General features: G+C 35.5%; 4 protein-coding genes across 7 annotated transcripts in view; 1 reads left to right on the top strand and 3 right to left on the bottom strand.

The window, feature by feature from the left end:
* LOC115438016 (acyl-coenzyme A thioesterase 11-like) overlaps window positions 1-19,098 on the bottom strand; it is a 25,583-nt gene extending 6,485 nt beyond the window's left edge. The window contains exons 1-14 of the mRNA XM_030161455.1: window positions 19,008-19,098; window positions 14,558-14,755; window positions 14,381-14,450; window positions 14,234-14,294; window positions 9,605-9,709; window positions 9,377-9,512; window positions 8,994-9,085; window positions 5,374-5,435; window positions 4,935-5,054; window positions 4,700-4,838; window positions 2,327-2,382; window positions 801-867; window positions 411-494; window positions 51-184 (exon numbers count right to left, since the gene is read on the bottom strand). Of these exons, the coding sequence (XP_030017315.1) occupies window positions 51-184; window positions 411-494; window positions 801-867; window positions 2,327-2,382; window positions 4,700-4,838; window positions 4,935-5,054; window positions 5,374-5,435; window positions 8,994-9,085; window positions 9,377-9,512; window positions 9,605-9,709; window positions 14,234-14,294; window positions 14,381-14,450; window positions 14,558-14,747 (1,316 nt within the window). The 5' untranslated portion in view covers window positions 14,748-14,755; window positions 19,008-19,098. The remainder of the gene's footprint in view (window positions 1-50; window positions 185-410; window positions 495-800; window positions 868-2,326; window positions 2,383-4,699; window positions 4,839-4,934; window positions 5,055-5,373; window positions 5,436-8,993; window positions 9,086-9,376; window positions 9,513-9,604; window positions 9,710-14,233; window positions 14,295-14,380; window positions 14,451-14,557; window positions 14,756-19,007) is intronic.
* Window positions 19,099-25,712: 6,614 nt separating this feature from the next.
* mrpl37 (mitochondrial ribosomal protein L37) lies at window positions 25,713-33,125 on the bottom strand. Its single transcript, XM_030161338.1, has 8 exons — window positions 32,627-33,125; window positions 31,046-31,229; window positions 30,342-30,457; window positions 28,909-29,097; window positions 28,647-28,801; window positions 27,800-27,931; window positions 27,412-27,486; window positions 25,713-25,945 (listed from the first exon to the last, which is right to left on the bottom strand). Exons 1-8 carry the CDS (start codon window positions 33,012-33,014, stop codon window positions 25,868-25,870), a joined length of 1,317 nt encoding a protein of 438 aa, XP_030017198.1. The 5' UTR covers window positions 33,015-33,125; the 3' UTR covers window positions 25,713-25,867.
* Window positions 33,126-36,003: 2,878 nt separating this feature from the next.
* LOC115437936 (uncharacterized) lies at window positions 36,004-45,612 on the bottom strand. Its single transcript, XM_030161339.1, has 6 exons — window positions 45,430-45,612; window positions 43,897-44,039; window positions 43,441-43,594; window positions 40,087-40,164; window positions 37,884-37,961; window positions 36,004-36,256 (listed from the first exon to the last, which is right to left on the bottom strand). The coding sequence occupies exons 1-6, from the start codon at window positions 45,491-45,493 to the stop codon at window positions 36,159-36,161; spliced, it is 615 nt and encodes a 204-aa protein (XP_030017199.1). The 5' UTR covers window positions 45,494-45,612; the 3' UTR covers window positions 36,004-36,158.
* A 1,366-nt stretch (window positions 45,613-46,978) lies between these two features.
* Window positions 46,979-70,235, top strand: LOC115437124 (casein kinase I-like). Of its 4 annotated transcripts, none has more exons than XM_030160255.1 (12): window positions 46,979-47,096; window positions 54,290-55,318; window positions 56,347-56,416; window positions 57,137-57,285; window positions 57,398-57,632; window positions 58,966-59,051; window positions 59,175-59,259; window positions 59,918-60,063; window positions 60,879-60,959; window positions 62,998-63,099; window positions 67,591-67,697; window positions 68,058-70,235. In XM_030160255.1, the coding sequence occupies exons 2-12, from the start codon at window positions 55,040-55,042 to the stop codon at window positions 68,110-68,112; spliced, it is 1,395 nt and encodes a 464-aa protein (XP_030016115.1). In that variant the 5' UTR covers window positions 46,979-47,096; window positions 54,290-55,039; the 3' UTR covers window positions 68,113-70,235. The 4 variants fall into 4 exon arrangements, with proteins under 4 accessions (XP_030016115.1, XP_030016114.1, XP_030016117.1 ...); XM_030160254.1 differs by having other exon boundaries at window positions 59,915-60,063; XM_030160257.1 differs by lacking the exon at window positions 62,998-63,099.
* The last annotated feature ends 1,854 nt before the right edge of the window (window positions 70,236-72,089 follow it).

The raw sequence follows: 72,089 nt of genomic DNA, 5'->3' as shown, positions 1-72,089 counted from the left end.
AAAGTAGAACTTTGTAGAAAAAACTAAGGAGGGAGATAAAGTCCTGTTACTTATAATGTGTGTCCCAGGTCGTTCTGTTTCTGAGCTCAGACAGAAAACCAAAAGCTCTGTGAGCAGGAACGTCCACCTCTGATTCCACTCTGACACACAACATGGACTTCTCCTCCAGTGTGTAAAGACGAACCTGGAAACAACAAACACACTCAACGTCCACAAAAGAACACTCAGATTATATGGATGTGCTGCTTTTTGCATGTCAATGAGGCTCACAAGAGATTTATACTGTATCCTAGCAATTCATTTTTGTATTTTTATTATTTCACTAGATTATTTTGATATTTGGGTGAAAATTACACTATAAAACTATTCACTATTTGTTAACCATCAATTAACATTTGAAACACGCTCACCTTGTCTTTCTCTGAACTCAGGCGCCAGTTGTTTCGAGCTGCCAACATTTTCAGTGCTGAAACATTGTTATAGCTCAAATAAACCTAAACAAAAAAAACAAAAAAAACCCATCAAAAATCCAATAAAAACCCCCAAACATTAAAAGTTCCATAAAAATATATATTCAAAAAAAACAATAAGAGAAGTAGCTCTTGTTGGGATGTGAGTGTGATTTCTTTTTGGCATAATAACATGCATGAAAATATTACATTGCATTAATAATCTAAGTGTTGATGGAAATAGGTGGAGTTAAACTGTGTTCCTATGCTTTTAATTAACATTTATTTAACCTTTTATTGAAGCTAATCTGTCTCTGTGTTTGTCAGTTTATTCCTGAACCTTCCCCTCACCTGGTTTCTGGGGTCCCAGGGCACAGACAGAGGACCCTCCGCCTGTTTGCGTGAAATGATGTATTTTCTGTAAAAAAAAAAAAAAAAAAAAAAAAAAAAGTATGTATTAGCCATATCATTCCATCCTGCGCTTTAAATTTGCATTTTCAATTTGTGTATGAATAGTTCAAGTGGAAATGATGAAAATCTGAAAAAAAATTGATATCACAAAAAGAGAGGTGGAAAAAGATGAATGTGAAATAGAACAGATAAAAATAATCAATGAATTTAACAGAAATTACACTTAAGATGCAAAACACCAATGAAAAAACACAAAAACGAGTGTTTGACTCAGGTTTTGATAAATCATGGAGGAGTCTGGAACTATGTTATATGATGCAGATCAGTAAATTAATCAACAGCTCTGCTATTATGTTATTACATGAAAAACTACTGTACATCTGCCAGTTTTGTACCATAATCATGATGATGATGATTAAGAAGCAACTCTTAATATTAATAATTTTACTTACCATATTTAATACTACACACAATCAAAATATGGTTGCAATATAGTGAAAATTACCGCTACTTTCAGCAACAGCTATGAACATCCTTAAGGTTTCTCACATATTCAGTATATATTTCAACCCAATCTGATGAAAAATAAACAAGTTGTGAGGAAATTTAGCTCAAAGGGACATTTCTAAAAAAAAATCAAGAAAGTATTTGGAGGAGATATTTAGGATTTTGTCATGTCTTAGGAACTATGTAGAAGTTTTCACATGAATTTTCTGTAAAAAAAAAAAAAAAAAAAAACAGTATGTATTAGCCATATCATTCCATCCTGCGCTTTAAATTTGCATTTTCAATTTGTGTGTAAATAGTTCAAGTGCAAATGATGAAAATCTGAAAAAAATTGATATCACAAAAAGAGAGGTGGAAAAAGATAAATGTGAAATAGAACAGACAAAAACAATCAATGAATTTAACAGAAATTACACTTAAGGCACAAAACACCAATGAAAAAACACAAAAACGAGTGTTTGACTCAGGTTTTGATAAATCATGGAGGAGTCTGGAACTATGTTATATGATCCAGATCAGTAAATTAATCAACAGCTCTGCTATTATGTTATTACATGAAAAACTACTGTACATCTGCCAGTTTTGTACCATAATCATGATGATGATGATTAAGAAGCAACTCTTAATATTAATAATTTTACTTACAATATTTAATTCTACACACAATCAAAATATGGTTGTAATATAGTGAAAACTACCGCTACTTTCAGCAACAGCTATGAACATCCTTAAGGTTTCTCACATATTCAGTATATATTTCAACCCAATCTGATGAAAAATAAACAAGTTGTGAGGAAATTTAGCTCAAAGGGACACTTCTAAAAAAATCAAGAAAGTATTTGGAGGAGATATTTAGGATTTTGTCATGTCTTAGGAACTATGTAGAAGTTTTCACATGAATTCTTTTCAAGAAAATCCATGACTTGACTGACCAACCCCAGTGTAAACGGATACTTCACCTGTCCAGTCTGATCTTTTTCCTGGCTATGGCCTCTTGGAATCTCCTCTCCCCTTCCTGGATGACACAGGAAGAGACAGAGAAGGGGTTATTTCACCGACAAAACTCTTGTCAGTTGTTTATACCAATAAAGTTGACAATCAACCTTTATCATATAGTAGCTTTGATACAGATAAGAGCAGTTCAATGTTCTTCACAGGCGACTGATAAGATGATAAGAAGACAGAACAAGTGTAAAATGTGGCAAAATGAAACAAAAAGAAGCTTACAAATAGGTGAAACATTGAAAATAATATTACACCTAAAAATAGAGTAAAACAAAAATAACAGATTAAAAAGTGAGATAAAATGGGCTAAAAAAAGACAAAGACAAAAACACGTTTCAGTCCTGTAAGTTTATTACTCGTCTAATCTGTGTTCAGCCAAGCCCAGTTTCACACCTCTCTAATTCCACGACTGGAAAATTTGTAGAGGTTAAATATCAAGCTTTAACCCATCATCTTAAAGCATCTTGTGAATTATTAACAGCATAGTTCAGCTATGAAGGTTGGCGCTGATCGATCCATCCATAAGAGTAGAAGTAGTAGCCTAATATGTGTCCTAAAAGTTTGTGTCTCATTCAATTGTAATTCTTATTTGAAGTCTGTTTTATAACATTGTGGTTTTATTGTTAGAGTATACTTTTGTATTACTCATTCTGTATTTTTTTTTTTTTACTCATTATGTATGTTGTTATGCTACGCTATGTTACAGTACTTTATGCTTTGTTATGTTATGTTATGTTATGTTGTGTTATGTTATGTTACTGTATCACATCTTCTTTTATGTTACGTTGCCGTATTTTATCTTTGTTATGGTTATGTTATGTTATATTATGTTATGTTACTGTATCACAACTTCTTTTATGTTATGTTGCCATTTTTTATTTTTGTAATATGGATATGTTACATTACATTATGTTATGTTACTGTATCATATTTTATTTTATGTTACGTCGCCGTATTTTATCTTTATGCTATGTTATGTTGGTAAAATCAGGAAAATTGTATTGTTTGATTCTTGTATTAAGTTAGTGATAAAGGTGTAAAAGCACTGAGGGATAAGATTAAATAAGTTTAGACTTCCTCCTACTCCTTTTCGACCATGCAAACTTCAGACTTGTATGTACTGGAGGATACAGTCTGCTCATTTAAATGTTATTTTGTTTTTGTCTTAATTTGCTTCGTTTTGTTACCTCAGCCAAGGAGGTTATGTTTTTGCCAGCGTTGGTTTGTCTGTCTGTCTGTCTGTCCATGTGCAGGAAGGGGGCATTGATCTGCCTTAGCGGAGGTCTGCGCTCTCCGAGTGCTTTTCTAGTTTAATTTTGTTTCTTTGCATGTTCTAAATAAATAAATAAATAAATAAACTAGAAAAGCACTCGGAGAGCGCAGACCTCTGCCAAGGCAGATCAGTGCCCCCCCAATCACGACCAAAATTTAATCATTTTTTCCTTGTGCCAGTATCAACATTTCCTGAAATTTTCATCCAGATCCGTCCCCAACTTTTTGAGTTATCTTGCACACAGACAGACACACAAACAAACCAACGCCAGCAAAAACATAACGCCCTTGGTGGAGGTAATGAGTAAGTTATGTTTATGTTTATCTTTGTTTATGTTTATGTTATGTTATGTTATGTTATGTTATGTTATGTTATCTTATGTTTATGTTTATGTTTATGTTATGTTATGTTATGTTTATGTTTATGTTTATGTTATGTTATCTTATGTTTATGTTAATGTTATGTTTATGTTATGTTTATGTTATGTTATCTTATGTTTATGTTATGTTATGTTATCTTATGTTTATGTTTATGTTATGTTATCTTATGTTTATGTTATGTTATGCTTTGTTATGTTATGTTATCTTATGTTTATGTTTATGTTATGTTATCTTATGTTTATGTTTATGTTTATGTTATGTTTATGTTATGTTATGTTATGTTATGTTTATGTTATGTTTATGTTATGTTATGTTATGTTTATGTTATGTTATGTTATGTTATGTTATGTTATGTTATGTTTATGTTATGTTTATGTTATGTTATGTTAATGTTTATGTTATGTTATCTGATGTTTATGTTATGTTATCTTATGTTTATGTTTATGTTATCTTATGTTTATGTTATGTTATGCTATGTTATGCTTTGTTATGTTATGTTATGTTACGTTACGTTACGTTACGTTACGTTACGTTACGTTGCGTTGCGTTGCGTTGCGTTGCGTTACCTTGTAGCAGAATGAATATAAACCAATAAACAAAACTCAACCCGGAAACAGATAATGACATCACATCTTTATCACAGATTAATATATACTTAATTACAGGTGACTCACCACAGGTTCAGGTCGAATCCGTGGCAACGTACATGGTTTCCCATTCTTGTCAAGCACTTCAAAGTTCATGAAGGCGGAGTTTATGTGTCGGTTTGGCCCCTCCTCTTGGTACGCCTCTGCGCGCACACCCACCTCCATACTACAGCACAAAAAACACATACCTTTTTGTTATTGCATTCATCACAAAACATATTCTTTTGTATTAGTGAGGTGACAGCTGTGGACATGCAGATACCTGTTTTTGAAGGCGTTGTTGACGATGGCCCTGAGCAGCAGTCGGTCTCCAACCTGAGACGGTCCTCTGAAGGTGAACATGTCGATGGTCCGGAGAGTCGGGTGAGCCTGACACAGACGACTGCAGAGGAAAAAAATGAAGACATATTTAACATACTCTATCTGTGTCATGAACCTGCAGGAATTAATGTGTTTGCATATTAACATAAAAATACTGTTTGGTGTTAAAGTCCAGCATCATGTGATTCTCAGAGAACACAGATACAACAATAAGGTTAGTAATGTAGAGTAATACTTTTTGTTGAATTGTGTCTTCTAGTACTTATTTCACTGATCAATGCAGTGGATAGAATAATAAAGACAGAAAAATCATTTGCAAGTCACAGCAACAACTAGTTCTAGGTCTTAAAGGGTTAACTTCAATTTGTGTGTGATCGTACCTGGCCGCAATAGTAGCAACATTCACCATCCAGGCCATGATCTGTCCTCCAAATGTGTTCACCTGGGAATTGAAGATGTGCAAAATGATAAACAGCTTATCAACATGCTGAAGCAGATTGGTAAAGGAGCAGCATTTTTAATTATAATCACTTTTTAATATTTATGAACATTTCATTTTGATATTCCCTCTATTTTTATTTGACTATGTAAAATTACAGAATGATAATAGAGACAATTCTTTTGCCACATTCACAGAGACTTTACACATATAACATAACTGTCTGAGGGAACTCATGTCCTGGCTTTAGAAACTTCAGTTTAGTTAATTGTCACTGCCAGTGTCCATTCGCTTTGCATCATGGGAAAATCTAAAAAAAACTCATCCAGTATCTTAGAAAATAATATACCGATTCTTCCCGTTTTACCATCGCTGTTCTTTTTTCTCTTTTATCATGAAATATTGAGGCTATAGAAAAATCCTACAAGTTATATTACTGTAATGCTATTAATCAGTCCCTCCAGGATTTCGTGGGATTTTTTTTTTGGTTGTTGCAGCCTAAAATGCCTGATTTTGCGGCAGCTTTTCCAAAAAATTGTGGTGAAAGTTGCGATGATTTGAGGCTTCTTTTATTAGTCACAGGAACATGAGCATTTGCAAATTACCTAGAACAGTCTTTTTTGAGTTTTTATCCTTAAAAAGTACCAGGAAGCAATGATTTTAAACAAAACAGGCTTTTATTCATTCATTCATTTGTACTGAGCAGCCAATGAGAACGTAACGTCACAGAACACCAGCCAATAAGAGCATAGCATCACAGAACGCCAGCCAATGAGAGCGGAGCGTCAAAGAACGCCAGCCAATCAGAGCGGAGCCTATCAGAACGTCAGCCAATGAGAGCGCAGCGTTGCAGAACGTCAGCCAATCAGAATGGAGCGTCACAGAACACCAGCCAATCAGAGCGCAGCGTCGCAGAACGCCAGCCAATCAGAACACAGCGTCACAGAACGCCAGCCAATCAGAGCGCAGAGTCACAGAACGCCAGCCAATCAGAGCGCAGCGTCACAGAACGCCAGCCTATGAGAGCGGAGCGTCACAGAACGCCAGCCAATCAGAACGGAGCGTCACAGAACGCCAGCCAATCAGAGTGCAGCGTCACAGAACGCCAGCCTATGAGAGCGGAGCATCACAGAACGCCAGCCAATCAGAACGGAGCGTCACAGAACGCCAGCCAACAGATGCAGACTAACTGTCCTTTGTCTTGTCCCACATCTGCTTGTCTGTCTTCTCCTCTAATGTCCACTGTAAATGTCTCTTTTCTCTTCCTCCTGTCTGTAATTGTCTCCGTGCCCCCCGCACCTCCGTCTTCCTCATCCTCCGTGCCGATCCGTGTTTCCCATGTTCCGTGTCCGTCTCCCTCTATTTCTCCGTTCCTGTCTCTACAGGTTCTTCTGTAGCTCCTTCATATATTCATTTGTCAGACTGTCTCCATAATCATCTTTAAGGCTTTTGAAACTGCGCGCGGTTCCAGCAGAGTCTGCATTTCCTCATTCAGAGTTAGCTGTATGTGTTGCCATGGGTTACCGTGATTCAAAAACTAACTATAACAGCGAAAACACGGATTGACAGAAAATCTCGTCAATAGCGAAGAAAGAGTTCATTTACCGGAACATATGCTCAACCGGAAAACTTTCATCGCTAATAAGTGTATGGCGTAACTAGAAGCTTCGGGGTAAAAAAAAAAAAAACAAAAAATGGAATTTCGGTAAGGGGGTGCTAGCCGAGAGTATGACGACGCAGCGCCCCTGTTCCCTGGTTAAGAAAAACCCCTGGACATTTTATATTTATCAAAATATATTCAGCAAAATACATTTTAGTTGCAAGTTAGCTACCAAAGGTGTGATGGTTTAGCTGTTTTTTATATCCAGAAATGTTGTTTAGATTGTTAAAGACAGTTTCCTGAGTTTTTGGGGTTTTTTTTTTAACTGGCATAGACACCTTATATTGATCAAAATATTTTAATTTGCCTTAAAAAGGTTCTGTTTAGAAATAAAGCCATTTATTGTTCAACATCAGCATTTTCTACTTTGTGTGTGCATGTTGGAGTGTGTGGACTAGTTGTGAATGTAATGCCAACAGGTAGGCTATCATTCCCACTACTACAACTACTAATCTGCAGGGCTACTTCAATTAAAGAGGGCAAAAAAATCTACTTGAGTGTCGTTATTATGTAATGAACCATGTTACAACATTTTCCTGAAAATAAAAATGTGTCAAGTGCATTTTGTAATAAATTTCTCAAACTGTAATAACTTACAACATAATGCGAAAAAATTTACTACATAATGCACTGAGGTAGTTTATTACAAAATGCGTCAGTTTATTACATAATGCGGCTTTATTACAAGATGACGTGACATTCTTATTACATTTTGAGACTTTTATTACATAATGGGAATTTATTACATAATGCGGCTCAACAGCACAGCGTCGCAGAACGTCAGCCAATGAGAGCGGAGCATCACAGAACGTCAGCCAATGAGAGTGCAGCGTCACGGAACGTCAGCCAATGAGAGTGCAGCGTCACGGAACGTCAGCCAATGAGAGCGGAGCATCACAGAATGTCAGCCAATGAGAGTGCAGCGTCACGGAACGTCAGCCAATGAGAGTGCAGCGTCACGGAACGTCAGCTAATCAGAGCGCAGCGTCACGGAACGTCAGCCAATGAGAGCGCAGCGTCACAGAACATCAGCCAATGAGAGTGCAGTGTCACAGAACATCAGCCAATGAGAGTGCAGTGTCACAGAACGTCAGCTAATCAGACTGCAGCGTCACAGAACGCCAGCCAATGAGAGCATAGGGTCACACAACCTGACAGCCTGCTCCTTGGTTTTTCTCTTTCCTGTTGTGCTGTTACAGGTATTACAAACATTTGTTGTAATAAATAACTTATTTATACAAATGCAATAGAAATCAACATCACTTTCATCCAAATACATGCACTATGTTATTAGTGCAACATCTGAGCATGATGGGAGAGTGGGAGAGTGGGAGGACTAGCGTGGGTTAATCTGGAGATAGGAAGGTGATCTTAAAATAATTTTTTACATGTGTATATGCCTATGTTCCCTCTTACCTGCAGTGTATGATAATGTTGTGAATTGAAAACCCAATAAAAAGTGTTTTTTGGGGCTGATTTTCTAAATGTTTGATGGCAACGCGCTCATTTGTACAAATAAATGCAAACACTGGACTACGCAAACATCCCATTTCAGAACTTTCAGGAAGGAACCTACATATGAATGAAGAACAAGACAAAAACACTGAACTGGTAAAGATGTTGGACATGCAAAAATATGAAAAAAATCAACAATAAAGAATGTGATATATCATCAGGACACCACTGCTAGCACATAATGCCAAAAAAAAAATGCTAATAAAAACTGTTCTGTATGTAAACCTGGAATTATTTGTAAATGTCAAACAGAACTGGGTTTGAATACACATGGGTAAACATCCAACTCTAACTGTACATCTATGATATTATGAAGAAATGACAAAATGATCTGAATTCAAACAGACAAAAAGAAGATAAAAAGACATGTGAAAAACTAAAATTACCTGATGGTTAGCATGTGGAGGAAGGACCAGTTCAACACTTTCTACCTTGGTCTTCTCTGCTGCAACTGCGTTTTCTACTGTCAAACTGTCAGCTGATGCATAAAACCAACACAGATACAGAACAAACGGTAAATTACATTAAAAAAAAAAACCCTCAGTGTTCATTCAGATACTAGTCCATACATTTAAAGAAACTGAATGTACATGTAATATTAATCTAGTGCTCTAATGAGAGTCTAAATGACAGCCCTAATTTCACTGCAGCAAAATCAGGACATTTTACAGCAAATGTAACATAAACAGGATTACATTCTTAGAAGACATACGTGGAATAAACTGTAAGTATATGGGAACATAATATCTGAGACCAGAGTCATCCATACCCTGCTGGATGGATCCGAGGGAGAGCAGATCGCGGATGATGTCATCGTGAAGCATCCTGACCCTCCGCCTCTCGGCCGCCACGCTATATTCCACCTGCTCTGTCTGAGTCTGGGGTACGATTGGCTTCAAGATCACCTGTCCAATGGAAACAGACAACGCAGACTCATGGTGACACATGACATCTGAATGTGTTCTGAATGACCACTGCAGACGTCTGGTGTTCGCACCTTCTTTCCGGTGCTTGTTCGCTGGGTGACGAAGGTGGCGTAGGCGTGACAAACCTTCCAGTGACGATCAGCGAACAGGTCTTCACACGTCACCTGTATGCCCACCTAGGATACAATACAGTATGTTACATATAATCTGCAAAGGGTAGAAGCAAAGCCATACACCTGGGGTTAAAAGAGACTCATGGAGTGTTTCTACACTGGTGAGGCATGACATTAACCCTTTCATGCATGAATAATGAGAACCTTAATCACGATTTTTTTCCTGAGTGTTTCTATCCCTCTTTAGGCATAAAAATAATAATTCTATTGATTTTTGTTAGCCTATTTTTATGGAGTTACAAAAATGTCCACTCAGCTGGACACTATGCATTTAGTTTTAGAACCAAAGAAACATGTATTTACTGATATACTGTGTGAAAACTATGAAATAAAAACATCTTTAATGCTGCTAATCTGATGTTTTCTCACATTTTAACATACCTGCATGGAGAAAATATGCAAAAAAAAACCCTGTTAATTACAGTCTAATAACAATTGGCAGTTTTTTTTACTCTCAAACATCTTACTGTAGATCAGGTTTATCTAGAACAGCAAAGTTAAAGTAATGGTATGAATGTCAGTGTATGGGGTGATGCATAAGTGTCCACTATGTTGGCTGATATGGAACTAAAACAACAAAATCCATGAATATACAAGAGAACACTTTTGAGCAGCTGTCCACTGTAGTGACCAGTGTGCATGAAAGGGTTAATGAAGCTATAACGCTATGATTAGGGCTGTGTATCGGCAAGAATCTGGCGATATGATACAAATCACAATACTAGGATCACAATACGATATATCATGATACTGTTAAAGAGGCAGTTTTTTTTATTGGTTTTGTTTCTTTTTTAAACAATTATTTCCTGGAAGAATGGAATTACACTAAAAATATGTACAAATACTAAACACATTTTTATTTGATTATTTTTAATTTTATTTGAAATTATGTTTTACAGATATTACAGTCTAAGATCCTGCTCAAATGTTCATATTCTATTAGTTCATGACTAACAACATAACCTCATTAAATAAAATGATTAAGGAGGCAAGATCCAGCTACTTCCACAAACTTATAGCCACAAACAAGAAAAACCCCAAAGTAATCTTTGACACAATCCAGTCCATTGTGTCCCCTGCTGTCCCTGCTGCCCCTGTGCTCTGTAAAGCTGACAGCAATGACTTCCTAAACTTCTTCACAGACAAGATCAGGGATATTAAACACAATATCCCACCACCCTCTGGCCGTCTGACCCTATCTGATCCCCCTCTGCAAACCTGGTCCTCTTTCGACCCTGTGACACTGGAGGACATCTCAGCACTTTTATCCAAAACGAAACCCTCCTCCAACTCTGCAGACATCCTCCCCCATAAGCTCCTTGTCGGTGTCTTTGACACTATTGGACCATGGGTCACAAAGTTTTTTAACCTGTCGCTCACAACTGGTTTGTTTCCCAGCTCCTTCAAACAGGCCATCATAGAACCTAAACTAAAGAAAACCACACTGGACCCCACAGACTTCAAAAGCTACAGGCCCATTTCAAAGCTCCCCCTATTGGCCAAAATCCTTGAGAAAGTAGTGTCTAAACAACTTACAGCTTTTCTGGAGACACACCAGATCTATGACACTTTTCAGTCTGGGTTTAGACAACGCCACTCAACAGAAACCGCACTATTAAAAGTGTCTAGTGACATCCTGATGGCGGCTGACTCCGGGAAATCCACGGTCTTGGTCCTGCTAGATCTCTCCTCGGCCTTTGACACAGTGGACCATACCATAATGATTGAGAGACTGAGGGACCTGGTAGGGATGTCAGGTCATGTGCTAGACTGGTTCTCCTCTTACCTGACCGGCAGAAGCTTCACTGTGTCAATAAACAACTTCCAATCTGACTCAGCGGATCTACTATGTGGTGTGCCCCAAGGCTCTGTCCTGGGACCAGTCCTATTCTTACTCTATGTCCTCCCACTTGGCCACATTATCCGACAGTACAGTGATGTCTCCTATCATCTATTCGCGGATGACATCCAGATATACTGCTCCTTTAACTCCTCTGAGCCCCACAAACTGAGTTCCTTAATCAACTGCTTGTCAGAGCTGAAGCAGTGGCTAAATGATAACAGCCTCCAGCTGAACTCCAGCAAAACTGAGACCCTCATCATTGCCCCGGATAGTGCAATCCCAGGGATCAAACATCACCTTGGAGACCTGAGTTCCTCGGTAAAGACAAAACTGAGGAATCTGGGTGTCATCTTTGACCAGGACATGTCTTTAGAATTCTACTCCAAACACCTAGTCAAAAACTGTTTCTTCCACCTACGCAACATCTCCAAACTCAGATCTATGGTGTCCACAAATGAGCTCGAGATGATCGTTCACGCTTTCGTATCTTCTCGCTTAGACTACTGCAACAGCCTGTTTACATGCTTAAACAAGAAGGAGCTGGCCCGTCTACAGTTTGTCCAGAACTCTGCTGCCAGGCTCCTGACCCGCACAAACAGGAGAACCCACATCACTCCCATCCTTAAATCTCTCCACTGGCTCCCTGTTCTATATCGTCTTCATTTCAAAATTCTTGTGCTAACTTTCCGGGCCCTACATGGCCAGGCCCCTGCATACATTGCTTCCCTGATCCAGCCCTACAGCTCGACTCGTAGCTTGAGGTCTTCAGGACAGCACCTGCTGATGGTTCCACGGACCTGTTTTAGCACATGTGGTGACAGGTCTTTTAAAGCTGTGGCACCACGTCTATGGAATGACCTGCCTCTACACCTACGGTCCATGGACTCTGTAGAGAGCTTTAAGAAACACCTCAAAACCCTCCTGTTCAAAAAGGCTTTTTAGTCTTCCACCTGACCCAGGACCACCACAGACTGATTACACTCTATGTATTCATCATAACGTACTCCATGTGTCACCCCCCCCCCCAGTCTCTCTATATCTCTATCGCTCTCTCTTTTCTCCTCCTTTACTCTCTCTCTCTCTCTCTTTAACCCCAACTGGTCAAGGCAGACAGCCATCCTTCAGGAGTCTGGGTCTGCTCCAGGTTTCTGCCCGTTAAAGGGAAGTTTTTCCTCGCCACTGTCACCAATCACAAGTGTTTGCTCCTGAAGGATTCTGTTGGGTCTCTGTAAACTTAATTTGATTCTGATTTGAATTGATAAAGCACTTTGTGACTCTGTCTGTGAAAAGTGCTCTATAAATAAAATTTACTTTACTTACTTTACTTTACTATGACATTATTTTTGTGCAATCCCAACAAAGGAACTACCAGTATATCGTCCCTTGAGAATCAGCTGGTTCTATGTCCACTTTTCCTCATTTTGAGAAAACAGAGTTTGTAAATGTCACCTGTCTGATCTGTGATATTTGCAGAGTTATCAATCATCTTTTTGTGTGGAATAGTGTTGACTGTGGAAGGAACCCTAAACACATTGTTCACATGTTCTAAATCTCCATAGGCTTACAGATAGAAGAAGTTACAAATGGACATAGAACTTTCTGATTCCAGGGTCTGGAAGTTGTCCCTGGTCCACATGTTCTATGTCCACCAGAGGACCTGGTGCCTTTACAGGTGTCACTGATGATCCAAATCAGGAAGTTCTATGTCCACCAGAGTTGTTTTGAAAACAGTTATGAACAAACTAAGAACGTTTTAGTCAGTGATTACATGGATTTTATACTGATGTCACAAAATGCAACAGTAAAAACCATCCTCTGCTAGTGTTTTCCAATCCACATGTATTTAAGGTGGACAACTAAAATGAGCACATCTATCCTTTTTCATTAAAGGTAGAATGGTGAATAAACGTGTTCGGACACCTGGAGGACCTGAGGAAATTGTGTTCACTCAGTTTTCATGGCAAACAACCATTTTCCAGCCATACTTCAATCCTCAAAGGCAGGAGAATTAGTTGTGGAATGGAGGCAAATGATGTGGAACACCATGAACCACCTTTAAGACTGAGGATTGACGAGGATTGAAAATTCTTGGTACACTCATAGATAAATGTGGATGAATGAGCCACATTCTCATTTGAACCTGACACTGGACAACATTGCCCACTGGACCAGAATCTATAACATAAAAAATAAAAATGAGAAAAAAAGTGTATAAAATGCAAAAATTGCATCCAAATTAAATATACATTCACAGATAAAACGATTCTATCAAATCAATGACAAGTCTGTAAATGAGACAAATTCTCATTTGAACCTGAGGCCGGGACAATATTGGCCACTTGGCCAAAATCTAGTATGAAAGAATGAAAGGATGAAAAATAAAACTGATCCAGAAATGACACATTTTGCGTCAGAATGCCTCATACACTCAAATATAAAATGAGTTTATCTATGAGCCTCCTTCTCAGACCTGACTCTGGGACAGTCTTGTCCGTTTTGGAGTTGAGGTCCTGGCCTGTTGTTTAGTTTACAGCTCACGAAATACTTTTAAGTCTACAGTACCTCAAAAAGTAACAAATGCTGATAATTATGTGTGTTACATGGTAAAGTAGGGGTATAAATGTAAACATCAGGTAAGAGAGAATCTGTTGGAGTTTTAATAGAACACAGTGAACTCGTCTGACCTCCATACTGGTGTTGAAGGCTCTGTTGACCTTTGCCTTGATGTTCACCACCTGACCCACACTGAACAGACACAACAGAGCAATGAGTCATCAAATTCAGGACAAACACTGCAAATTCAACACACACACACACATTTTTTCCATTACCTGATGGTGTGTTCAAAGTGGATGTCATCCATTGAGGCGGTGACACAAGGACTCCCAGCATGCCGTTCAGCTAAAAACACAGACATGTCATTTCCTGCCCGGTCTATGGGCAGTTACAAAATACATTTTACAAAAGCCTCACATAAGCATTTGACAGCACAGATGAGTAAGACTGACCCGACAGGCAGGCGGTGGAGTCCATCCATTTGAGCAGCTGACCCACACTCAGCTCCTGTCGATGGTTACTGTGACACGGCATCACTATCTGACTCATCTTCACCTGAGTCGGGTTCAGGCTCTCCTCTTCCTCCTCTTCCTCTTCATCCTCCTCCTCTTTCTCCAGATCTCCAGACAGTCTAGAACTCATTGTTGAAGCTAAACGCAGGAGGAAGTTCACTTTAAGGTTAGTTTTCCACCAGATGTAATAACAATATTTGTACAACCTGACTGAAAACATCCTCTGTAGGGATTCAAATGTGACTGTTTACATGGAGGCAAAATAAAGTGATCCAATACAACGTTGAATTAATATTTTTATTTTATTTTATTTAAGAATGAAGTCTCTTTTTTGAAGACAACCTGGCCAACAAAGCACACTATTTTATGCTAAATTATAAATTGAAACATACTGTGTTTGTTATTGTTACTTTAGTTTTATTACTATTTCTTCTTCTTAATAATAGTAATAATAATAATAATAATTATTATTATTATTATTATTATTATTATTATTATTCATTTACTTACTTATATTGCTTATGTTTTTGGTAACCATTGTTGTTACTATTGCTGTAATCATTGTTACGACTACTATTACTATTATTACTATTATTACTTTTATTGGTTTTATTGTTATTATTATTATTATTATTATTATTAGTAGTAGTAGTAGTAGTAGTAGTAGTAGTAGTATTACTAGTGCTACTGTAATTATTTATTACTATTAGTATTTTTAATGAGCAATTGACTGTTATTTCTACTGTTTTTATTGCTATTATTAGTTTTGGGTTTTTTTTATCTTCTAATTTCTTATATATATATATATATATATATATATATATATATATATATATATATATATATATATATATATATATATATATGGACATATATTGTGCTGCTACTGGACAGTTAATTTCCCGGAGGGCTCAACCCAACGGATCAGTAAAGTTCTATCTAATCTAATGTAGTCTAAAATGTAAAAGGTCAAAACAAATGGAAAAGCAAAAGCAAACGTATATAAGACAAAAGCCAACAGGAATAATAAATGCATTCTTCACAGCTTCTTATCAGTGTCGTACATTCTTCCAGGAAGACAAGATCATTAAGCTGTCATATTTTCTGAAGGTTAGTTCATGACCAGGGTACAAATTCTGTAAATATCCCAGTAGGTCAAACTTGTTACAGGTACTAGGTAATAGAGAATCACAGAAAAATCATTGTGTTAAAACTCCAAAAACATGTTTTTTTTTTGTCTTGGGACAAACACATCACCAGGAAGGTACCACTTCCACCTCAGTTGTAGCCAGAAAAAAAACATGTTGAAGTAACTGCCTGAATGCATCACAGATTTCATTTAGAGCTGACTTGTGGTTTGTAACTGCACATTTTAAAGGAACTCCTCTGACAGTGTCTGTGACTCACCAGGTCACCATTACTACAGTTGCACTCACATCAGCAGTGATGGTGACACACTAACCGCAACAGTTTCCTGGTTAATTCTACATTTTCTATTAGAAGGTTTTTCTGTCTCACCTTAACCCATAAAGACCCAAACAGCCAGTGGCAACCAAAATCATACATTGATGTGAACTGTTTAATACCTGTTGATCCACTAATCCTGTCAGTGCATGTAAATAATTGGTGTAAAATGCTGTTTGTCATCTTTTCATGGTCATCACATATGACCCATTTACATGTTCAGAGACTTCGTAGTGTCATCTTCTGCAACATCGATTCACCAGTTAAACCCATGGAGTTGAATCAATGTCAGTGGTTGTAGACAATTGTTTTTATGTTCAGTTATTGAAATCTTTGCTGAAAAACTCATTTTTTCTTCCGTTTTCTCTGTTTCTAATTTAATAACCCTTAATTCTTTCTCAGCTTTTATACAAATCTACATGATCAATAAATTATTATATGAGGAAAATACTTGATTTTCACAGAAAAATGTAAAATATACAGGAAAATTTTATAATAAGTGGTGACGAATCACTTAAGAAAGGATAAATAGAGATTAAAAAAAAAACTCATTTGGGAACTGCCACAAAAGTAGCACTGCACACAAAAATAAAACAGCCTCATGATGCAGTAAAACTGTGGTGACTATGCTTTAGATCAGTGGTTCCTAACCTTTCTTAACTTGGAGCCCCCCCGCTTGTGTCCACCCCAATGTGTCAGCCCCACCCCAATCAAAACTGTCATGTCCTTCACTAAAACCAAAGTTAAAAGAGTGATAACTTTCTTTCTTAAATGGAATTATGCATTTTAAACATTTCCCTGTGGTCTACATAAACTGTAAATGCTCTGCTTGGGTCTGAATTCCTCATTAATTCAACTCCACAGGTCCATCTTCAACCCTATTTCTGAGGAATGACACCAGAAACGTGGTTTTGAGCGCTGGCCCTATAAATGCAAATGAGCCACTGCAGGCCCCGCCCCCTCCAGGTCCTGTGCTGCTCTGTCCCGTTCAACCACTTGTGTTCATTAATACAAACAACAACTGAACATTTTAGGTAATCAGTTCAAAGTTTACACATATTTTCAGTTTTTACTAAAACCGCTGCTGCTGACAAACAATTATGTCGAACTCTGAGAAATATTCATCGGAAGTTTTGACCTTATATCTGCAAATGTCATGACGTAACTAGTTACAGACACAACAAATTAAGCAGGAATTAAAACAGTTTGTAGAAATCCACTTGATTTTTGCTAAAATGAATATAAAGATAACTTTGCAGTAGGGCAGAAAGATATACCGTTATCGTATCTATATCTAGATTTGAACATTCAAGATATTAATATCTAAAAAGCAACGATATATCGATATATGGATCCCACTGCTGCCATAGAAGCTGAGCTGAGCGCCTACATGCAGTCCTCCACAACTGACAATGAAGAGGACCCCCATCTGTGGTGGAGAACTCACAAAGTCAACTTTCCCCGGCTTAGCAACATGGCAAGAAACTCCTTGTGCATGCAGGCCAGCAGCTCTGCCTCAGACAGAATCTGTAGTGCATCAGGACACAGTGTGAGCTGTGAGAGGTCCTGTCTGAAGGCAGACACGGTTAACAAGCTAGTGTTCCTGGCAAAGAATCTATAGAAGTTGTGCTGTACCTGCCTCTGTTCTGTGAGTAGCAGATGCATTTTCTGCAAACAGTTCTGTTGTCTTTAGAAGAATAGAACATGTTGCACTTCAATGCACTTTTAGTGTTTCACCTTCCACCAGCTGCTACTGCATATATTTGTGATTTATTGGTAAAACAGAGCTGCAGTACAATGTTTGATTTATAATTTATTTATTCGTACTTTATGTCAATGTTGATGACTGGCGGTGAGTTCTTATAAATAAAACTGCACTTCCCACATTCTTTTGTTTATGATGTTTGTATTTTTCTGAAAAATACTTGGTTTTCACCGAACATGAAGTCATATTGTATCGTATTGATATTGAGATATCTGGCATGAATATCAAGATATGAAATTTTGTCCATATCGTTTAGCCCTACTTTGCAGCACCTGGAGGGTTCAAATTCAAACTTTTGGAACTATTAAGGTCCAAATACACAAATAAATGAACCAAAGACTAATAAAAGTGGGTTTAGTGAAATATGACCCCTTTAAGGTAACTGTCAACTTTCTTTTTTGATATTAATGATTAATCTGCATTTTTCAGACACGGTGTTTCATACATATGATAATACACTGACATCAGGGGGAAAAAAAAAACTGATGAATTAGCTGTTACTCTGGCTGTGGGTGTCACAAAGTTTCAGAGGTCAAGAGGGCGTGGCTACTAAATAGCTTCTTATTTTTAAATGCAGACAAAATATGTTTGGAGTGGGTTCATACAGGCTTTGATTATCTTATTGGGTGTATAAGTATTTATATTTAACATCCACAAATAGAATTTTCACAGCTTGTGTCCCCTCAAAGCAGACAGACAGAGCCTGAATGATTCAATAAGGAAATGCCTTAGGTCAGTGTAGTCAAATAAAAATAAAAATCCTAAATGCTTTCTGAAGTGGTGTTTGGACTTTTGTCTGGCACATTGTGTTGGATTGTGTTGTGGATCTTTGCCAAATAGGTGTGTGTTTACAAAGTATCTGCAGCCATTCAGACAGCTGGACATGGCGTTAACCCTGACACAAGCACAAAAGGACTAAAAATAAGAGTATTTTCAGTGTAATATTACCGATTTCTTTATGTTTTACTGCTCTTTAGTGCTCTCACATTCCTGTACAGGACATGACAGTTCACCAAACCGGTTCTAGATGCAGCCAAACCCTGCAACCAAGACTTTATCTAAACTAACTCACCCGCTGTAGTTGACTAGTGTCACTGAAATTCACCTTACTCCAGAAGTGTGTACATGTGCACATGTGAGGTGGAATAAATGTGTACTGACCTGACAGACGCCCACAGTGTCAAGACAAGCATCGACAGTTTTCAACTCCAATCTGCAGAGTCAAAGTCACATTAATACAGCTGATGTTTCCTGGTAGAGTTTGTCAAAATAAAAGCAGAACACGGACATGACAAAGCCATGAGCCTGGCTGTGAAACTGACTGTAGTTCAGGGGACACATACAGCCCAGTGTGGTCTGAAGTGGGTCAGACCAGTAAAATAATAACAGGAAAAAAGTCAAATTATATTATATTATATTATATTATATTATATTATATTATATTATATTATATTATATTATATTATATTATATTATTTATTTATTTATTTATTTATTTGCACAAAATAAAAACAGCAATGGAAAAAAAACAACAACATTCAAACAAGTAACAAAATTGTGCAGGAGAGGTTTGAAGCCAAAAAAGAAGGCTTATATGAATACTTCCCCCGAAATGAACAATACACAAAAAAAATAAATAAATAAAAAATAACATAAAAAATGATCAGGTTTACATCTACACCAGTGGTTTCCAACCTTTTTGGGCTCATGACCCCATTTTAACATCACAAATTTCTGGTGACCCCAGACATTCAAAACGGAGACTTTTTTCTTTTTTTGCTAAAATTAGTTTGTTTTTGATCATGTAATAGTTTGCTATACTATGTTGCAAGTAATCATTTATTTTAGATGACATTTAGTCTATATAATGTATATTATTATGGACAGAGGCAGTAAATCCAGGTGTAGATTCCTGCACAAAGTGAGAATTTTATTTTCCTTGGTCAGGATATGTACAGTCAGTCCAGCTGTGATTTACAAGGAGGACAATTAATACTGAACAAACTAGAACTCAAACTATGAATTATGAAAGACCTGCAGCATCTGAAACCGACCACAATAAACATTTGACAGATAAACAGAACCACAGTGCTGCAGTTTCAGCTTCAGTTTGTCATGTCTTTTATGTACTGTGATTGTCTCTCTCAACTCACCATGTATTTTTTATTTGTAAGTTTTTTATTTTTATTTTTATTTTTATCAATTACTACAAATTTCAGGCGACTCCACGTGGGGTCCCGACCCCAAGGTTGAAAAACACTGATCTACAGAGTTTACTTTTAAATCTGAATAATATGAACTACTTGAATTGTCTTAAGAAAAACAAATGCAATTTTAACAATATTCTGCCTCAGTTTATCAGTTTGTCATTTACACATGTGCATTACAATCGCACAAAACATTTAGTAGCAGGCAGAATATTGTTAAAATTGCATTTACTTTTCTTAAGACATTTCCATTTGTTCATATTTGTTCAGGTTATTCACATTTTTTCTAAACGTATATTTTGTTAATGTAAACATTTTCATGTAATTTTGCTTTTTTACACCAAAAAACAAAGAGAAATTTTGGGGTTGTCATTATTTATAGATTATAATGATAATATTTTACTGGTTCTGACCCACTTGAAATCTAATTGGACAGTATGTGTCTGTATGTGGAACCTGAATTAAAGTGATTTTGACACCACTGATTCTTAATATCTTCAGTGTAATTTTTGCAATTTTTCACATATTCATCCTGCGGGCCGGGTTGGACCCTTTGGCGTACCGGATTTGGCCCCCAGGCCGCATGTTTGACACCTGTGCCATAAACCAAGCTGTCAAACTCATTTTAGTTCAGGGGCCACATACAGCCCAGTATGATCTCTAGTGGGTCAGACCAGTAAAGTAAAAACATAATAACCTATAAAAGATGCAAGAAACAGATGTAGTAGCACAAAACATCATGCAACTCTGAGACAAAAAGCAAAATAATATATAATAAATAACAAGACTGAAAACTTTAAGCCAGGGATATGAAATTCATTTTAGTTCAGGGGCCACAAACAGCCCAAAATAAGGGCAGGATTAATTAAAAAATAGATTAATAACCTATAAATAATGTCAACTGTACTGTTTTAATATAATAATAATAATAATAATGATAATAATAATAATAATAATAATAATAATAATAATAATAATAATAATAATAATAATAATAATAATAACTTTATTTGTATAGCACCTTTAAAAACCAAGTTTACAAAGTGTTTTGACAGAGGGCACAACAGCGGGATACACGAAGCAAGTAAAAACACTAAAACAGAGGCAACACAATAAGAGAGATGTGTGAAACAAATTAATAATCAAACAGGATAAAAATCTAATTTAAAATTAAAAATTAAAAGGTTAAAAAGAGACAGACATCACATAAAAGCAAGTCTATAAAAATGTGTTTTAAGAAATAATTTAAAAGATGTCACTGATTCCACAAGCCTTATCTCCTCCATATTATCTCCTGATATGCTGCTCATTTTAATCTTGCACTGCAGTATTTATGCATTATTTATTCATTATTTATTATTAAGTTTTATTGTTATTATCAAGTGTTACTGTTATTATTTTTAATATAGGATTCATTTTATAGGACTTTTACGATGTACATTGCAGGTCCTGAGTGCTGATTTTGTTTCATGTATATATTACATGTAATGACAATACAGTGAACCTTGAACTACAAGCTTTTCTCCGTGTTTTAGAGTGAAAAATGTCAAATTACATACTGACAATTTTACATCTCCAAACTGTCCTTTAAAACATGTGAATAACATGAATGAAATCAAATTTCTTAAGAAAATAAGCCCAATTTTAACAATATTATGTCTCATCTTATCATTCACTCATGTGCATTACAATTTACAGATCACAGTGGATCTACAAAGACACAGAACATTTAGTAACAGGTAATATTCATATTTGTGTGAAGGGATAGCTTTCAATTGTAAATATTGTCATTGTATTGTACTTTTTATACTAAAAATTGGAATTGTTATTATTTATAGGTCATTATGCTATTATTTTACGCTGCTCTTGAAATCAAATTGGGCTGAATGTGGCCCCTAAACTAAAACGATTTTCAAGCCCTTAATGTTTAATATGTTCAGTGTAATTTTTGTATTTTACAAATTCATCCCACAAATTTTGATAGAATTTAGTAAATTATTTCACATTTATTCATACATTTTGTATTTATTTTATAAATTTTTAAAACAGCTACTTGTTACAGTTTACCTTTGACAGTAATAGGGGGTAAAATATGGTATGTTTATGTGATATTATGCAGTACTAGTGTAGTAATGCTACTGCTAAATAGTAATCTGCCCAGTAATATGCACAGTATCACAAATTGGATGCACTTTGACAAAACAAAGCTTTGAAATGTTCTTTGATGTAATAAAAACAGAATCAGACAATAATCTATAATACAATATTTTGCAAGGAGCCATTCTGTGTATTTTCTGCTTTTGATACAACTTTAATGTACACTTTGCAGATCATACTAATATCTTTTATACTTTTACAATTTCTATACTGTTACATTTCTATTTTCCTCAAATCAGTAAGTACAACCTAAACATACAAAACTATATGTTGTACTTTATTTTGAAGGCTGGCTCCACACTTGTGGTGTATTTTTGTTAACTTGACGTGCACAAAAAATCTCAAAAAGAAAAAGAAAAAAGTTAGTTTAGGTTAATCTCTGCAGTTTCTTCTGTGTAATGTTTCCTCAGGTTGTTTTTTTCTCATGTGGGAGTGTACAGTGTTTTCAGAGTGTTTCTTTACTGTTGACCATTCTTGTCAAAGTGCATTTAAGGACGTAGGCTCACTGACACCCTGGTGCACTTTGTGCCTACTGTGGTCCACCTTTCCAGACAGAAAAATATGCTGACATGAAATTTAGTCAATTCATGGCTCAAGGTTTCCTCTTTTTAATACAAGTGCACATGAAACTCATCGTCAGCTGTCTCTAATGTGCTCAAATACGTGTGGAGGTGGGCAACAATGGACCCTTTGTCATGTTCCCATTATGTGTTGTATAAATCCGTGGAACATAAGAGCCAGCCAAAACAGGAATGTGTGTATCTGGACCTTTTTTTCATCTTGCCAGTGCCTCATGTGTGTCATTTTGTTTAGAATTTGTGCCAATGCAGAAGTGTGAGAAACAGCACAACCCTGGTGTTTTGATTAAGATTAACCCTTGAAAACCTACAACTATTTTTGTGGTGACTTCTAAATGAATTTTCCTCAACATGTAACTTTTAATTAGGGAATTATCATAATATTATCCTCTGCATTTTGTATTTTTCAGTGTAAATCAGATGTTTCCCTATATGATATTTACTGTTGATGTAGATCACAGGTGTCAAACATGCGGCCCAGGGGCCAAAACCGGCCCACCAAAGGGTCCAATCCAGCCCACGGGATGAATTTGCAAAGTGCAAGTTAGGGCATCAGACTCAAAAATAATATCATAATAACCTATAAATAATGACAACACCCATTTTTTCTCTTTGATTAAGTGCAAAAAACATTAAGTTATGAAAATATTTACATTTACAAACTATCCTGTAACAATAAAATGTGAATAACCTGAACAAATATGAACAACCTGAAATGTCTGAAGAAAATTAAGTACAGTTTTAACAATATTCTGCCTGTTACTAAATGTTTTGTGCCTTTGTAGATCTGATCTGTAATGGATATGTATAGATGATAAGTTGAGGCATAATATTGATAAAATTTTACTTATATTTCTTTAAAATTTCTTTTTTTCCAGGTTATTCACATCCCTTTTGTTTGGATAGTTTGTAAATGTAAATACTGGCATAATTGAATGTTATTTTTTGCACTAAAACAATTTGGAGTTGTCATTATTTATTGGCTATCATTCTGTTATTTTACTGGTCCGGCCCACTTTGGATTAAATTGGGCCGAATGTGGCCCCCGGAAGAAAATGAGTTTGACACCCCTGATGTAGATGTCCTTTAAAGGTCGGAGTAAAAAGTTTGATCAGAGGAGAAAACGGAAGCAAAAGTGACTTTCGGCTTCCACATAAAAACAACCACCTATAACCACTGTCATTAGTCAAACAGTATGGGTTTTATTGGTGAATAAATGCTACAGAAGACGTTGTTTCCACATTCACTGTGAAGCCCCTGAATGTCCAAATGGGTCATATCTGATGACTATGAAAAGAATATACTCATTTATTTACATGCATTGATGGGTTTAGTGGTTCAAAGGTTATTAAACATTTTAGATCAGTAGATGCTTTTTGCAGTTGGAAACTATTTAGATATTTGAGGGTTAATGCTGTCTGCAGCACTGAATCTTATTTTAATCATTTAACCATCAAAGAGCTAAAAATCTACTGATCAGCAATCTTTTATTATATTATTGATCATTTATTACACTGGGTTACAAAAAAATGTTTTTTGCAAGTTGTCTAGGTTTTTTCAGCTGAATTAGGACCATTTTGCATCGCTAAATCCAAAAATGACATCTGTTTTTCTCAATCAGGTCAGGTTTTTTTGCTAATTTGATTTTGAAAAATTTGATCGTTTCACAAAATTAATTACATTTTTGTGACTTTATCAGTTGATTTTTTATATAGTTCTCACCCAAAATAGGTTTTAAGAGAAAAAAAATCATTTTCTAACAGGATTCCTGTTAGGTACAATGGTGTATTCACCGCAGATGTAGCACAATACGTCAGGCTTATTTTTGCAAGATCTTCTAGTCGAAGCCATTTCATTCACCTGTAATATTAGAAAAACCATTAATCTTAAATTGGCAAAAGTAAAATCTTCAGAACTCGTTTATTGCAAGAAATATGAAAGAATTTTGTATCATATGATGTGAAAATGCCCATAAATGTAAGCAAAAATGTTAAAAAGCCAATATGTAGCATAGTTCAGAAAGTTGACCTGATTGAGCAAAATTAATGTGATTTTTGGATTCAGCACACCAAAATGATCCTAGATCAGCTCAAAAAACTTAAACAATAAATGTGTTGTTGACCAGTGTTATTGCTGTTTTCTCTTGATGTTCCTTTTATCTGTACAAAACCCTCTGAATTGTCTATATGTATGAAATACTGTATGCTACATAAATAACTTGCTTACATTCAGGCCACACAATGTTCTAGATACAAGACAAAGAATTAAGAAAAATATAATCTGCATTTTTCAACATTTTAGCAAAAGTCACAAATGTTTTAGCAGCTTTAAACTTGTAGCCCAGGGTCCGAGGTTATATGTTGAAAAGCTGATTTTTATTTTATTTTTTTTACATTTTAAATATTACCTTCAGGGTAATAAGATGAAGAAGAATCTTCAAACATGCACATGCACCACACACTGCCTTTAACCCATCACTAGATCATGCATGCATCACACACTGCACACTAGGAGCAGTGGGCTCCCCTATCAGGCGCCCAGGGATCAAATAGGGGGGTTAAGTGCCTTGCTCAAGGGCACAAGAGCTAACAACTCTCCGCCAGTCCAGTGATACGTTATCATGTTTACACTGTTCACACCCAGAGAACTGGATATGCGACATGTTTGAACCTGCTACAGTAAAGGTTTTACTAGTGACATTAACAACAGACCTGTTCTGTTTAGCATTATTGAGAACATATAGAAACCCAAGCACTGCTAAGACATATACAAATGTACTGTAGAGGGTTGAAAAATCAGATATTTATGTTTAGACATGCACATAGGCTGATATTTTTCCTACATTGCCCTTATGTTTGCAGTTCTGGACCATATCAGTGTGTACAACTGATGAAACACTTACATATAAACAAATGTCAACACTCCTGTATCCAGAATGAGTTTTATTTATTGTGTTCTAGTAACAAAAAGAAATACTGGGATGAAAACAAGCCACTGTTTCAGTCTCTGAAAACAGGCTGATTGACTGTAAAGGAGGAGGGTGTTTTCTGTACAGACACACAAACACACATACAGAGTCCTACACAGCTCCGTTCAGGTACAGAGCCAGGAACTTGGTGAATGTTTCAGGGTTGTATCCTTCCAGTCCAGCCGGTACCTGAGTGAGAAGATTAACAGCAACCGATCACTGTTACAGCTTAAAGAATCACACAAATCCAGTATACATTCAGTAAACACACAATGTACACAAGGAGATGTCCTCCTCTGATATGGAGAAGAAGGTTCAACATATTCATAAACTTTGTGAACTGACTTTTCCAAACAGTCATGCACTAGTGCAGATCCTGATATAACAGTACCAGGGGATTAATTACATACTGTGTCAGTATTTTAGTATATGGGTGCATGGACTGATTCCAATCGGTAAATAGAATAGAAATAATTTTAGATTTGTTAAGAACGCAATGATGATTTTTTTTTCTATTATTATTAAATTTTTTTTTTTTTTTTAAGACATGTATATTTTTGGCCTGTTACTTTTGAGTGTGTTTAGTTGATTTATTTCTTTAGGGATGGGAGGTGGGAAGAATGCACAAAGGAGAATTGTAAAAAGTGAGACCCAGTATGACTATGTTTGTACTGTATCTGAAGGATTCTCTTGTGTGAAATAAAAAGATATTAAAAAAAAAAAAAAAAAAAAAAAAAGAATGCAATGAGGATTACTAGAGCTAAATCATACACCAATCAGTCATAGCATTCTGACCACTCATAGACAAAGTGGTATTAATTTTAAATATATCATTATAATGGGATCTGTCAGTGGGTGGGATATATAAGGCCACTTCATTCAGAAAACTATGAATTTCCACAGAGTTCACATACTCTTTCTTAAATGTGATAAAATGTCAGATTTTGAGATCCAGCTTTCAAATAACCAGATTAACTTCCTGAGACCCAGGAAATGTCAGCAAAGTACAAGCTTTTTTTTGTTTTTATTAAATAAGTGCCTATATTGGAAACATCATGATGCAACAGTTTTTTCAGATGCAGTGTGGTGGACAGTTTTCTTTTCTTTTTTTTGTGTATAAAGTTGTGAAACTCTTGTCTACAAATGTGGACAGAAAACCCATAGCTGGGTCTTAGGAGGTTAAAGGATTCTCTACCTCTACCATTCTTATATTTCTGAGCTGAAGCTGTGATAAATAAATAACTAAGTGTGAACATTGAACATAGTTGGACCTGTCTGCTGGTGCTTTACTTTACTGTAGTGTATATTTATTTATTCAGTGCTAGAATTGTTATATACAGTCTGCTCTGGTGCCTGTTTATATATTATATATTACTGTATTTTTTCCCATTGTTTAAGTCATGATTTGGATTATTTGTGTCATTTTCTTTTTTTTTCTTTGTTGTCTCTGTTTTTAAGCTGATGTTTGCTGATAGATAATGTTTCCGTCAACTAATGAGGACCTTCCCTGTCAAATGAAGCAACACATAAATTGGAAATGTCCGACATCTCATTTGACTGTTTATATTGAGGACTCAATCTCATATCAATCTTTCTTTTTTGGTTTGTATGTTTGTCACATTCACAACAGAATCAGAAATTGATCATTGTCTTACCACCACTTGTTTCTTCTTGATTAATGGTCTGACTTTGGCGTATTTGTACAGCTCAGCATCCTTATCCACCCAAACCTGCAAAGAGCACAAATACTTTTAGAAACAGCCAAAAAGCAGAAATCCTAGGATCATAAAGTTATGTTTCTGTCTGAGCTGGAAAACTCTTAATTAAAAGCATAATCCAGAATGGTGTATTTCATCTTTAACTGGAAACTGAGTGATTATTGGCTGCATTTTAATGCATCATGAGGCTGAATGACTGTTCATGATAGCCTTAATCTAGAGCTTCTCTTCTATTTGGTTTATGCAGAAGCTGTAGTTTTTTAATGTTGTTTTCTTCACAGTCAGTGCATTTTCACAAAAATACTTGATAGTTCAGATAAATCACCTGGTTCTTGATGCCGTCATCTCCTGAGAGATCTGTACTGTTGAGCTGGAAAACCAAGAACTGGAAAATTCTTCCGTTGGTTGCCACCGCCTGTACTGTTACAGGATGATCCAATACACTCTGAGGTTGAGTCTGACACACAAACACACACAGACACAAAGAGGTTGAAGTGTTGAGGTTTGAAAATCTCAGACCAATTCAATTATTAATTAATGAATTCTTTCTTTCCTTTTTTACACTTTTTTTCGTTGTACAAATGTACAATGACAATAAAGATATATTCTATTCTATTCTATTCTGGGTTTTTTTTTTTAATTTTCTAACACAAACAAACTTAAAAAGTCAAAAAAACAGTGGGTCAAAGGTAATTTGAAATCATACAATTCAGGGGTTTCACTGTTGTTTTTTTATAATTTAATATTTTGCAGTAAACATTGATGCAAGAAATGTTTTTACTTGCCTCTTAGGGTTAATTTTATTTACATTTTTGTCTCCACTTACAAAATGCATCAGAGTTTGTTTCTACTCATTTTACTCCACGTTGATTTTTTATATTATAGTTGTTTTACGTGTTCTACCTGTAGATTTCTTGAAAAAACATATTAATGGTCTGACCACTAGTGATCATTTACACCACCAGTAATTGTTTGGTTTCTTCAACTCTCACTCAGGAAGAAAAATCAGCCTCAACATATCCACTTCGAGGGTTAAATGTTTACTTGCTGCCTCATATACGCCCCCCCCCCCCCCACTGACAGGTTCCATTGTAATGATAATAATTACATTTAATACCACTTTGTCTGTCAGTGGTCAGAGTGTTATGACTGATCGATGTATGTGCTCTTACCCCATACAGTAAGTGTGCACGGGCCAAGGCGTTTCCAAAAGCAAACATAATCATCTTTGCTCTTAACTGATCTGAGAGGAGTTTACAACCAGGATCCTGCGCATCATGGAAGTAAAGAGTGTGGGCGTGGGGATAGGGGTAGTCTTCCCTGAAACCTGATTGAGAGAAGGAGGTGTTTAGATGATATATATAATAAGAAAAAAAAGAAATGAATTCACTTTATATGCGTCATGAACTGTGGACTGTGTGTGTGTGTGTTTACCTGTGCTGTTCACCTCCTCATTGTACACTTGAACTTTCTGCAGGTCAATGGTGGGAGAGACGGGGTAGAAGGTTTCTAGGACGTGACCCGCAGTGTCAGCAATTTCCTGTTTCCCAGAGGCTGCTGGGAGTGGATCCATGCAGGTATGGAGTAAACCGTTCATACCCCGAATCTGGAACAGGTCTTCACCTGATAAATACAACAAAAGATGAAATGGTTAATTTCAGTCATTCATTTTACTGGACTGAAGAAGCCACAGGGTGCGTCTTATTCTCAGCTGAAAGATCCGGTTGAAAGAAAAGATCAATGAGTGCTTTAAACCAGGGATGTCAAACATACAGTCTGCAGCCCCAAAAAAAAAAACGCCTGCCAAAAGGTCCAATCCGGCCTGCGGGATGAATTTGTGAAACAGAAAAATTACATTGAAAATATCAACAGTGAAGAGTTTCCATATCTTTTAAGTTCAGTGGCAGCATACAGCCCAATTCAATATCAGGTGAATCCGACCAGTAAAATACTATCTAAAAATAATGACAACTCCAAATTTTTGTCTTTGTTTGAGACCCTGATATGATAAAATAAGATTTCCATTCACTTCATATTCCAGATTACATGAAAAGGTGTACATCTACAAACTATACTTTCACAAATTATGGGAATAACCTGAACAAATAAGAACAACATGAAATGTCTTAAGAGAAGTGAAATTTTAATAATATCATTCCTGTTACTACATGTTTTGTGTCTTTGTAGATCCACTGGGATCTGTAAGTTGTAATGCACATGTGTAAATGATAAGCTGAGACATAAAGTTGTTAAAACTGCATTTATTTTTCTCAAGAAATTTCGGGTTATTCATGTTATTCACATTTTTTAAAAGGATATTTTGTAAACGTAAGGATTTTTATAATGTAATTTTACTTGTTTCACTCTAAAACATAGAGAAATTTTACAGTTGACATTATGTATAGGCTATTATTATATCATTTAACTGGTCCTGCCCTCATTTTGGGCTGTTTGTGGCCCCTGAATGAGTTAATTAGACATTCCTGGTTTAAGGTTTTCAAGCCTATTCTTTCCTCAAATCTATTTTTTTTTTCTTCTTCTCAGAGTTGCATTATGTTATGTGCGACTATTTCTGTTTCTTGCATGTTCATCTGTCCAGTTGTTCTGCAAACAAAGAGCATATATGCGATCTAAATAAAGACTGAAATGACTGTAATGAACAGTTATTTGAAGGCAATATAAGGCTCAGAAACTCTCATTTAACTTAAGACGATATTTGACACTCACATTGCAAGCCTTTGCCCTGAATTTGCATTTACTGCTTATTTTTCTTGTCTTTCTGTATAGCAATGTGACATCCCAGTGTCAATAACGATACCACATGTAAAATATAACATGATGTCATTTCAGAAAGTGGCTTATAATACCTCTTTTCCATGTTGCTGCCAGTGAGTACTTTTCCACAGGAACCCTCCGTCCGACAGCTGGGTGACTGGCCTGCAGAGTTGCACATAGATGGAGCAGGTTGTGCAGCAGAGTCATACTGGAGAACAGAAATAAAAACAGTGAGAAGGAAAGGCTTACTTTTCCTTGAACAGACTGAAGAGCCTTATGCTTAGTGGTGACATGAACATGTGCCACAGTACATCACTTTGTGCTTGATGCATTCAGCAGATTAGTTACACTACTTTTAAATGCAAATAAAAAGTAAATTCATGGTCTTATTAATGCATCTTTGGAGAAAGACCTTCTTTCTTGACTCCACTATATCCAACACGTCAAAATGCTGCATATTCTCAAAACTGTCAGTGATCTAACAATGATACTTTCATATTCAAGCTTGTATTTGTTTTCCAGCTACAATAAAAAATGTCACTTTCTTCCTAAAAAGCTCTTAAACATCTTTTTTAATTCTTCGTATTTGTTCGTATTTCTGTCGGGGAAGACCTAGGACACGCTGGAGAGACTATGTCTCTCGGCTGGCCTGGGAACACCTCGGGATCCCCCCAGAAGAGCTAGAGGAGGTGTCTGGGGAGGGGGAAGTCTGGGCATCCCTGCTTAGACTGCTGCCTCTGCAACCCAGCCCCGGATAAGCGGTAGAAAATGGATGGATGGATTTCTGTCATCACACCTGTATCTCTCCTTGCATGGCCGCTGTTCTGTTGTGTCCCAGAAACGTGCATGTTTGATGGCATTCTGCACACGTTCATCCTGATCTGGGATCTGATTGGCAGGATTCTGGGCCAGAGAAAGAAGTTGAGGGGTCAGACCAGAGATCAGCTGTGTTTTGGTTAACCACAGAGCCTGGGTCATACCTGAAAGAAAGAGAGAGAAGGATGTAACTGATACAAGGTTTTGCATGACAAGCTCATCAGGTTGGGAGTAACCCATAAAGACCCAAACATCCATCACCGATCAAAACCATCTACTGATCTAAACTGTTTAATACCGGTTGATCCACTAATCCTATCAACCTACAGTATGTCAATAATTGGTGTAAAATGCAGTTATTCATCTTTTCATGGTCATCAGATATGACCCATTTGGACGTTCAGAGGCTCCGTAGTTACCATGGAAACATCATCATCTTCTACAACATTGATTCACCAGTAAAACCCATGGAGTTGGATCAATGACAGTGGATGGACACACTGGGCTTATGTTCAGTTAATGGCAGATTGGATTGAAAATGTCATTTTTCTTCAGTTTTCTATGATTCTGATGTAATAACCCTTAACTTTAATCTGAGCTTTTATGAACATCTACATGATCACTAAATTAAATAGGAAAATACATGATTCATACTGATAAAATACAAAATACAAAAGATAATATTATAATAAATGGTGATAAATCACTTGAGAGGTTAAATATAAAGAAAATTTAACTTGGGAACTGACACAAAAGTACCGCTGGGTCTTTATGGGTTAAAGCAGGAGAGATTTTTCAAAGAGACTCAACTCATCCGCTCCTCTTTTCAAAAAATTCAAACTTCTCTCAGTTTTTGATGTGAACGTTTACCAGACCTGTGTCTTCATGTACAAATATGTTCACTTTTCTCATATTCTTCCTAAAGTTTTTCACAATTTCTTTATGTTGTCTTCTGTTATTCACAACTTTCCGACACGATTTTCAAGCAAATTTTATCTTCCGTACTGCTGAACTTCAGTCTGTCGGTATTCTCTGAAATATGGTGGACCAAATCTGGAATAATCTAAGACCTGAACTTCAATCAAAATCTACTTTATCATTGTTTAAAAAGCATCTGAAAAGGACTTCAATTCATGAAAAAATGTAAAGCTGTATATCACTTGATTTGTATTTGATGATTTGTAATGTGGATTACATTTTTATTGTTTTTACTTTAGTTTATTATTTCAGTTATATTGTAGTTTTAAATTCTTTTTTCTTTTGTGTGTATTGTTCATTTCGGGGGACGTATTCATTTAAGCCTTCTTTTTGGCTTCTAACCTCTCCTGCACAATTTTGTTACTTGTTTGAATGTTGTTGTTTTTTCTATTGCTGTTTATATTTTGTGCAAATAAAAATTAAATTAAATTAAATTAGATTTGCAGGATGACCATACAACTACTTTTTGGTTTCATTAACACGTTGTTTTTTTCCTCATCATTCTTATTTGCACACTTTCTACAAGATTTAGTAAAGTAAAATATAATATATGTTGACCTAATCAGCTCAGGTGTTATTTTACCTTCCAGTATGTTGGTCCTCTGGTGAAACACATAACACGGTTCCTCTTTATTCAGGACCATCTCATGAACCGGGGGTGACTTGTAATATCTCGGGTCCTTGTAGTCCCTCTCCCAGTGCGGGTTAACAGGCTTGGACAGCCCCGGCACATAGTGCATCCTCTCCGCATAAGTGACCCTCTCTAGTCCGGGGATCTCCACCCGCTCCCTGGGTCTGGGAGGAGGCTGGATCTTGGCTGCGGTTCGCCGGCTGATGCTGAAGTGTCTGTGGGCCTGCAGGCGGCCGGAGCCTCCATGTGTGACCGCCAACAGCCTCACCTCCCCCCAGAAGACGGACTGACAAAAGACAGGAGCCGCGGCCTTTAGGCTCCGAGCGGCCTCTGGAAACATGTCTCCTCCTGCTCCGATTTTAATTAATATATGAATTAAAAGACGGTTCTGTGACCTAAGTCATCTTCTGTCAAATTAACTACTGCTACAGGGCGCCGCCATGTTGGATTCTTCTTCTCTTATTTTATTGGCCGAATACAAACAACGTTAAACGGTTCATAGCGCCACCTACTGTACCGGAGTGGGCAACATCAGAGTTCATTACTGCAGGTTACAATCTACATAAAAAATATAATAATAATAATAATAATAATAATAATAATAATAATAATAATAATAATAATAATAATATAGAGGCAAAACTGTAAATAACATCAGTATCAACATAATACATTAGAATATATATCTTATTTATTAGCCCTGTTTCCCTCAGAAAAATGCAAAGAGCCTTGTTGCACTCTCCCATTCGTGTTGGATTCTTCTTCTTTTATTTTATTGGCCGAATACAAACAATGTTAAATGGTTCATAGCGCCACCTACTGCACCGGAGTGTGCAACAACAGAGTTTATTTCTTCAGGTTACGATCTACATTAAAAAATAAAAATAACAAAATATGTAATAATAATAATAATAATAATAATAATAATAATAATAATAATAATAATAATAATATAGAGGCAAAACTGTAAATAACATCAGTATCAACATAATACATTAGAATACATATCTTATTTATTAGCCCTGTTTCCCTCAGAAAAATGCAAAGAGCCTTGTTGCACTCTCCTATTCTGTTGGATTCTTCTTCTTTTATTTTATTGGCCGATTACAACCAACGTTAAATGGTTCATAGCGCCACGTACTGCACCGGAGTGGGCAACATCAGAGTTTATTTCTTCAGGTTACAATCTACATTAAAAAAAAATAATAAAAATAATAATAATAACAATAATAATAATAATAATATTGAGGCAAAACTGTAAATAACATCAGTTTCAACATAACACATTAGAATGTATGTCTTTTTTATTAGCCCTGTTTCCCTCAGAAAAATGCAAAGAGCCTTGTAGCACTCTCCCATTCGTGTTGGATTTGTTTCTTTTTTGTTGTTTTAAAAGAGACAGACTTGACGTTACACTAGTATTTTGCTGCTATCTACAGGTCAATTAAGTGTCAGGGCTGGATCTAATTGTACTTACACTTGCAAAAAAAAATTTGTTGTTTTCAAGCAAACAAAGCACAGCAAAATATAAGATATTATTATAATTCTACTTTCACTGAGATTTTTTTTTACCTACATCTTATCTAAATATTAATATCAAATCTTTATCAGTTTTTAAAAAGATTTTAACCCTTTGAATGTCACTTTTTTCATTTTCATGATGCCACTATGTACAGGATTTAGAAGACAGATGTTCCAAAAAAAGACATTTAAAATTAAATTAAAAATATTTGTATTATTTTCAATATACTATATGCAAAGAAAATTGTGTATTTTAGACTTTGAAATTGAAATTGAATTGATACGTATTCAAGCTGTAATTTTTTAGCTTGCTTTCATTAAAAAAATAATACATGTATTTTATTATATCGAAGTGTCAGTCTAGGCTTTAGACTGGGAATTGATCATTTTCTCTGTATTTAGCATATGGAGAAAAAAAAACAAAACATTGTATTTCCACTAGATGGCATCCACCGTTTTCTATTTACCTCTTACTATCACCTGCCTAATTCCTCATCATCTACATAAGTAACGTTTTTATAACTATTATTTGAATAACCTTTTAACAGCATAGTAGTGTAGAAATTCCATTACTGTTTTACTGCCTTTTATTCACTTTAATTGCATTGGAACACATGAACATTATATTAAAATACAGCCTGTCAGAAGTGCTTTTGTTGGGATTTTAATAGTTGGTGTAATACAGAAAAAAGGTGATTAATTAAGACACAGGTGTCAAACACGTGGCCTGGGGGCCAAATCTGTCCCGCCAAAGGATCCAATCTGGCCCATGCCATGGGATGGATTTGTGAAATACAAAAATTACACTGAAGATATTAACAATCGAGGATGTCAAAATCATTTTAATTCAGATTCCACATACAGACCAATTAGATCTCAAGTGGGTCAGAACCAGTAAAATACTATCATATTAAACCTATAAATAATGAAAAAAGCAAATTGTATCTTTGTTTTAGTGTAAAAAAAAAAACAAAAGTAAAATTACATGAAAATGTTTATATTAAAAAGTGTTATTTTACAAAAAATGTGAAAAACCTGAAATGTCTTAAGATAAGTAAATGCAATTTTACCAATATTCGGCCTGTTATGAAATGCTTCATGCATTTATAATTGTAATGTAAGTTGTAAAGCACATGTGTCAATGATAAACTGATTTGAGGCATAATATTGTTAAAATTGGACTTGTTTTCTTAAGATGTTTCCAGTTGTTCATGTTATTCAGATTTTTGTAGATGTTAAAAAAAAAAATCTTGAATTAAGCAAAAAAAAAGTCTTGAATTAAGAAAAAAAAAAATCTTGAATTTAGCAAAAGAAAAAAAATCTTGAATGAAGCAAAAAAAAATCTTGAATTAAGCAAAAATAATCTTGAAATAACCAAAAAAAATCTTGAATTAAGAAAAAAAAGTTGAATTAAGCAAAATAAAAAATCTTGAATTAAGCAAAAAAAAAAATCTTGAATTAAGCAAAAAAATATCTTGAATTAAGAAAAAAAAAAAAATCTTGAATTAAGCAAAAAAAAAAAAAAATCTTGAAATAATGCAAAAAAAAAAAAATTGAATGAAGCAAAAAAATCTAATAATAATTATATATTGTTAAAATTGGACTTTTTTTTTCTTAAGATGTTTCCAGTTGTTTATGTTATTCAGATTTTTGTAGATGTTAACATTATCATAATTTCATTTAATAATTTTAAAAACTTTTTTCCACTGTTATTTTACTGGTTCGGCCCACTTGAGATCATATTGGGCTGAATGTGGAACTGAACTAAAATGAGTTTGACAGCCTTGAATTAAGACAAAAAAAAAAACCAGTCAAAGTTGTTAATTTCTTTTGTGTTGTAGATACAATTTGCCAATATAAGAGCACACAGACTTAATGAACACAGACGTGGAAACAGCTAAGTTGCATGAATGAAAGGTGCACTGGTACTGAGGAGGGATGTGAATTCTCTTCATGTTCTCTTTCATCTGCTCATGTGTTTTAGAGCCTGAGAAGCCAAACTGAGGAGGAGGAAAGAAGCTTTTCCCAGCAGCAACCAGAACCACATCTGACCCTGCAGACCTGCATGTGTACACACAGACGAAGGCAGAGGCCAATGTAAGTTACATACAAAACTGGAAAATGCACAGAGGTGGATAAAGAAAGATATGGAGGATGGAGATACAGAAACAGGTTAAAAAGTAAAAGACGGCTGAAGATGCTGAAGATTAAAAACTGTCAATATATAGATTCTAAATAATAATAATAATAATAATAATAATAATAATAATAATAATAATGATGATGATGATAATAATAATAATAATAATAATAATAATAATAATAATAATAATAATAATAATAATAATAATAATAATAATAATAATAGTTTTATTTCTATAGCACCTTTTAAAAACAAAGTTTACAAAGTGCTTTTGACAAAGTAGAGGGCACAACAGCAGGATACAAGAAGCAAGTAAGAACACTAAAACAGAAGCAACACAATAGGAGAGATGTGTACAACAATGCAGAAACATGACACTTCCAATAAATTTAGTGAATTGGAATAAAGAGGGCAGGGATAACATAACACGATGCTGTCAAATCAATGCAAAAATAAAGGAGTGAGATAAAACAACATCATGTATGAGAATATAAACCAACAATCAAACAGGATAAAATTCAAATTTAAAAAAGAAGGAGAAGTAAGATAACACTTGATTTTTTATTGTCCATGATGACATTTTCACTTTAATGAAACAAACAAGCAAAACCAGAACATGAGGTAGGAGACAAGTAAAGCACATGTCATTATACAGGATTTTTTCCCCCCCCTGATGATTCATAACATAACAAAAAGTAGAATAAAAGGCAAAAAGTGTCTATTTCCTGTGAGTACCAGTCCCATCTCATGCAATATTTCCCCTTTGGTTTATCTTTACACATTTATTAATGGATTGCATGCACATTTGTTGCAAATTTCAACAAACATTCAGAAAATTAACCCTAAAATAATGAAGGTTTTATCAATATCAGTACGTTTCTTTGCTTAAATATCATATATCAAACAAGGTTATAATAGTTTTGGATTTTTCACTATAGTTTAGTTTTATTTAGTTTTGACTTTTTTTCTCTAATTCAGGTCATTTTAATTAGTTGTTAGAGCAGGTTTGCTAGTTTTTATTAGTTTTTGTTATTTTCTAAATGCTTAGTTTTAGTATTAATTTTATTTTAGTTTTTATATCTTTTATCTTCTTCATCGTCGAATTCAAATAAATCCCAGACAGGACTCTGCTGCTTTCTCCCAACTTTAGTCTCCATGTTTCCAGGTAGAGTGGGGATGAAAAGACAACCACAAGTGACAAGAAGTGACGGACCGTTAAATATCATATGGTGCCAGCAGCTAAAATTGCTTGAGGGAAATAAATTGCTTTCGTATCAATCCGACACTGACGAAGACGAAAACGAAGGGAATTTTATCCATAATTTTTATCCGTTTTAGTTAGTTTTGTGAAAACACAACACAGTTTTAGTTAGTTATTGTTTTTTTCCTTTAATTATAGTTTTTATTTATTTCAGTTAACGAAAATGTTTTTACAATTCTAGTTTTTGTCATTTCGTTAGTTTTCGTCAACAATAATAACCTTGATATCAAACTATAGTAAATCCACTTTATGTAGTGTTTGGCTCTTATTACTGTGAATCTTACCGGCTGTACTGGGCTGATGGTGGTTACTGTCAACTCGTGCCGTGTTGGGTGCAGTCACATTCAATTCTGGCGTAATAACTGGAAGAAAAAACAAGAATATCAAGTTTATAACCAGTGTTACTATGAAGATGTTTGACTATAACCTGTAGGTGATTAGTGTAATGAATTATTTAGTTATTCGCGGCATCACGTTATTACATAATCAGACATAAACTCGTTCTGTCTTCCTTTTTCAGGTTTTATCTGTCTTTAGTTTATCCCTCTAAAATGCTCTTTTAATACCAAATCATGTTACTGACACTGTGCCATTTTACCTTAATTGGTTGCAAAATTTCCTTCCGGCTGTTTATTTATTTATTTATTTATTTATTTAACCCTTTCATGCATAGTGGTCACTCCAGTGGACAGTTCTTCTCCATCTGTTCTCTTGTATATTCATGGATTTTGTTGTTTTAGTTCCATATCAGCCAACACAGTGGACACTTATGCCTCATCCCATACACTGACATTGAAAACATTACTGTAAATTTGCTGTTCTAGATAAACCTGATTTAACATGTTTGAGTGTAAATCAATTCCTTGTTATTGTTATTAGACTGTAATTAATAATTTTTTTTTTTTTTTTTTTGGCATATTATCTCCATGAAGTGAGTAATGACTAGTATTAGAGTACACTACAAACAAAAAGTTAAGGATATTTCTTTTTTTTTCTTTTTGGTAATTTTTTTGGTCATTTTTGCCATTTGTAAATAAAACTATGTCTGGTCAATAAAAAAATTTGTTTCAATTCATTTCACACACACACAAAAAAAGTAAAAAGCGTTGTGCAAAAATCCCAACTGAAAAAAATAGCCCCAAAATTTTAAATATCCATAACTTTTTATTTGTAGTGTATGTTAAAATGTGAGAAAACATCAAATTAGCAGCATTTAATGTTTTTATTTCATAGTTTTCACACAGTATATCAGTAAATACATGTTTACTTTAGAAATTCAACGCACATTTTTGCAACTCCATGAAAAATAGCTTCATAAAAAAAAAAATAATAATCTCATTGTTTTTTTAAATGCCTAAAGAGGAATAAAGAAAAAAGCCTTAATTAATGTTCTCATAATTCGTGCATGAAAGGGTTAAGTTCAAATTACCTCTCCAGCCTTTTGTTGCCCCATCCCAGTTTTTTTTTTAGGTGTTTTGCATCAAAACAAAACTACCCCTTTTTTCCTCAAAATTGTACATTTTCTCAGTTTAAACACTCCATGTTTTCTATGTTCTTCTGTGACTCAAATCATCGCAGTCTGCTTTTAATTTTCATTTTAGACAGTGTCCTAACTTTAGTTGTTTTCAGCTTTCAACTTAGCAGATAATTAAGCAAATTGAAAATAAGAATCTTTATTTGTCAGTATCAAGACCAAGGTAACTTTATTTTTACCCATAGGTAGATTTTTTCTGCAGTAACAAGAGAAGACATCTGCATTATATAACATTAAGGCAAAAACAAACACAGAAGGGAACTGAACCGGTCACAAGCTGATTCTCCAACCTTCCAGGCCACGGCTAGTTTGTTGTCCATAAAGATTAGAGCTGCAACCGATTAATCGACTCAAAGTGATCCAAAAAAATCTTTCAACCACAATTCTCCTGAATCTTCAGCTTTGTTTCCTTCATTTCTCTGCTGTTAAACATTGGTTCCACTGTTGTGTTTCACACGGACGCTTATTGTGACGCACAAAGAAAGCTTCAATTCAGGAAAACTGCAATAGAATATTTCCCTTCAATCAATTCGAGTCGATTAATCGAATTGGGAATTTTTGCATTGGCTTCAAGCACCTAATTGATTAATCGGTTGCAGCTCTAATAAAGATGGAATAAAATATTTTTAACTCTTCTCATGAAATGATTGTGTCGATGTGATTTATTCTTAAAGTGTAACTGGGACTCAGTATGTAATCATTGGAGCTGGTCAAAGGGGGATTACTGATGTGTATAAACAGGAATAAAAGGAGGAATGTGTCTGAAAACAGTGTATTGTAAATTGTAAATTATATTTAATTTCTGCAATCAGATCACCCAAATCCCTTAAATAAAAGCAACATTTATTGAATAAAACAGGCTAAAGATTTTTTTTTATTTATTTTTTTTAGCAAACATTAACTTAAATTAAACATATTTACATGATAGTCTGTTATGGTTTATTTCCTTTTACCTGCTGTACTGAGCTGCTGTAGGGCGCTGTAAACTCGTGTAGTACCGGGTGTGACCCATTTGCATGTTGCTGCGTTATCTAGAAAAAAACAACAAGAATAAGAACTTTACATCAAGGGTTACTATATTATATCCTCTGGACAACTGTCACAAATTTGCCTCAATATTCCTCTGTTTTTATCATGAGGTACTCAGTACATTTGATGAATAAATGTTTTCTGGTTAAATGTGACACTTGATGTTTATAGATCCGTTTCAAAGCCCTGTTTTAGTAACAGTGTTACTAAATTCATGACATTCTACTGGTTTTTGGAACATTTTGTCTGGAGGGACTGATCAATAGCAGTATTAATAATCCGCTTTTAAAAAACAAATGAAGACTTTTTTTTATTTCAGCAACCATTTAATTAAACAAGGGCTATAGCAGTAATATGCTTTTATGTTTTTTTTTTTGTTTTTTTTTTTACTGTTTCTCTCTGTATTTTATTATGTATTTAACTTTTTTTTATGCTTCCATTATTTTATTACTTATTCATCTGATCTAGGGTCAAGTCACGCACCTATTGACTTTGAATCAAAAAATTTGAATTGAGATAATGATTTCGAACTTTTTGTGTTGTTCAATAGTATTACATCTTAAGTTTCTAAATCCATTAAAATTTTTGACAAAAAAGGATCTTCAAGAAAATTACAGAACTTTTTATATGAACTAAATTCAGTGCCTCGGAAAGTTCTCTAAGAATGAATAATAACATTAATTATCATTGCTATAATTTGAAATCTCAATCATATATTTCTATTTTCGGTATAGTTTTATGACCTTTTACACATCCTTTTATCATTACAAAAATAATTTTGTCTGAAAAATTTGTGTGAATTGCTTTTTTAAACATTGTAATATCAGATGGTGCTGGTTATGTAGAGAATTTACTTTTCTCAAAAAGCATGTTTTTTTTTAATCACTAATTAGTCAAATGAGCTAAACCAATGGAAATTTCTGAAAGAAAGCATTTAACCATCTGCTTAAGCATGGCTTCATTGGAATTTAAGATTATTTTGTCACCAATCTAAAAAAAAATATATATTTTTTCCCTACATAACCAAAAATAGGTCTCAACATGAAATAGCTAGCTTCTGAAGGATTTTTTTCTTTCACTTTCTATAGATTTAACTTTTCAAATCAATAATTATGATATTCTATTGTCTTCATATGGATTTGGTATACATGAATATTACATTCTCTGGAAATATAAAACAATAAAACTAGATAGTTTTATTGTGAAGTACTTTGTGGCCATTGTCTGTGAAAGGTGATATACTGTATAAATAAATCTTAGTTACAATAAAATAATGTACATACCTGAGATTAGAAAATGGGATTAATTACTACTATGCCAATTATGTCTCATGTCAATAATTTGTATCATAGATATTATAAGTGCCATATTCAAACAATCTCCATTTGATTTAGCCTCTGCCTATCTGCAATAACGTAAATATATCATTTTTAACAAGAGTGACCTAGATATAGACATTGTTACAAGAATATTTCAAAGACTATGTCTGCTGAACATCACAGTGTATTCAGGAAGAAGATTACATCTACTTCAGTGTTTGCACATTTTGCAACTAAAAGATGTTGAATTGGTAGATATATAAGATATTGGTACGTTGAGATGTGTGTGTAGTGTGACAATTAAACAACCGTTCAGAGGGACAAACATTATCTCATTCTAAAGAAAACCTGTTTTGGATCCTCACACTGGCCACTTCAGCTTCCAAAGGCCTGAATGAGGATTTTGACATTTAGCAGTTTTGGAGATTGTGTTTTTGTCCTTTTGTGGAGACATGTTTATTTGAGCTTTCATACAGTTTTGTATATGTAGACATCTTTTTGACCTGTTGTCCCATGAGGCTTTCAGGATGAAACTTTAACTTGTCAAAAATGAAGATGATTATTTGTTCTTTGGCCCAGTAGTACAAGAATACATCATGTGCATTTATTAGACTTTTTTTTTTTTTTTTTTTTTTTGGGGGGGGGGGGGGGGGGGGTTCCTCTAAACACCTAATTATATGTAGCATTTATGGCAGCTGTGAAATCCAGTTTTCTACCAGTATTGGGCCTACTCCTTAACTGTTTATATAAACTCTTTCTTTATATATATTTTGTACTTCTGTATATATTTGTAATACTGTATGTGAGGACTTGTCTCACACAAACTATGACATAATTATTTCTCTTTTTTCTTAAACCATTTCTCTGTATATTTTGTATATATTTGTAAGCTAATTAGTCACATGTTGTAACATTAGGGGATTTGGGGTATTTAAGATGAATTCTCTGCATATGTTGTGTCTTATTTCTCTGCTTTTTATCATCATTTGACCCACTTGGACATTCACAGGCTCTGTAGTAAACATGGAAACACTATCATTTTGTAAAACATTGATTCACCAATAAAACCCATGAAATTTGGCCAATAACAGTGGTTGTAATTGCTTGTTTTTTCGTTCAGTTAATGGTATATTTTATTGAAAATGTCACTTATTCCTCAGTTTTCTCTAAAAAACACACAAGATATTATTATAATAAATGATGATAAATCACTCAGGAAAGGTTAAATGTAGAGAATAATTTGCAAGTCACCACAAAAACAGTTCTAGCTTTTTAGGGGATAAATATATTTTTCACTTATTTTGTTTTCTTTTGTTATTATTTTGTGTGTTCTGTATGTTCTCTAAATGGTAGTTTAATTAATATTTTAACCCATTATTGATGATCTTTAATGAATTTATTGATTAATTATTATTGCTGTGCATTCATTTATCTCTGATTTTTACTGAAAAATACAAAATGCAGTAGATAATATTATAATAAATGGTGACAGATCACTTAGGAAAGGTTAAATGTAGAGAATAATTTGCAAGTCACCACAAAAACAGTTCTGGCTTTTTATGGGATACATATATTTTTCACTTATTTTGTTTTCTTTTGTTATTATTCTGTGTGTTCTGTATGTTCTCTAAATGGTAGTTTAATTAATATTTTAACCCATTATTGATGATCTTTTATGAATTTATTGATTAATTATTATTGCTGTGCATTCATTTATCTCTGATTTTTACTGAAAAACACAAAATGCAGTAGATAATATTATAATAAATGGTGACAGATCACTTAGGAAAGGTTAAATGTAGAGAATAATCCATTTGGAAGTCGCCACTAAAATAGTTCTTTAAAGGGTTAAGTAGAGGATCTGAATCTACTACTGTTATATATAGTAGACACATTACAGTATTCATTAATTTCCATGGTCCATCTTCTCAGTTTGTGTTGGGTTAATCTGTATATTACCTGTTATCTGAATCACAACATCACGGCTGATTGTCTTGGCTGGATCAGTCCTGCAGGAATAATAACCAGTGTCTGCCTTTGTAGCCGAGCTGATATGCAGACCAAGAGTCACATTGGGCTGAAGAGAAGTCATATTGACCAGGACATCACCGATCTATGAGAAAAAAACAGTTAATGTTGGAGGGTGTATCTGTCGGTCTGCATTACATTGAACTCTTTTGGATCCCTCTAATTTACAACCCTCTGAAGACCCATGAGCCAAAATGTACATGCACGAACCACTGCTATAAAATTATCATATACTAATATTTTTCATCTTTTTTTGCATAAATCTCTCAAACCACTTCAGAACTTTTTAAAATATAGCTGTTAGGTTTTCATTATGTGCATTACTTTTCATTAAGTCTTTCAATCAATGTACATAGAAAAAAAAAAAAAAAAAAAAGATGCAAATACCTCATTGAGGCTTTTTTTTCTCCGCAGCAGTGCAAAATCTTGGGCTCCTAAACATGTGAACTCACAGCTCAGGTGGAAGCTTTCTCCAGCCAGAAGGCATGAATTATTTTGTCTCAAAGTCACTGAAGTTTTAGTACAACCACCTGCAGAAAATCCAGAAGAGGACGCCATGAAGACATAAACCTGTGAACTGGCTCAATGGAACAAAATATTTCTTACATATAATCAATAGTTTTCTATTTAACTGTTGACTATTTTTACATTTATGATTTGCTTATTTGCATGTATATGTAATTATTTTTACTGTTATTGTGTTTATACAGTGAATAAATTAAAATGCACTCTTCTAAATAATACATTTTAAAAATATTATCATAATTTAAAGAAACACTAAATCAGGATTGTCAAACATACAGTCCTTGGTTAAAAAAAAAAAAAAAAAAAGCCGGCCAAAGAGTCCAATCTGGCCCATGGAATGAATTTGTGAAATTCAAAAATTTCACTGAAAATATTAACAATCAATGGTGTTAAAATCATTTTAGTTTATGTGCAACCTACAGACCAATTTGCTTTAAAGTGGGCTGGACCAGTAAACAACTACCATAATAACGAAGAAATAATGATAACTCAAAATTTTTCTCTTTGTTTTAGTATAAAAAACGAAATCACATGAAAATGTTTATACAGTTGAGGAAAAAATTATTAGACCACCCCTTGTTTTCTTCAATATGTTGTTCATTTTATTGCCTGATACAACTAAAGGTACATTTGTTTGGACAAATATAATGATAACAACAAAAATAGCTCATAAGAGTTTCATTTCAGGGCTGATACCTAGACATTTTCCATGTTTTTTTGATAATAACAAAAATCACTTCAGTTCTTACATCAATATCTATGGCATTGTACTAACAAAAACAGTGCTTTTAGACATTTCATGTTTTCTTTTCTGTCTGTTTTAGTCACATGTTACACACAGGAGTTAGTACTTGATTGCATAACCATTGTTTCTGATGACTTTTGATGGTCTAATAATTTTTTCCGAGACTGTATTTGCACACTGTCCTTTCACCAAAAATGTGAATAACCTGAACAAATATGAACAACATAAAATGTCTTCAGAGAAGTAAGTGCAGTTTAAACAGTATTCTGCCTGTCACTAAATGTTTTGTGTATTTGTGGATCCACTGCAATTGGTAAATTGTAATCCACTTATTTAAATGATAAGATGAGAAATAATATAATTAAAATTGCACAAGATTTTCTTGAGAAATTTGAGATTGCTCATGGTTGTTAATGTGATTCACATTTTAAAAAGAATACCTTATCGATGTAAACATTTTGTACACATAATGTAATTGTACTTTTTTCACTGTTATTATTTTACTGGTCCGCCCCACTTCAGATCATATTTGGCTGAATGTGGACCTGAAGTAGAATGAGTTTGACAACCCTACACTAAACTAAATAAATACACAATAATAAATACATAATAACATTAAAAACTCTATATGTACAGTGTATGAATCTCACCTGCAGTTTGAGTTGAGATCAACAAACTTAACACCAAAAACTCCATGTGCTGTACTTTTCCCATCTTGCTTCTCCTACCTGGCTGTCACGCTCAGGACGTCTCTCGTTTCAGTGCTACAGTAGATAGACTTCACATAAAAATGGACGGTCTGCCTGATGTGACAGAAGCTGCTGACCTAAGCCCCAGACAGGATGTTCACCTCTGCATTTTTGAGCTGATGAACTCAGTGATAACTGTAGCAGAAAACATATTTGCTGATAAGACTGACCACAGCGTTACAGATATTTACTTGAATAAATGGTACAGAAAAATACCCACGTCTGCTGAACACACCAGCACTGATCTCAGTACGGTAACAGGAAATCATGTTTTTATCCACCCTGTAGAACAGATAATCAGCACTAACTGTGTGAGAAATGGGCCAGGCAAGGACAATAAATTTCATTGTTTTGATAGACCTTTTGACTATTTTCATACGACAATGTCAGACGATATAGCATAAAAAAATGTATTAGTCACACCTGTGAAATGATACTGTCTGATCTCACTGAATTGCGGTAATGAAAGATGTCTGTGTAGGTTTTCATTTGCCCAGATCATCATTCTTCTTGGTAGTTCTTCTCGGTTCTCGGCTAAACCAGTCCAGTTGAACCGAGAACAACTACCAAGAATAAGCAGTGACGAAAGGTAATGAAGTACTTTTAATTTATCTACTGTTCTTAAAGCATTTTACTTGAGTATGTCAGACAATTTCATACTTTTAATCTGTTACATTTTAGAGTACTTTTACCCCACTACATTTGTCTCACACCTTCAGTTACTTTTCAGATTATGGTTTTCATCCCCCTTCTTGTCCAGTGAAAACCACATATCACTGAATGTGTTGATTTTCAATGTCTGTAATGAACAATTACTATTTTACTTTATGGATTGACAGAAATTTCACCTCCCTCTTAAGTTAAATATCTTTATTTTGGTATATAATGTATCAAAATGTGAACCTGAAACCTGTACAGCAGTAATATATAACATACACATTAAAACACTAACAGGGATCAATATATGACTATTCTACTTTCCATACTTTAAGAGGCCAATTTGGCTGATAATACATCCTTTTACTTTAAGCATGGTTTTCAGTGTGGGACATTTAGTTGTAATGGAGTATTTTCACAGAATAGTATTTTGACTTAACTGAAAGAAACGCCTGCTCCGTCCATCACTCCTTAAGTTTTGTGACATTATTTTTGTAATTACACAGTTAAATCAGCAAAAGAATCTAAATCTGAGACCTTAAAAACACCCTCAATTAAAAAAAACACTAAATATATCTATAAATATAAACATAAGCATGTACACATAATTCTTATGAAGTTATGGTTGAAGTAAAATGAACTTTTCTCCTCAAATCAAAGTGTGCGTTACGTTGCTCCTCTCACGCACAGATTTTCGCTTTATATTCTTCAAACAGTTTACGTCTAAGTCTTCAGTTTATTGTACGATACTTATCCACATATACGCAGATAGCGTAAATGTTTCTGGCGAGGCTTTTCAGCTGGTTAGCCAAACATCCACAGAAAAAGACATGAGCAGGAAAACGAGACGAAGAAAACGACAACACTTTATCCCAAGCGAGAAAATAGCGACACAGAGAGTCTTTGTTTAGGTATGTAAGTTTGTATTAGAACTTTACGTAAACGAGTTTCGTTGAACTAGATAGATAGCAGTGTTTATGAATGACTGTGTATGGGCAGAAATTCAACGTTAGCCAACATTGGCTAGCTAGCTCTCTGGCTAGCATGTTAGCTACTATTAGCCTCTATTAGCGGCTAGTTAACGCCAGCAACTACAAAGTGGGCAGCAAGTGTGAATACAATTTACTTAATGTCTTATTTATTGTTGCATGTTTTGGGTAGAGTTTTATATTCATTTTAATTCGCTACTTCTTGTTTATTTTACTTTGCTACTTCAAAATTGTTATAGTGCAGCTAACATTGTCGAGCTAACGCTGAGGCCAAACACTAACAGAAACTACCACGGCCTAAACCTAACTTCCTGCGTTAGGTGATTCACTGAATAGTTTCTGCCATAATGAGCCATATTTTTATGCTTTCCCTAAAGAGTTTGATCAGCTATTCTCGGGTAACGATTTCAGTCGCATCAGATTTAAGAGGCACTATCCCCTTATGCTAAAATCTTTTGCAGGCGTATCAGCTAACGTTAGCCCCGTTAGCAAACTGTAGTTCATTTGGTCAAACAGCTTTGTGTCTGGATTTTAAAAGTGACAACTGCGAATAAAGATGCGGTTTTCAGTTTCATAACTTGACATTTACGTATTCGCCAGTCTTCACAGTAATGTCGCGGAATGAGTAAGGGGTGGTAAAGCTACCTGTGTTTGTTCATCACAGGAGTGTGGGTGGTGAGACAAGGCCCTGTTGATACAGCTAAAACTATCGTATTTATCCAAAATTGAAGTCAACAACATTGTACTATTACCTGAAAGTATTTAGAATAAATGCAGAGCCAGATGACATAGATCTGAAAATAATATCTGCATGTATTTTGGCTGAAAGTCGACATATATCTATATTTTTCTTCACAAGTAAAAAAACTCAGCTGCAACCCAAAGCCATGGAAGATGTCATTAAGCACTTTTATTGATCAAATATTGATCAAGTAAATACATATATAGCGTGTCATAAATACCTTCCTGGTCTACAATATTTGAAGGACAGTGCTTTGAATAACACACTGCACTTAGGTTACAAACATGATGCAGGACAAAATGCAGAAAGAAAAAAATAGCATCCCTAATTGCTTTGGCCACGTATTATGTGATAAAAGTCTTAGAATGTTCTACAATATTAAAACCACATAAGAAATTTTGGCCACTTTCTAAAATGCTCTCCACTGTTTTCACTGTCCTATCAACAAACGTCATGCTTTCGGAATCCTTTTTTCAGACTAAATTCACTCTGTGTCTGCTGTAATTTTTTGTTGTCAGAGAAAGTTTGATAATCTGAAGTAAAGCTCTGGATTCTTTTGGCAGGATTTTTACACCGGCAGCAAACCATTTTACACAACTTCCTGCAGGTTAAACTGGACAAACTCAACAAAGTGCTAAGATGCAACATTAGCAACTTACGGCTACAACTTACAGCACCCTGTAATACTGTATTTATACTTTTTGTATGATAGCTTGTACTTGATGCTTTATGTGTTTATATCATAAATAATGAAGATGTCACGTGGTTTTAATGATCATATTTAGGACCTTTGTAACTACTTGAGTAACTAGTTGAGTTAAGATGTGATATTGATACTGTGGGTATAATGCAACAAAATATTAGCGGTTTACAGTGATCCTTAATTTAATTTTTTTTTGGCCATAGGATCATGATCAAGATGTTGTTCTTTTTAAGTGGAGTTACAATCCTTTATCTGAATCACAATTTCCTTACCTCTTTTACAATGCAGGTGAAGTACAGCCACACTACAGTGTGTTTGTTCCACCAATTTTCTGGAGGATTTGGGCTGTGTGATGGCTTTTTGTTGTTATTTAACAAGAACTTGTACACTTTTACATTAACTTGGATCCATACTGTTGGGATATGTTGACGATTTTCCTTATGAATAAAAAACAAATCCACATTTTGATAATATAATATACTGGATATTTTTGACAGCTTCTAATTTGTCCCAGCTGAGTTTTATAATGAATATAGTTTTTTAAGGTGTAACATAACTTGAAAAAAATGAGTGTAAATAAGCCTCACTGCATGTTTAAGAACAATAGCACAATCAGGGTTGTACTGTTATGAGGCTTCTATTGTTTAAACTTGGTCTCTTAGGAAATGTTCTGAGGAGGTTTTTATTACCAAGGAGTTCTTGCATATTATCTTTTTTTAGTGGGATGTTCAGTGTTTCTTCTGCTTATTAGGCCTCACACAGCAGTAAATCTGGAAAAGGAGACCTTTCAAATGTTCCATCAGGTCCCATTCCTCTCTTTGAATTGTATTTATCACGCATTTCGTATTCTAATAATTGCTTTTCTAAGCATTGTATTTCTTGTGTATGTCTGTTTTTTAACTGTAGGCTGCCAAAGAGTTCTCCAATGGAATACAGTAAAACTAATATTACAGCAACAGAGTTCAGATTTAGTGCGAGATTTCCTTTAGAAACACAACAGAGGTAGTCTATGATTACTGTAGGTTTCTGCACACATCCTCCAGGCTGATTATAAATTTTAGATTGGTGGTGTCTGAATTGGCAGATAGAAGAAACCCATCCCGTGCGTCAGATTTCTCTTCTTGTGGAGAAGCTGTGGATTTTGTTGTACTAGTTGCATAGCAATTGAGGTCAGGTTTGTAGCCTGTGGCAAGCTGCGTATTGGATATTGTGTGGTGTGAGGCTGCACACAGGTTTTGTATGCAGTCAACTACAAAACTTGGCTTAATGAGGTTGGGAAAAAGGGGATGGCGGTACAAAACACTGCATTTTATCATAACAGGACTTGTAACTTCAGCTCAAACAAATGCAAACTGTCAGAAAAGTGCACAGTACTGGATCTGTTAACACACTATTGGTTACTATGAGGAAGGGTTGACTTACACTAATGAAATTTTAAATGCCTAAAAGTGTTTAGGGCTAGAATCATCAAAAATTGATTCTAGTTGATGATTAGTGTCATATAAATCGTTGGAATTGAATGATTTTTGCTTTTATTCCACTATCACAGTAAAAGGCTAATAATGATATACAATTTTTGAAGAAGAAAGACATTTGTATTGAGCAGTGGAATATATAAATTGTGTCTTTGTAACCAAACTCCGCAGGACCGATATGAAATAAAACTAGATATAGGAAGCCTATTATTAAAACATAGAATGAAATCACAGAAAATTGGAGATTAAAATGAGACAATTTGAGAGGCTGATTGCAGTGTATGTCTATTATGCACCAATCAGCCTGGGGCTGCACGATTTTGGCCAAAAATAAAATATTAATAAATTTTTTTTCTCCAAAAACTCAATTTTCGATTTCGATTCCCCTGCAATGCAATGCAGTGCTCCCACTCTGGTGTGTGATGAAGTTTGAGGTGCTGAAATAAGTTGACTGTGCTGCTGTCTTTGACAGATACCACCTTCAGGCAGAGTTTGCAGTGAGGAATGGTTTGGTCTTCATTGGAAACTTCAAAGCTCTTACTATTTTTAGCCACAAACTTCTTACTCTCCTTAGCAAACAGCATTTTTGTACTGGTGTGTGGAGACCGCTCTCACAGTTAGGAGGAGCCTACGGTAGCCCGGAGGCACGAAAGAGATGAAATTCGATTTGACGATTTCCCTTTTTTAAACATCGTCTTAATTAAATAATCTGTTTTTGATTTAAAATTGATTAACTGTGCAGCCCTAGATCAGCCAAAACATTATGACCACTGACAGGAGAAGTGATAATAATCAACTGTTCTAAGTTACAAAACCTGCCCTAAGTCAAGCAAATCTTAAAACTAAGTGCTTCAGTCTTTTTTGTACAAATTAAATTAACTCAAAATGAATTACAGTATATCTACATCAGTACATCAACAGTGTAGCAGTAGCAGATGAGTGATTACTCATGACTCACTTTAGCAGCCTTGGCCACTACTGCAGAGACGTGTGACGTTCATTTCAGGGAGAATCGCCTGTAGGGCTGGGTGATCCATCCAGAAAAGTACAAAATATCATACCATCTTTCAAGGTAGAGTCACGATACACGATCTGAATGGTAGTTCTCTCACCTTTAATTAAATGTAGGTGAGTTACATAGTTTCCTTTGGTTTCTGGAGGCTGTGTGATGGGTTTTTGTTGTCATCAGAATCTGCATTTCTTGCATCATTTCAGATCAGCATTATCACAACATTATGACAGTAGATGAAGTAAAAACTAACAGATACGTTCTTGTACATGTTGCTGCAGTATTTCCATTAATAATCTAGATTGTGGCGGCATCATTTATTCCACTGGGTTTTATGATGAATCAGAAATGTGTTTGCTGCTGTGCTTATGTGAAATGATGTGTGGCTTTTGTGTAAATGTGACTGGTACGAAATCTTAAAACATACTGTACCATCAAGCACTAGAACCAAAACTGTAACTGTAAGTAAATGTTCACTGGCGTGCAGTTGGTTAAATTTGAGAATTTGGGAGTTTGTAGTAGTAACTCTCCACTCAGGCCATATTGCAGAACCAACCATTGCAGAAATAGGAGATGTACCTAGAATAACGTCATTAAAAGGGTGCCAGTCAAATGGCAAATGTTGTAAAATAATGAGAAAATAGGGATGAAATATGACATTTGTTTATTTCATCCAGCTGTCTTTGTACAGTTGAACGGAAATGATTCAAATTATTATAATGAATGTCCTGGTTCTGTTTGACTTAGATTGAAACCCAACTTTTTTACGGAAAGTTCCTGTTTCTCAAAACACACTCAGTACAAAACTAGTCTTCTCTCACCCCAGACTTTGTGGGAAGATAGAAATATCAGTCATAGGCCAAAGCACCATGAAATGAAAATTGCTTAATGACCAGTTTTGATGGAGCTAAGCAGAGTTATGCTGAAGAGGGCGAGCCTAAACCTGTGTTTTAAAGGCCTCAGTTCTGTTAGATTGGATTCATACATGAGTTTCAGGTTCTTTTTTTAGCCCAGTCCAAAGAAAAGATGTGTGGGAGTGATTATGCCTCTCTGTGCTCTAAACCATTTCTTATATATGTCTTACGCAGCAGCATTGATTTCTTTTTTTTTCCTCTTTCTTCTCTTTCTTTGTGGGATGTTTGACGTGCTACAGAGGATGTAATTAAAGCCATAGATCTAACTTCACTCTGGGCCAAATGTTCAGTTTTATTAAGGAATCTGATTTTCACAGATTGGTTAGTTTTTTCCCATCTTAATTTGGTAAACATTGGTGAGTACAGTTCCCAAGACAACAGAAAGAATTTTAAGGTGAATTTATTTGACTCTAGTGAAATCAGAATGTCAATATCTTACTACAGTGTACATCGATTGGCCATAACATGCTGACCACTGACAGGAAAAGTGGTATTTTGATTCCATATTTGTCTGTGGTACAATTTGATCTTAATGTTATAATTACAGTGTTGCTCAGAAATCAGACCACTCATCCTCATCAGTTTGACTGCTTTTTTAATATTGTGGAAGTTGTATAGGCAGTTGTAAAATATTCGCCCTACCCGTTGGACAAGAATTGTTGAAGTACTGATAAATATCCCTGTATTTCTGTTGAGCTACTCAGCTTTTTGTATCGAGGAGTGCAGGAAGAGAAAAGAAAGCCCTTGTGTGCAGGAAAAGGGATGTGACAAACTTGGGGAGGTGAAGATAAAATGGATGTAAAAGGAAAGAATGAAACAGAGAGCTGAGCTGAGGTTGAGTATTATTATTAACGCAGGAAATCAGAAACACTAGAGGACATGTCCTGTTCTTTCGGAGACCAGTCTGGCCCAGTTTTCTTCCCATATTTCGTTGTTAAACCTTTCAGTGAGTTTCCCCCCATATTTGTGGGCTAATATTTGATCCCTGGCCCATCTGTTAGCCTAAAAGCTAGGCCTTTCCTGGACGCTGCCTTATACCAAATTATGATTAAAGTCACCTTTTGACATGGTTTTAATAACATCATTATACATAATACTCACCCTAAATTGGCCCTGTCTTTTATGTTCCATCCACACTGATGCGCATGTTTTCCCTTTTGCAAAAGGGATGTTTTTCTCGACATTTAGGGCTCTTTTCCACATAAACAGTCTTTTAGATTGGAAAAAAAGAAATGCTGAAAAATGAGTAAAATATCTGTGTGGCCAAGGAACATGAAGAGATTAGAACATAATGGTGCCACATGCCAAGTCATGAACATCCGCCTGAACATCAAATATAGGTCATAAAGGTGTATAAGACACAAATATGTCACATGTATTGGGGTTGTGGCAAAATCTACATAATGTAATGAAAACTCTTTAATGATAAAACTAACACATATAGTAACTTAAATGTATAACTTCTTGCCTTTGCATCTGCTTCATCCTACGTTATCTGCAATTTAATGTCAAGGAAAAACAATAGTTAGCATTTATATTGGTTGTTTTTATGTGGTAATGTAATTGAAATGTGCACAGCAGTATTTTATAAGGCAAAGATTGTCTGGGCTGCATTAAAATAAATAAACAAACAAATAAATAAATAAATAAATAAATCAATGTATTGGTATTGACAGGGCATGAATTAGTATTGACAGGGCATGAAATGAAAACATTTGAAAAAATAACATGGATATGTAAATAGTGAAATAAAAGTGATTGATAAGGACACTAAAGCTTAATAATAGCTGCAGTGAACAAGCCAACATAAGTTAATACTAAATACAATTGAAGGTAAAATCAGCTTAATTTTGTCCAGGTAAAAATCAGTTTTCTGCAATGACTGGATAAAATGTACTTTTATAAATGTGATAAATTATAATCTCTTGAAAAACACAAAACCTAATGTAGTAAAATCTTCAGAATGAATATAAAACTACAGATGTAATTTGTCAGATTTCCTGAATTGACACTGTAATTATATGTTGCCAATAACTGATGATTTGTATCTACACATTAATATCATTCACATCAAGTTATAGACAGACAGTCCTCACATGGTTGAACCTATGCCTTTATGGAATACTTTGTCTCCAGTTTTGATTAAGTGTTGAAATTTTAACTATAACCTCCCTTAAGCTGTAGAAACTATGTAAATGTGCTTATAATGTATATTTGTGCTGGTGTTTTAAATTAATTTAAACTAATCAATTGTTTACTGTCTGTGTTTCAGGGGCTGCATTAAAACCTCAGCATAAACCATTCCTCTCACCAGGGCCAAAGCTTCACCTGGTATTCTGTGGAACCAAGCCCTTGTGAGGACAAGAATACACATGGACACATGACCTGAAAGCAGCTGATCAAGACATATGGAAATAAATCTAACAACCTTTACCTAAACATCATCTGTGGAAAGAGGAAGCTCTGTTGTGCTTGTTAGCAGTTGGATTCTGGGGTGTTGTGCTGACGGCAGGGTTTTGTCATGGTCGACTGGTAGCCTGAGCCTGAAGCTAACCTAGCTTCTCTGTTTTATATAGCATGTTAGCATATGGCTAGCTGTTTATTTTGACAGGTCACTGCATTAAATTCCACCTCTCCATCATATCTGGCCCCTACAGGGGGGTGTAAACCAGTTGGTAGTGGTGCCCCCTAACCCCATCATCACTTCATTTGTTTTCATCCATCATCAACTTTTATTTGTGCTATTTCCCTTATCAGTCATTTTTTTGTTGTGTTGCTTTTCTTTCCTTTTAAACATCTTTTCTTTTTTCATCTCATATCGGTCCCAGTCAAGTAGAAGTGTCCATACCCTAGTGTTATTCCAAAACCAAACCCTAAATCCAGTCAGCCTAAGTCATAGTCTGACCCAAAGGTACACTGTCGTAACGTGTGACACACTGAGGCTGCAAGGCAGTTGTTTTGGTGGCTGTTTTGGTTGCATGGAATCGGCTTAACCGTGGAGAGGCCAGGCTACCACAAACTGATGGACTTCGACAAGCGAGGAGTCGGGGGAGGAGGAGGTGGAGGAGGAGGAGGGGGAGGTGGAGGTGGAGGAGGGAAGGGGGAGACGGAGGAGGGTAAGAGGATGTCTGGAAAGACAGGGAGTCGATCGGGGCATGGCGGCCGGGGCGCCGGCTCCAACTCTGGAGTTCTGATGGTCGGACCAAACTTCAGAGTCGGAAAAAAGATCGGCTGTGGGAACTTTGGAGAACTGCGTCTTGGAAAGAACCTGTACACCAATGAATATGTGGCTATTAAACTGGTAAGAAATCCCTCTCTTTGGCTGGGTAGCACCAACAAGGATTCATCTTTTAAGAGGCATTAAATCATACTGCAGATTTACTGAACTTAAGTTTTTACTCTTCATTTTAATTCTGTTTCATTTTATTTATTTTAGTCATCAATTTTAGTATGATCCACTAGTAATTTTAAATTTGACAGCATGTAAATTTGTTATACAGAATGTTTAAAGGCCTATATAATAATGACAATTTGCAGCAGGCAAAAAGCAGTGAATCTACTGATAACATTCTCCCTTCTCTCTTGGAAAAAATATTCAGTGCTGCCAGAAATTGATTGTCTCTGTATTTATTAGACACTGGCTAATACTGATCTGAGCATCAAACTAAATGAACTGAACATTAAACTGGTGCTAAAAGATCTAGGACAGGGGTCTCAAACTCAGATCCTCGAGGGCCGGTATCCTGCATGTTTTAGTTGTTTCCCTCTTCCAGCACACCTGACGGTTGTTATCAGGCTTCCGCAGAGCTTGAGGTTAGGCTTATCATTTGAATCAGGTGTGCTGGAAGAGGGATACATCTAAAACATGCAGGATAGTGGCCCTCGAGGACCGGAGTTTGAGACCCCTGATCTAGGAGCTGTTATTTTTTGTCTCTTCTTTTATTTTAATGTGTTATCACCCCTCTATTGATTAAACTTTAACATACTTAATAAAACTTGAATTAAGGTAAGCATTGTCACCCATCGTAGGGTAGAATGATTGTTGCTTTATATGATCATTATAATCTTGATGATCTTTATAAATTTACCAGTATAATGTGTTTCATAACAAAAACTTCTACCTAATTGTGCTTTTCATCCTGTACATTCTCTATTATTTATCAATTTTTCGTCATCTCTACTAGGCACCTGAATTTCCCTGAGGGGAAGAATGAAGTGTCCATTTATCTATGTAACAGCCTATGTATTGTCCTGATGGTCTCTCAGTGTTATGAATTAGTGGAAGCTGTCAGAGTTTGTCTTATTTTAGCGTAATTATCTGTTTTTCAGGAGCCAATCAAGTCACGGGCACCACAGCTTCACCTAGAATATCGCTTCTACAAACAGCTGGGGAGTTCAGGTGTGAAACATTGATTGTGTTTTTATAAGCATCTGCATTTATAAAGTAATTTATAATGATTATTGTGTAAATAAAGTGCATCATAAGTTTGGTTACATATTGCATTACTTTGGTTTGTCTACAGTGAAGTGGAATTAAACAAAAACCAGATCCCAAAATAGCAAATCTCAATATTTAGAAGCCAAAATCACCGTGTGCCAGACAGGTTTTCCTGAAAAAACATGTGAAAAGGAAAGTAGCAAACCTTTTTTGTTTTTAATGAACAAATTTATCAATATTACAATCTTTGCTGAGTGCAGAAACTCAGTCTGTTTAAATTGTTGTATGGTAATCTGTGGATTACTGTTTACACCTTAATTTGACATTTGTTTCATTTGTTTCATATTGATTTAGAAGTATTATAGATATAGTAGCTGATAACCAAAAACAATAGAGGCAATTAAGTAAAAAAAAAAAGATCAGAGTCATTTAATTAAGAGCAATTGGAAATGAAATGTGGTGAGATAACAAATTAAGTAATCTTTTGAGCTTTTACAATGATTATCACTGGATTTTTGGAAATCAGTGCATACAGCTAGCACCTACAATATAATGCAGTCATTTGGACAGGCTTGTTATACACTAATCACATGCAGTGTGTGATGATGAATACAGTGAAGACTGATCTGGGCATTGTATTAATCCATACATACATCTTGTTTTTTTTATCTGTCAATGCAGAGGGAGTACCCCAGGTGTTTTATTTTGGGCCATGTGGCAAATACAATGCTATGGTCCTGGAGCTGCTGGGACCCAGCCTAGAAGATCTGTTTGACCTCTGTGACAGGACCTTCTCTCTAAAGACTGTACTCATGATAGCCATACAGCTGGTAATTAAACACAAAAACAGATGGGTTATTTCGACTTAATATTAACATTTTTCTGCATGGCTCCTTTTTCAAAACACATTTTTGTTAATATATCAACATTTCTCTCCCACAGATCACTCGGATGGAGTTTGTGCACACCAGGAGTCTGATCTATCGAGACGTGAAGCCTGAGAACTTCCTCGTGGGTCGACCAGGGTCCAAACGGCAACATACCATCCACATCATAGACTTTGGCCTGGCAAAGGAATACATAGACCCAGAGACAAAGAAACACATCCCATACAGAGAACACAAAAGCTTGACTGGAACTGCAAGATATATGAGCATCAATACACATCTGGGGAAAGGTGAGTGACACTCCTGACCATGCCCTCATTTTAGAGCATTTACATTGATACCTTAAAGAATACATTGCTAGCTTGGTGCTGTCAAACAACGCCCACAAAATACTGTTAAGCCTTTTAAGCGCTGAGCCATTTGTCTCTGGTTGGAATCATTTTAATGTCACACAAAGCAGTGGAGTAGCTGATAGCTGAAGCTTTATTCACATGAAACCAAGTTAACAGCAAAGACAAGTTTTGTAATCCTCGCTTCATAATGTGATCTTTATTTTTGCACTACTTCAGCCTGTTCAGTGAGTTTTAGTGGTGTTAGCTTAGTGGTGCAGAGTTTGTCACATTGGTCTTTTGTTTTTTGAAATTATTCGTAACATACGGTGGTCTTGGGCTTTTAGCTTGATTGTTGGAATAGTGTTCGGTTTTCCTAAAAATTGTTTTTGTTGAGCTTTTAGCTGGCATTCTTCTAGTTATGCAGATGTATAAAATGTTTATATCACTAAAAGTGGTACCAGCAAACTGTTCAGATTAATGATTGGTGGTGAGACAAGTTGCAGCTTGCAACACTTGGAAATCTCCCGTCTCAAAATTTTCAGACCAATGTTACAAGATGGAGATTGTTTCAATGGCAACAGCATTCTGTATTCCCATTTCTATTCTTCTGTAACCCTCTGCTGCTACTGTCTTGGCCAGGACGTTCTTACAGAATAGATTTCTAATTTCAATGAGTGATTTTTTCCTAGTTGAATAAAGGTTAAATAAATAAAAAATAAAACTTTTAATGGCTGTCTTTTCAGGCTCTTTTTGTAGCTGGCTTTAATTGGTAACATCTTAAATATGAACACATTCAGTGATAGTCATTTACTACAGCTACATATCTGGTATCAGTGAAAGGGCCAAAACATAAAAATCTGAAGATCTGAGAATGTCTCTGTCGAGTCAGTGTAGTCTCTAATAAACAGAAAATACAGAATGTGGACAACTTTTTATTAGGGAACAGGAGATAATAATGTTGTGTTTCATGGTATTAGGTGACCCCTAGACAAAAATACATACGATATAGTACAAAGTTCTAAATCCAGCTTCTGACAATGTCATCCATTGATTGGTATTGAGAAGAGGTGGGTTAGTTCACACCACTACAATTTTTAGCTGATATTCTAAAACAGTTCTGTCTCATCAAAAATATGTGGTCTGAAATGGGCGGACTGTGGTGATGGTAGTGGTTTAGCCCAGTCTAAGTAACATGAGCATTTCAAAGCATGGCATTTACGTGCTTTGTCTTAGATGTTGAATTTAACACCAGTGATCCAGTTCATCCCTGTAAACTCAAAATTTGTTTCAGAGCAAAGCAGGCGGGATGACTTGGAAGCCTTAGGCCACATGTTCATGTACTTCCTGAGGGGCAGCCTACCCTGGCAGGGGCTCAAGGTGAGTGTGTTCATCAGTCAGGACATCTATGTTTTTACTTCCTTCCTTTTACAAGTATCCTGTGAGTGAAGGCTCGCCGCATCCATCTGTGACAACTTTCCTTTGTGTTGCTCTCCCCATCAGGCTGACACTCTGAAAGAACGTTATCAGAAGATAGGAGACACAAAGAGGGACACACCAATAGAGGTTCTTTGTGATAGTTTTCCAGGTTTGTTTGCACACACATCCCCTTCAGATGCGTAATAACTTATTTTACATGCACATTTGATACATGCCATGTAAATAATATGTTCCATTTGGAAATCCATGTTAGAACTTATTATGAAGACATGGGGTATGCTGATATTATTCCTGTTTTAGGAGCACTCCTGGTACATATAGCACATGTCTGTCTCTATCTTTCATTTATAGTTTGCCCTGCGCATAATACTCAAAGTAGCCAACAGGTTGCAGTAGTGTTGCATACTCACAAAAAGCCTGCATTTTGTGTTAGAAGGAGCAACACTACTCCTTTTTAAAATTATGAAAGATTGGGATGTAGTCAGCTTTTGTATATTTAAAAGTGATTGATGGAATTTAAGAGGCAGGCTGTGTCCACACATAAAAATCAGTCTGTTTTGACACATTAAAACCCAAAATGGACAGTGACTCCTGCCATGTTTCTGTATTCATTCTTCAGATTATGTGACAGCATGTAGACAGGAATATTTGTGGAATATTCATTTTCATTAGTCCCTTAAACAGCTGGTCTAATGGTGCACTGTACACTGAACATTACTAGCATATGTTGATCGATTTTTGTGTTCATCTCTGTGTATGAATCTGTGAACTTGTGTGTGTGTGCGCCTGTGTGTACGTAACAGAAGAGATGGCCACATACCTGCGATATGTACGCCGGCTGGACTTCTTTGAGAAGCCTGATTACGACTATCTAAGGAAACTCTTCACAGACCTCTTTGACAGAAACGGATACATCTTTGACTACCAGTATGATTGGACTGGAAAACCACTGGTTAGTGTGGAGCGGGTGTTTGTTACACATACAAAAACAGGAAGCAGCCTGAGCTAAATTTAATTCTGGGTTTAAGTCAGGGCTATTGCTAGTAGTTCATATTAATACATCATCATATTACTGTTTTACTGTGTAAGCAAATAAGCGGAAAATTATATTATTAGGACTACAGCCAAATGTCACAGCCATGAAATCTAAGATGTGTATTTGCCAAATCACATTCTTCACACCCACGGACTTGTTGAGGCAATTTCCTCTAAAATCCATGAGGACTTAATGCTGTCCCACTGTCAAATCTTCAATTACATGAGGGCTTTCTATGCAGAAAATTTCAGCCCTTTTCAACAACATTCTCTAAATGTACATTTCTTTTAGACTCACCAGTCATAGGATTTTGCAAGGAAAACTATTAAGTGTCTACTAAGTGTAAAATGTAGGCAAAAAGACATGAAAATGGAGGTACACACAACTTTACTGCTGTTAATTTTTTATATCACGTCTTCTCTGTAGATGTGCCGAAAGACTTTCACAGCCACACTGTGATCTTATGCTATGACTTGTATGATGTTTGGTTTGATGTGTGAAGACACATCAAGAAGTGACACCTACTGAATCATAAGCTAGGAGTCAACATATGAGGGAAAAGGTGTTAGAAAGACAAATACAGCTGTCTAAAAAGTTGCCACCTCCAAAATAAAATGCTGTCTTAACCCATTGTTTTACCTCCGATGAGTCTGTGAGGATATTGAGATTGGAAGCATCACTTATCCAGCTGTGTATTTCATTCTTCTGACCTGACTTCCTGTGTGTTTTAGCCCACACCTATTGGTCCAGTGGCCAGTGAGACTCCACTTCAGACAAGTAATCGAGAGAAAGCGCCGCAGACCAAAAATCAGGTACACACACAGTGAACACATATGACACAGTCATAGTAGTGTTTTCATAAATGTAATCATCCCCACTGTTAGGTCAGTCATTTTATCTGTATGAATTTTAAATGAATTTATCACAAACGATATTTACGGTGTAGTGAAAAAGTGTGTGCCTCCTTCTTGAGTTTGTACATTTTTGCATATTTGTCACACTGAATGGAGATCATCAAACATATTATAATATTAGATAAAGACAACCTGAATAAATGCAAAATTCAGTTTTTAAATGATGATTTCATTTGCCCAGTCTCTTGTTTACTGTTGAATCGTGGACAATCACCTTAACTGAGGCAAGTGAGGCCTGTAGAGGCCTTCTATAACTTCCTAGGTGAGTTGTTGATGTGCTCTTAGAGTCATTTTTGTCAGCCAGGCACCCCTGGGAAGGTTCACCTCTGCTCCATGTTTTCTCCATTTGTGGATAATTGCTTTCACTGCAGTTCCCTGGAGTCCCAAAGCCTTAGAAATAGCATTATAACCCTGTCCAGACTGATAGATGTCAATAACTTTGTTTCTCATTTGTTCTGGGCTCATCTGTGATGGGTTGCTTTTTCAGGTCTTTTAGCCTGCATCACTTTGTCAGACATGCTCTATGTCTTGATTCAACATGTCTGAAAATAATCAGGCCTGGGTGTGGCAGGTGAAGTAGAACTCAGTTTTCCAAAAAAAAAGATTGGATTGAACAAAGGGGGGAGAACTTTTTTACAGTTAGGTTTGGATAGCTTTTTTCCCTTAATAAATCAAGTCAGTATTTACATACTGCATTTTGTATTTATTTACACAGGTCATCTTTGTCTAATGTTATAATTTGTTTGATGATCTGAAATATTTAAGTGTGACAAATATACAAAAATGTAAGAAATCAGGGATGGTGCAAATACTTTCTCACAGCACTTCGTTTTGAACAGCTGGATTATGAAACCTTTTTAATTACAAAATTAATATCTGATTAGTTAAAACTGTTTGAGCTCAGATGTCAGATGTGGTCTGACGAGTCTAGGAAAGAAAAGAATGGGACCTGAACAGCAGGAGTATATCAAAGATGTATGTAATTGTCCAACCTAAATTGTACACACATAAATCTGGCCACAAAAAACAGCTCTGTGTTTGACTCAGTGCCGGGCTTGTTTTTTAATGCATTTGAGAATCATCAGTTTATCATATATCATATTTTTTGTGAAGTTAATTTTTCTCATCTTTATAAGAAACGTAAAAACTCTGAGATTTTATTTGTACTCCTGGCAGAAAATATATAATATTAACCCAAGTAGACAGTGTTTTTTGTAAATTAGCTTTTTTTTAAAAAAGTCTGGGTTTTGTAATCATTCACAAAATTGGAACTGTGTGTACTTCATCAATGAGCTTTTGCTTCTTAATATTTTATTAATGTGGGACAAAAATATATAGGTTTTTCTCAAATAATAGCAAAGAAGTCATCAGAGCACCCCCACAAATCTAGAGAAAACCTGCCAACATTACATATTATAGAGGAGTTGAAGATTCAGTAACACATTCTTTGACACATCAGTACCACTTTACAAATCAAAACCCTGGAGTTAGATTTATGTCAATCTTGAACCAACTTTGAGGCGAGTGAGGATGAGGGAACACAGGAAATAGACTACCTCCTCCCCTACTGCATGGGGCTTTCACACGTGCACGCTCTCCTGTGCACTCTCACCGTACTGCACACTTCTTGAGTGCTCACCCTCCTGTTGCCTCTCCACCAAGTACTGACTCTGAACTCTATTTCTTTTTTCTTTCCTTTTTTTACTTTCCTCACATTTTTTTCTCCTCACCGCCACTTCTCATGTTCCCTACACGGTTTCCTCCGCCTCCTCCTATATCCGCGTGTCTTTCTTTGCCTTTCTTCTGCTTTGCTCCTTTTTTTCCACCCTTCTCCTTTTCATGGGGTCTCTGCTCTCCATCTCCTGCTCCTGCTCCTTCTCCTCCTCCTCCTGTACCCTTCTTGTTTCTCCTGCAATCGGCTCCCCATCTCCTCTAGTCTCCAGAGGGGAAAGGCAGTGAGTCCCAGCCCACTCCAGTGACCAATCGAGAGCTGCTGGGCTCCCATCTCACTGCTGATAGGCTGGGCGGTTCTGTCCAGGTACTGAGAGGAAGGGTTAGCTTCGGTGGCTTCCTGTCTGTCTGCCTACCTGTCTGTTTGTCTGCTTGCATGACCTTCTCTGTCTCTGCAGCAGGACTGTCCTCAAGTGTGTTTCCTCACCACCTCAAAAACTCCATTACATGGGAAAATTGTCGTAGAAATACCAGACAAATATCTTTATTTTATGCATTTGAAGTTTGTTCAGTGTAGTGTCTTTTACTGAACTTCGTCGCCTCTACAACAGTGACACATTTTCACACTATAGCTTCAACTACCACTTCCTTATGAACTTAGAATGTATGTTAGCCTCTCTGTAAATATGTGATAACGGCTGCTTTTTAGAGCTGATTAGTGGTAAATAATGTGTACTTGACTTTGTATTATAAGTGTATCTCAAAGAAATATAATAGTGAAAAAAACTCAACTTCTTATCAAAGGAAATTCAGCACATCTACTTTTGTCTACTCTGCAGCCATTGTCACTAGTATGATAGACTCTTGAAGATTAAAACCACATTTGTCAATTTACCTCGTCTCAAAATGTGAGAATAACAGAATTAAACATTGTTTCTTGAGCCTACCGTCATGGCCAAAGCTTCTGAACTAACAGTTGTCAAACAACTGCTGACACAATAAACCAGTGAAAGTCACAGATCATTATCGTCAATAATGTTTCAAGAAAGACCCTGAAAACATCTTCTTGGAAATTCAACTGGAAGAGAAAAGTGTGGCAGAACAAAGTGCATGAATGAAGCCCAGTTCAGATCAAAGATTCACAACAAGATGATCTGAAAACTTCATTTCCATGCTACCATTACTGTAGCAAAGACTCTACTTCCCATGTAACTGCCACCCTTTCAGGCTTTGTGTAACTGCAAATATGGTTATGATTAAGATTTATACTGCCACTCTTCTGGTTTAATATGGTGAGGAAAACAAACACTGCAGGCCTTTGACCAAAGCATCAGAAAGTGACCAGATGGGATGAGAACCATTAAGGAACAACTTTTATAGTCAAAGAAAGGGATAAAAGCTAGAAGTACTATTGTTGTTTTCATCTCTGGACACAACTCTACATGAAAGAATGAAGTTTGATGCTCAAATGGCAGCGTTTCGTCTACATCACAGGTGTCAAACATGCGGCCTGGGGGCCAAAACCGGCCCACCAAAGGTTCCAATCTGGCCTGCGGGATGAATTTGCAAAGTACAAGTTAAGACATCGAACTCAAAAATAATATCATAATAACCTAAAAATAATGACAACACCATTTTTTATCTCGTTGATTTAGTGCAAAAAACATTAAATTATGGAAATATTCACATTTACAAACTATCCTGTAACAGTACAATGTGAATAACCTGAACAAATATGAACAACCTGAAATGTCTAAAGAAAATTAAGCCCAATTTCAACAATTTTCTGCCTGTTACTAAATGTTTTGTGCCTTTGTAGATCTCACATGAATGCACATGTATAAATGATAAGTCGAGGCATAATATTCATAAAATTGCACTTAAATTTCTTAACAAATTTCATTTTTTTCAGGTTATTCACATCCTTTTTGTTTGGATAGTTTGTAAATGTAAATATTGGCAAAACTGAGTGTTATTTTTTTGCATTAAAACAATTTGAAGTTGTCATTATTTATTGACTATCATGCTATTATTTTACTGGTCCGGCCCACTTCAGATTAAATTGGACTGAATGTGGCCCCCGGAAGAAAATGAGTTTGACACCCCTGGTCTACATGGTGAGTTTGATTATGAGGTTTGTGAGGTTTATGAAGGTATAAAGTTATTATGTTATTATCTTTGCTAAGTTGTCATTTGTTAATCTGTAGTTCAGATGGAACTGTGACAGTTCTGACCTTGTTTGGATGATTCCAAACAGATCTGTAGTGCAGATATTGACAACACAAACCATACAGAAAACAGAGGTGATTTTTGGTTGTGGTAGATGGAGAAAACTTGTTGATACTGTGATACAGACATGTAAACAATGAACTTTATTCAGTGAGTGATAAAGTCTGTACGTAGTGGTGATTCGTTTGTGGTTTTGATAGATCTGTTCTGGTATGAGATGTTTCTCTACTGCCGAGTTTGGAATATCAATAATACATAATATTAATGTCTAATATTAAACAATTAAAGAGTGAAATGGTTGAATATATCATCATCAGAGAATTTGTGTCATTGAGGAAATGGTGTCCCCTTATAGCTGTATAAGCAGATGCTGGACTTCAACAGGGGAACGACTGATGGTAACAGTGTCAGACATACTGCAGTGAACTGATATAACACTGCAGTCTAAAACCAGTCAGTGACAAAATGGGTTTCAGACAACGTCATCAGCAAGCAATTTCTTCCTTATTCTTATTTCATTTCTAGTTGTGAATCTTTAGTCTGAACTGGCTTTTATACATTTTCCATGTCATTATAGTAAATATGTTTAGAGTAAAACAAGTGAGTTGCATTAAGTTGGTATAAGACATCCTATCTGTGTTTTTTTTTTTTTTATCACATTATTGTCCACATTATTTTGAGATTCACAGTCATCTCAAGTAAAATGGCATCTGAAAGTTTTTGACATGTTTGTCATGTTGAAACTGAGTCTGTGGAATTAAACCATTAGATTTTTTTGTTGTTGTTGTTATAGTATGGTCACTGGAGTGTTAAGTATTCAGTTGTAGGATTGGCTTTTCATGTTTTTCACGATCAAATTGTTAGTTATCTATCTATTAAGTGGTACTTGAAGCTGTAACTTCTTCAGGCCAGTTTGCTGATGCAGATTTCTTTTATATATTCCTTTTTGTGATGAGGTCTGTGGCTTTTAAAAAATATTATGACACAGATATCTAACAAGAACATCTCAACCACAATCAGCACCCAGCTAAGCTCATAATTAATTCTCTGAGACTTCTATGGGTAAATGTTACTGTTGAGAACATCATTCTGCTTCTGAAGGCAGTTCAGTATTAATTCACTTCACAGTAACTATTTTGCTGTGTGAGACATAATTTTAGGAAAGCTTACCATGTTGACATAATAGACTAAATGTATTGACTGAGGAAAAAGGAAAAGGTCGACTTATTCTCAACCTTCTATATCTGTTGCTGTTGAACAAGTGAAATGTATTCTTCAGATTAAGATTGTGCTGGATCAGCTATGTGATGTCAGAGGTCACTCAAAATGTGAAGACCCAGAAATATGTTTATGTTTTATTCATATATGTCAGTTCCAGTGTTTCTCTAGTGTTTTGGGTAGTTAATGTTGTGACTACACAGAACTGCTTCAGGATGTGGTTTTTAATAGGCAATATGAGATGAGCTACAGTACATCACAGTCTGTGTGAAGAGCCCTTTTACATAGACTACATACTTATCGTCCTAACATTAACTCCCTCCTGACTGATATTTTGTTAGCTGGCATTTCCATATGACACAAACTGCAGCGAGTTAAAGGATATATTCTACAACATCTGCCCTACAAATGGCCTGTCATGTAACTTAAGTGTTGGATGCATGAATATATTATGAGATTATATTATGTAAGGGATAAGGTACATTGAGTTGGTCATTATTGCAAAATATGCCCAGACAAAAGGGGTTTATTTCACAATAATGACTGCATTCCTGTACATTATCCCACTTATTACATGGCTTTTTAGTGATGATATCACAGATTAGACAAAACATACAGATATAAAGATGATTTGGTTGAATTGAAGACTGTTTTTTTTAGCACAGCAATGTTTTGTTAAATAGATGTAACTACATATTGCTGTCACTGACCAATTGAAACAGAGAATTCACCAAAGCTGTGTAATAAATGTCTTATATAAACCATCTTTGGTTATAGTACAACATCGGAGGCAAAACCATGCTTTTGTATAATGGGCCTCTAAGTTTATATTTCATTTGTCTTGGAAACATATTTTTTTAGTCACACATTATCAGGCTTTTTTAATGCACTATTAATGAATGCATTTATTCGGCATTATTTCCACCAGACATTGTGGCTGCTGCTGTTTTCATCTGCCAGACAAACTGCACATAATACTGGACACATGCTGACATATCCAACTATCATAAACCCTGCGTACAATGCACTAATAAAAAACCCAAATACTGAAAATACTTTGAGCCATTAAGCAGATGTGCTCCTCATGTGCATGGCATCAAAATGAACGGCTGTATTTCTGGAGGCTTGAAGTTTCACTCTGTGTCACAGCTCTTACATATTTCTAAAACCATGTCCACACTGAGGCAGGTACATGTGAGAACTATCTTTCAGTTGTGTTTGTCAAACCCTGAAGAATCTTTTCAGCTTAGATTTGATGTCAGGTTTTAGTTTTGATGATGAATCTCAAGGGTATGTATGTAAACACTGTTGTCAGATTTATCTGCCTCAGTGTGGACGTGACAGGAGATCCCACTCAGCATGGACATTAGTACATTCCTGCTTATCTGTCGTGTTTATGTTTCTTCCCCAGGTGATGAGTTCTACCAATGGGGAGCTGAATACAGACGACCCCACTGCAGGACACTCCAATGCACCAATCACAGCCAACGCTGAGGTCGAAGTGGCAGATGATACCAAGTAAGACCTCACACACCCCTACTCATAGCTCTGAAAAAACAACCAGGGCGTTTTTTTTTTTTTAATCTTCATTTGTCTTTTTATTGTTATTATTGTTTGCTGTTATTATAAATATATAGCATATAGTTTAAGGATAAAAAACTGTTGTTGAATCAGATTTTGTCTTGAATTTATATAGATAGAAAGAAATATGGTTCCATAACACCAAGTAAAAAGCAAAATTGACACAAGATCAAATTGACAACTTAATATTTGAACTGAACATCTGATGTTTGCGTCATACTCCTATGACAAGGATGTAAAAAACACTGAGTAAATGTTTTGGTTTTCCAGCTGTTAACACTGGTTGTTTTGTTGCAGGTGCTGCTGTTTCTTTAAGAGGAGGAAGAGGAAAGCTCTTCAGAGACACAAATAAAAACTGAGACGAGCGACTCCCTGCTCTCTGTCATCGTTGCTTTTACCTCTTTCTCTCTGTCTCAGCCCTCTTCACATAACCCTCCTCTCTCTTCCTCCTCGCACCCTCCTCTTCCTCCTCCTCTGCTGCTGGAGGTCCTGGGTCCAGTTGCACCACACAGTCTTTACTAAGCCGGGTCTTAACAGCTAAGTTGGTCTTAACAGACTTTGTCGAACCCATCAACGGAACTTATGCCTCATCTTAAGTCGCCCAGTCCTAGCGATGCATGTTTATGAGACTGTAATCAAGAGACGGCACATATTTTAACTGAATTTTAGAAAATCAGTCAAAGTAAATGCAAATCCATGCAGTAACATATGACATGAGTTGTTGATTGAGGAGCCGATTAACATAAATGGTATTTTGTTAAAAAACCTGAGTCTTCATTAGCTTTTGGATCCAGAACTGAAGCGAACTGCAGCTCTGGATCATATAATGCTGATTCATTCAGATTTCTACTTGCTTCTCACATTTTGTCAGTTAACTTTAACAGCTGCAGCTCTTTATACACTGTGACATTTAGTAGCTGCTTATTATCTGATATGACTGTTATATTTTTCATATTAACTCAGTCTCTTTAATGGTCCAAACATATACTCAGTTTTCACTAAATCGTTTCCTCTCACTTATTTGCATTTGCTTCCTATTGATAGATCCACTTTTTTTACTTCTCCCAAGTGTAAAAATTTTATTGCCAAAAGTATTTTTTAAATTTCCAGTGTTTACAATCCGGGATTTTGTTTTATGTCCAAATTAAAAATGTGAATATTAACAACTGGTTGGAAACAAACCTTATGGCTATTGCCACTAGGTTACAGTGTTCAAAATGTCCCACTGTCTTTACTTGTTTATATAATTTACATCAACTACAGAAGACCAAAGAAAACAAAAAGGCAATTTTACAAGTACAGGTGTAGTGACACTAACAGTCATAACAAATCTGATTTGACACTTTTGCCTGCAGTCTGAACATCCGTCAGTATAAGAAATGACTTAGATTATCTTGATTAGTTGAAAGATTTACAGCAGGTCTTATTAAATCAGACACTTAAGCCATGACTGTATAACTGCTGAGGCTGAGAGGTTGGACTGGAATGTTAAGATCTGACCAACTTAGCTTCAGACCAGGCGTAAAGCTCTGTTGGTACAACCGGTCCCCGTCGTCTACCGAGGGTGGGCTGGATTGACCAGACAGCACAATGTGTTCGCTAAAGCTGACCTGCGGCTTTGCTTTCTCCTGCTCTGGACTGACCAGATGGACAGACAGACAGACACTAAGGTGTTTGCTGTTCCACCTCGGAGCTTTAAGTGTGGACTCTTCATGTATTTATGGTCTCAAAGTGAACTGAAACTGGATCAACACAAACTGCTGTGGAAAAGACGTGACCACAAACAACAAGCTGAAAGACTGGATTCAGCTGATTTATTTAGATTTTTCTGTTTTGTTTTTTTGTTTTTTCTTCCTTACTGACTGGTTCAGAGGAGACGGTAGTATATTTCTGAGGAGACAGACAGCAGGATGACGAAGCGATGGAAACGAGAGCGTCGGACCACATGTGCACACAAAACACACAAATGCTGCACCCTTGTCGAGCTCATGGTAAAGAGACTCATTTATGGACAAACAGATGCAGCTCTTGCACATAGTCTAAAGTTTTTATTCCCTCGGGTCGAAGCGAGTACAAATGAGCAGCTCAGTCTACTTCCTGGTATGGACTGGACTGCGTATTTCTCAGTCACACGCACCCCTCAGAAGGAAATCCTCACAACCACCAGAATTACAAGTAAAAAAAGATGTTTTATGTAAAAAATTATGCTTTTCCGTTTTAATTTGAAACTAAAAAAAGACTGTAATTTGGAACCTGTGTTCTCTGTCTTTTTGAGTTGTTCTAAAGTTTGTGTTTTGTAGCTTCTTAGTGTGTTCCTCAAAGTGTAATTTTTTAAAAATAACTTGTATTTTTAATTTTCTGTTTTTTTTTTTTCCCCTTTGTTTTCTTTTTTTCTCTTTCTCTCTGGGTTGGAGGATGGAAAGTCAATAACTCCATTAAAACAACCAAACACAATAAAACTGATGATGAACAGTTTTTGGGGCATTTAGATGGGATATTTCTTCTTTTTGCTTTGAAGAACCAATTACCTAAACTGTTATTTCAACCTTTAGTTACAAATGAATAAATAAAGTATGCATATATTGTGAACAAATATTAAGGATCAAATTCAGTAGTAATCAGTGATGACAAGTAATATTTTCCTCTATTTCAACCTAAACTGTGTTTTTGTAGGTGCTGCATAATTCAGTCACACTCGACCATAATTGTGAAAGGCTGCAAAGGCCCAATGAGAAAAGATTTATCTACCTGTCAAAATGAGAAAAAAATTACCTTGGTGATAAAGTCACTGATTCAATTACATAAGCAGGAAAATGTACCTTGTAAAAAAAAAAAGCAAAAAAAAAAAAAAAGCAAAATGATAATCATTACCTCTATTGCATTTCTTGGTGCTTAACTTTATTTTTAGTTGAACACACACTGAGCTAAAATGAGCAAACTAATCTATTACCATTGACAACCTTGTCCACAATAATCACAATCTGACTTTGTATCCTTTTGTGTAGTCTGGATTCATTTATCATCAAAGCAACACGTTTGTCTGATTTATTCAGAAGAAAGAATCTAAGTTTGAGTTTGGAAACAAGTTTTTTACTGTGTGGTTTGAAGTTGAACTTGTCATAGTCACTTAAGTGGATAAATATTAGATTATATTTATTATATTGTAATTAATTATGCTTATATTGTAATTAATTGCCCTGTATCAATTTGAGTTTATGTGAATTTAACTCAAATTCCCAGAACTATTTTTATTGAGACTTCCAAAAGACTGTGCATTGAAGTTATTTAACACCGTACATTATATCACTCTGTATTATGCATTTTGCTGTTAAAATCAAGTGTTTTCTTTTTTTAATTAACTGATTGTGTCGGTGCTCATAAAAGCTCAGTGAAAATTCAAGTTTTATTATATCACAACAGAAAAAACTTGAGAAAAGATGAATTCTGCAACAAAACATATTAACATAAAAGCCACAATTATTTGATTGCATGGACTCGATTCATGGATCAATGGAACACAAAATGAAGATATATTTTTCATTGCAGCAAGGCTAAAATACACTGTACAAACAAAAGTTACACTCATACTGTTAAGCAAAAAAAGTGCCATTGAAACCCATTCCAATCAGTCTATAAATGAAGAGTATAATCTTTGATGATGCATAAAAAACAATAATGCAAAAAGATCAGTGTTGTTGCTAAACAGTGACATGTATTGAGCTGTAGTCAACATAAAAAAAATCATTGTGTGCAGTATATTCATAATAATTTATGAAAGAAACATAGTATCAGGACAAAAACATGGCATTTAAAGGGTTAAAGTATTCAGCAAATTGATTAATATTTGATATCAATACACTACCAGTCAAAAGTTTGGACTCAGCTGGTTTTTCTTTATTTTAATGACTATTTATGTTGTAGATTCTCGCTGAAGGCATCAAAACTATGAATGAACACATGGAATTATGTTGTTAAAAAAACTGTGACATAACTCAAAGCATGTTTTATATTTTAGATTCTTCACAATAGCCACATTTTGCTTTTATTACTGCTTTGCACATTCTTGGCATTCTCTCGATGAGCTTCATGAGGTAGTCACCTGAAATGTTTTCCAAAAGTCTTGAAGGAGTTCCCAGTGATGCTGAGCACTTGTCCATCTGTGGTCCATCTCATGCCATTTAAATGAGAAGGAGAGTCCAAACCTTGGACTGGTAGTGTAATTAATTCAGATGTAGGTGAAAAGTAGGGTTAGAAAGTGGCTCGTTTATCCCTTTCATGCACAGTGGTCACTCCAGTGGACAGTTCTTCTCCAGCTGTTCTCTTGTATAT

The sequence above is a fragment of the Sphaeramia orbicularis genome, chromosome 17 (genome assembly GCF_902148855.1).
Source record: "Sphaeramia orbicularis chromosome 17, fSphaOr1.1, whole genome shotgun sequence".
In the NCBI taxonomy this organism is placed as follows: Eukaryota; Metazoa; Chordata; class Actinopteri; order Kurtiformes; family Apogonidae; genus Sphaeramia; species Sphaeramia orbicularis.
The sequence above is the reverse complement of the archived record's forward strand: the minus strand, read 5'-3'. Positions and strand labels throughout refer to the sequence as shown.

Coding starts and splice junctions, on each gene's coding strand:
- mrpl37 (XM_030161338.1), bottom strand. CDS start 33,014: ATGTTTCCAGAGGCCGCTCGGAGCCTAAAGGCCGCGGCTCCTGTCTTT. Junction 30,458..31,045: donor CCATGCAAGGAGAGATACAG/GTGTGATGACAG, acceptor TCTGTTCTCCAG/TATGACTCTGCTGCACAACC. Junction 25,946..27,411: donor TCAAGAAGAAACAAGTGGTG/GTAAGACAATGA, acceptor CTTCTCACTCAG/GTACCGGCTGGACTGGAAGG.
- LOC115437936 (XM_030161339.1), bottom strand. CDS start 45,493: ATGGGAAAAGTACAGCACATGGAGTTTTTGGTGTTAAGTTTGTTGATC. Junction 37,962..40,086: donor ACAGCAGCTCAGTACAGCAG/GTAAAAGGAAAT, acceptor TTTTTCTTCCAG/TTATTACGCCAGAATTGAAT. Junction 36,257..37,883: donor CCATCAGCCCAGTACAGCCG/GTAAGATTCACA, acceptor GTACACATGCAG/GTCTGCAGGGTCAGATGTGG.
- LOC115437124 (XM_030160254.1), top strand. CDS start 55,040: ATGGACTTCGACAAGCGAGGAGTCGGGGGAGGAGGAGGTGGAGGAGGA. Junction 59,052..59,174: donor TACCCTGGCAGGGGCTCAAG/GTGAGTGTGTTC, acceptor TCTCCCCATCAG/GCTGACACTCTGAAAGAACG. Junction 63,100..67,590: donor GGCTGGGCGGTTCTGTCCAG/GTACTGAGAGGA, acceptor TTTCTTCCCCAG/GTGATGAGTTCTACCAATGG.